General features: G+C 46.8%; 2 protein-coding genes across 2 annotated transcripts; one reads left to right on the top strand and one right to left on the bottom strand.

The window, feature by feature from the left end:
- Positions 1 to 14,426: 14,426 nt before the first annotated feature.
- On the bottom strand, positions 14,427 to 57,289 carry LOC144147172 (uncharacterized). Its single transcript, XM_077679242.1, has 5 exons — positions 57,115 to 57,289; positions 30,596 to 30,747; positions 27,149 to 27,216; positions 19,565 to 19,645; positions 14,427 to 14,748 (listed from the first exon to the last, which is right to left on the bottom strand). Exons 1-5 carry the CDS (start codon positions 57,229 to 57,231, stop codon positions 14,597 to 14,599), a joined length of 570 nt encoding a protein of 189 aa, XP_077535368.1. The 5' UTR covers positions 57,232 to 57,289; the 3' UTR covers positions 14,427 to 14,596.
- A 9,124-nt stretch (positions 57,290 to 66,413) lies between these two features.
- On the top strand, positions 66,414 to 66,953 carry LOC144146627 (uncharacterized). Its single transcript, XM_077678563.1, has one exon. It carries the CDS (start codon positions 66,414 to 66,416, stop codon positions 66,951 to 66,953), a length of 540 nt encoding a protein of 179 aa, XP_077534689.1.
- The last annotated feature ends 5,136 nt before the right edge of the window (positions 66,954 to 72,089 follow it).

Below are 72,089 nucleotides of genomic sequence, written 5' to 3'. Positions count from 1 at the left end.
CGCCCTGCTCCAACCCATCTACAAGAAGCTCCACCGTACCGCCGTCCACTCTCGCCGCCGTCCCCACTGTCGCCGCCGTCGACCGTACCGCCGTACACAGCCCAAACCCAGACGCCGACGAAGACTGGCGTTTGGAGAACGCCAGATAATCGTCCGCTGTGCTACCATTGCGGAGAAGCCGATCACATCTATCGTCGTTGCCCGTACAGGAGACTCGGACTGCGTGGGTTCTCCGTTGACGCCCCACGCCCCCGGCCTGGCCAGCGCCCTACTGAGATCGACGAATACCTGTCCAACACCAACCGAGGACCAGCCCGCTCACACCGATCGCCGTCGCCCTACCCATAACAGTCGCCTAACCGCCGTAGCAATGCTGATTTCGCACGTGGAAGGTCCCCCAGCCCACGCGGGGGAAAATAAAAGCAGCAACTTCTGGAGGTGAAGTTGCTCTACGGCGAAAAACTGGAAACCCTCCAACGACGCAAGGACGCGCCGAAGACAGTGATTCACGACATGCCCTCATCCAGACGACCCGACCTAGCCCTGACGAGACTCCTGAACACGACTATAGCTACACGGTGCGACGCGTACCCGACCTGACCGAGACGTCCGTTGAGAAGACGAAAAGGACGATGCACAGTGCCCGACCGTCAACACGTACAAGCAGAGATACGACGCCCAGACGAACCCGGAAATCGAGGAAGACTCCATCTGACGTCAAGGTGTCCATCGACGGCTTTGCGGTAGTCGCCCTCGTAGACACGGGAGCTGACTATTCGGTAATGAGCGGACCATTTGCGTCTAAACTGAAGAAAGTTATGACCAGATGGGACGGTCCGCACATACGCACAGCAAGAGGCCACCTCGTGATGCCAAGTGGAACGTGCACATCGCGCGTCACCATAGACGGCACAACGTACCCTGCGGCATTCGTCATTCTGCCTAACTGCTCCCGCGACGTAATTCTTGGAATGGACTTTTTGATCGACAACTGTGCAATAATCGATCTGCAGACCAAGTCAATAACTTTTTCCCCCCATCACTCCATGACGCCGGAACCGAACCCCGAACGACGTGCTGCTGTAAGGATTGCCGTCACCCTGCCACCCCGCGCAAGCTTGATGGTCGCAGTCTACTGTGAAGATGCTGCTCCTGATGTCGACGCTATCGTAGACACTGATCAAAGGGTGCTTCTCAACCGTGGTGTGTCGGTCGCAAGAGGCATTGCGCGCTTCAAGGAACACCAATCCCACATTTTGGGTACTAATTTCACCGAGGAGTACCAGCATTTAAACCAGGGCGCGAAAATTGCATGCCTCCACGAAACGCAAGAAGCAAGTGACGTGATTGCGGTCGCCGACTTTGAACGCACACCCGTAGAAACCTTCAAGCTCCCGCGGCCCTCTGACGTGAATCCGGCGCTACCGCAAGAACAACGGAACAAATTATTGGCTTTGCTGCGTCGCTATAGCGGATGTTTTTCGTCGAGCGCAGAACTACGTCAGACCCCTCTAGCGAAGCACCGAATAATAACCGAAGATGGAGCCCGACCTACCCGTCAGTCACCGTACCGCGTCTCTTCACACGAACGGGAAGCCATCCGGACTGAAGTCGACGACATGCTGAGCGACGACATTATACAGCAATCGAAAAGCCCCTGGGCTGCGCCCGTCGTACAGGTAAAGAAAAAAGACGGCACATTAAGGTTTTGTGTTGACTACCGGCGACTGAACAAAATCACGAAAAAGGACGTGTACCCCCTCCCCCGAATCGACGACGCCCTCGACCACCTCTGCCACGCGAAGTACTTCACATCGATTGACCTGAAGACCGGCTACTGGCAAATTGAAGTGGACGAGAGAGACCGAGAGAAGACCGCATTTATAACCCCAGACGGCCTGCACAAGTTCAAGGTGATGCCGTTTGGGCTATGCACAGCACCAGCGACGTTTCAAAGAGTCATGGACACTGTGCTAGCTGGCCTTAAGTGGCACACCTGCCTCGTATACCTCGACGACGTAGTGGTATTCGCCCGGACTTTCGACGAACACCTTGCAAGGTTGGAGTCTGTACTCGAGGCCATTCGTACGTCGGGGTTGACGCTGAAGCCTGAAAAGTGCCGTTTCATATACGAGGAACTCAAGTTCTTGGGCCACGTCGTCAACGCCGCGGCAGTCCTACCTCTTCCGGCAAAAACTTCAGCCATTGCGAACTTCCCAAGGAGGAAAGACAAGAAGGGCGTGCGAAGCCACTGACGCGCTTGACGAAAGTTAGCACCCCTTTTAGCTTGGAAAACGACCAAGAAAAAGCATTCTGCGAGCTGCAAAAATGCCTGCAAAGCCCGCCCGTGCTCGCTCGTTTCGACGAAAATGCCGAAACGGAAATGCACACGGATGCCAGTGATATGGGCTTGGGTGCCGTCCTTGTCCAAAAGCAAAGCGGCTGCGAAAAGGTAATCGGCTATGCCAGCCATGGTCTGTCGAAGGAGGAGAAAAACTATTCTGCCTCTGAGAAAGAGTGCCTGGCTATTATATGCGATTTTAAAATTTCGCCCATACGTGTATGGAAGGCCATTCAAGGTTGTAACAGACCACCATGCGCTGTGCTGGCTCGCAAATTTGAAGGACCCCTCTGGCCGTCTTGGGCGGTGGAGCTTGCGCCTGCAGGAGTTCGACGTTATAGTCGTTTATAAATCCGGCAGCAAACACTCCGACGCCGACTGCCTGTCCCGCGCCCCCGTCGACCCACGACCTCAAGACTCTGATGAAGACAGCACGTTCTTCTTTGGGATCGTGACGGAGAGCGACCTAGCCGCCTAGCAGCGTGCCGACCCCGACTTACGCGTCCTAATCGAGTACCTCGAGGGATGCAACGTTGGCGTTCCTAGAACCTTCAAACGCAGCTTACCAGCATTCAGCCTGAGAAACTCCGTCCTCGTGAAGAAGACTTTCAGCCCCGGAACAAGAGCGAATTACCTTCTCGTCATCCCCGCGGACCTCCGTGACGAAATTTTGGAAGCGTGCCACGACGACCCGTCTTCCGGACATCTAGGCACAGCCCGCACTATTGGAAAAATCAAGGCGAGGTACTACTGGCCCGACCTTACCTCTGACGTCACCCACTACGTCCGGAGCTGCCGTGACTACCAGCGACGAAAAACACCGCCGACAAGACCCGCCGGACTTCTGCAACCGATCGCCGTCCCATCGAGACCAAGACAACAGATTGGAATGAACCTTTTAGGCCCGTTCCATACGTCACGATCACAGAACAAGTGGATTGTCGTAGCGACAGACTGCATGACGCGCTACGCAGAGATCGCCGCTCTTCCGAGGGGGACTGCACAAGAAGTGGCAAAGTTGTTTATAAGCCAAGTTGTGCTGCGACATGGAGCCCCGGAAGTCTTAATCACAGACCGCGGAACGGCATTTACTGCGGAGCTGATGCAAGGAGTATTACGCTACAGCAACACCGATCACCGAAGAACGACGGCGTACCACCCCCAAACAAACGGACTAACAGAACGTCTGAACAAGACAATCGCAGATATGTTGTCAATGTACGTTGACGTTGAACATAAGACTTGGGACGAAGTGCTCCCGTATGTCACGTTTGCGTACAACATGGCTATCCAGGACACGACGCAGCTGACGCCGTTCGAGCTCGTCTACGGTAGAAGGCCGACTACGATGCTCGACGCCATGCTTCCGCACGTAGAAGACGACGACCTCAACGCCGACGTCCACGGATATCTTCAACGTGCGGAGGAGGCCCGCCAGCTCGCTCGAGTTCGTATAACAGACCAGCAGCTGGTGGATGCGGGCTGCTAAAACCTCCGGCGCCGAGACGCCGAGTACCAACCAGGGGATCGTGTGGGGGTTTGGACTCCCATCCGACGACGCGGACTCAGTGAGAAGCTCCTGCGACGGTATTTCGGACCCTAACAGATTCTACGAAGTGTTGGCCAACTTACCTACGAAGTGATCCCCGATGGTGACTCCGGCACATCACGACAACGCACGCGGCCTGAAGTCATCCACGTGGTTCGCTTAAAACCTTTCTACGGACGATAACGAATTTTATTTTTATTTTCGGACTGTCACTTATGTTAGCATCGAGTCGATGCATTCTTAGAGGGGGGGTAATGCCGCGAACCATACATTGGGTTTGTTTATTTGTGTTTTGCTTTTACCGCCCGGCTGCGCCGGTCTGTGTTATCTCTGCGCCAAGGGTAGCGCGCGTTCCATTCTTTCTTTCTGTGGCGCATGTGTTATCTGTTGTGATAGGGAGAGCATTCCGATCTAACGTGAACGGCCGAGAATAATCTTCTTGGATCTACTATGTTCTCGATGTGAATCGACGTTTCGAGAACCACGCGCGCCGAAAGATAAAAAGCCTGCAGTGCGGACGCCGGAGCATTCGATTCGACGACACTCGCCTGTGCAAGTCACTTTGTTGACCGCTGCTTCGCCGCCTCTGTATTCTTTTGAGTTGTTAGGGGAGCACAAGTTCGCTCCAATAAACGTGTTTCTCATTCAAGACAACAGCATCGTCCTTGTCTTCGTGACAATATATACGGAGCGGAATCAACGCACCTTGGGTTATCGTTTAGCAGAGAAAATTCGGGGATCATGATGTTCAATGACGACGCAGAGCACAAATCGGTAACAATTTAACAAGTAGGTGTATTGAGTATCAATATTTAGGAGTAAGGCCTAATGACGCGGCAGATTACACACATGCGCAAGAGCCCCACCATTAAGAAAAAGGAAGACGGAACGCGGGTATAATGAAACCGAGCACTGTGGGGCTACAACAAATACGAGGTGGTAAGGGGAGTCGGGAAGGGGGTCATGGTACCAAGATAGACCTTAGAAAATTCGGTGATATGCATGAAGTGAGAGACGCAAGTGGGCTTGGAGGTAAATCAGAACGTGGTAGTCCAGCTGGTTCTAGGGGCGTACAGCAATACTGGAATGAAGCTGTACAGGGGGATATGGGCTCGTCGTTCTTGAATGCAAGAACGTTCTTTGAGCAAGATAAAATTTAAGGAGAGACTACATGACATGGAGGAGGAAAAAAAGCCGCGAGAGAATTTAGGTACGTGTATATCAAGAGCATGTACTCGCCATGTAGACAGAGGATGAGACAGCTGACCAAGCAGTACAGAAATTCGGTAAGGGAAAGTAGGGTATACACATCAGTTAAGAAGCAGGTAAAAGCAGCAGATGCGACGAATGTGGTACAGAGAAAGGAAGGGAAAAACTCTGGGGACTTACAGCACAGACAAACTGTAAATCAAGATGAAGGTTTCTATGGCAATACGCGAGGCAGTGCATTGCTTTTGAAACACGGGCGTACATGGCTAACTACAGGCAGCAGGGATCTGGAACCGTACAGCATATTGTCATAGACTGCAAAGAGATACAACCGTGGCGGGACGATGGGGAAGCGACATTGATGGAGGATTTCGGATTGGTGTGAGGGGGAGCCTCAACTTCAGGGTCAAAGAGGTGACGAAGAAGCGGTTAGAGTGCTGGTGGAAAAAAAGTAGGGAAACGAGTTGGACGTAAGAAGAATAGTATACCGAATTAGAATTCAGAACAAAAGGAGGGGCTAAACAGGTGTGCAAGGCCAAGAAGGGGGGAAGCGATGGGAGTGTAAAACCGGGGAGAGGGGTGCTAACCCAACAGGTCAGTTGGGGTAAATCAAATATGTGGAATAACACAGACAATTCGGCTTGTAACAACAGACGTCCCGACACAAAAAGAGGGCCTCTAATCATAATCATCAAGTAATGCGCCTTAACGTTTACAGGCCTTAGGTACAAGCGCAGATTTGGAAAAGCTTCGGGAGGTGGCGTGCTCTTTCGCATTTTGCGGCGGCTGGTACAGTTCTGACGGTTCAAAGAGAAGTAATATTGCTGTAGTGAAAGAAGCCAGAAGTCCAAAAAGCAGTAACGTTAATGAACTTCTTAATTAGTTAGTGTCACACGTCAGACCACACAAGCCAAACGGTGGCCACCTAACTAGTTCAAAAGGTTTGAGCAAATGCTCGTGCTGCTGCGCCCTCCGCTACTTTCGGAGCTTCACCGCAAAAGCAGGAGGGACCGCGAACGGATACAATGGTCGGAGCGCAGTCGAGGGAGAAAGAAAGTGAGAGAAAACTTTTATCTCGCAACAGCCCTAGTCCGGGCCGTCGTGCCACAGTCTCTTCATTGGGAGACGGCTCGTCCGTAGAACTCCCTGAGGTCCGCACTAACACGAAGACAGTGGGCCATGCAAAGAACATAAGCATGCCAAGAAATGATCGTAGCTCGCTAGCGGTACGTGGGGGCGGAGCTTGCATGACGGCGTGAACGTTTTTCTCAATGTGGTGGAGGTCTGACAATCTACACGATGTCCATCTTAAGTTGAACGCTTTGTTCCCGGAACCGTTCCAACACACTCTTGAGCCGTTCTCCACTTTCGCCTTTGCCTTCAGACACTAGCACATCGTCAAGGTAGGCTTGGACGCCCGGTAGCCTACCCACTAATGCTTCCATCTTCCGCTAAAAAATGGCCGGCGCACAAGCTATACCAACAGGAAGTCTCTTATATTGGACGAGCCCGCGGTGCGAGTAAATGACACATAGCCCGCGGGATGCTTCGTGAAGGGCAGTCGCTTGTACGCATCCTTTAAATTCGAGGCCCTTAAGTATTCACCGCCATTTAGGCTTGCGAACATGTCCTCTACCACAGGCAGGCGGTAATGCTCCACCTCGCATGCTGGGTTAAGCGTGACCTTAAAGTCACCACACATTCTTACGGTGCCGTCTTTTTTTCAAGGCGACTACAATAGACGGAGCCTGTTTCGCGTGTTGCACGGGTCATAGGATACCAAGGGACACAAGCCGTTCAATTTCTCGAGAGACCTTATCATGGAGGGCGCAAGGAAGGGATCTCGGCTTAAAAAATTCGGTGTCGCTGTCAACTTGAGTTTCAGGCTGGCTGGTGCTCGTTTCATAAGGCCAAGGTCTGTTGAGAAAACGCCGTCATAATCGTCAAACAGCCGGTTCACATATGTTCGCCTGGCTTGGTTCCTGATGTCGGGTCCTGTGCAGTCTGGTCTGCAATCGGATTGCCCGCCTTGCCAAGCAGAGCAATGAGGTCGCGGTCGCAGAGGCGTGGTCCTGTACAGTCAACAACAATGAGTGGACAAGCTACCGATACATATTGATACCTCAGTGGGAGGTGCAGTTCGCCCAACACCGGCAGCTGTCCGGCGTAACATGACAACTTCACTCATGGTGGTTCCAGTCGCGGCCACAGTGCGTGTGTCGATCGTACACTTGCCCCTACACGACACACACTGGCGATGCCGTGTCCACTTCCATAGACAAATCAACGTCCGCCCACCGAAGTGTACGACGTATAGGTGGTTGCAAGCGGCTTTTCCTTCCAGAAATCAGCGTCCAAACGTGCGCGCCATCAATGTCGCCGCTGATAATCGTGGTTTCAACTGTCAGTGTCTTTACGTTCGCTGTCCACCTTCCAACATTCACATCAGCTGAGTCACGGCAACATTTCTTCACCAAATGACCGCGTCGGCCACAGGGATAGCAGCGTGCGTTAGTACAGCGGCAGGCGTTATCGTCGTGCTTCGGGCATCCACATCGTCCGGACTCTTGCGACGCGCCTCGTGTACTGTTATCTCCAGATGGTCAGCGATGCTGCGCTTCTATTTTGAGCAGCGTCGGTGGTTCTGCCGTCATATCTCTCGCATCGCTGTCATTTGCCTCGGCTGCTTTGGCCATTGCGTCAGCCTCCTGTAGCGTTAAATTTTTCTTCGCCAATAATTGCTTGCGGAGGTTTGTTGAGCGTACGCCGCAAACAATCCAATCCCTCAACATTCGGTCACATGTCTCGCCAAAATTTCAAGTTTCTGCTATGCGCCGTATTTCGAAGAGGAATACGTCCACCGACACCTCTTCATGCTGGCAACGGGTGAAGAAATCTGCTATCTCGTGACGCTCCGGAAAGTAGCAGTTGTTTAAGGCGGCGACCGCTTCGTCATAGGTGAGGGAATTCGGCGTCCGAGGTACGACTAGCCGTGCTAACACTTGTACAGTCTGCAGGGGGAGTGCTGCCACAAGTAGAGCTCGCTGCCTTTTTGACTTCGTAATAGCGTTGGCTTCGAGATACGCTTCAGCCTGAATGATGTAGTACGCTTTCAACTTATCTTGTGTGTCGTCGAAAACCTGGAGCTGGAGCCTGGTCATGGCTGTCATAGGCGCTTCTTGTTGCGGCAGGCCTTCTTCTTCAGTTTTCACAGCATGAGCAGTTTTCGGACTCGTCGCCACTGTAGGTACTCGAGCGCGCACAGAGCAGCAGCATAGACGGGGGTCGGGTGAAGAACAACGTTTATTGGGGCTAGCACGTATCGAACTCTCGGCATCCCGAGAGGGTCACAAAGGTGTGGGAGAGGGGGAAAGTGGCGAGGCGTGCGGGTCAAACAAAATGGGTGCGCGCGCAGCTGGGTTTTCTAGCCGCCTCAAAACAAAACAAACACAACACCCTAAATCCTCTTTCTTCCTGTGCAAGAAATATCATAATCAAAGTAGGACCTCGAGATGTCGATTTTTGGCTTCAGGTACGGTCTCCGATAACTGTGACCTGACTAAATAATACCAGAATATTGGTGGGGTTGGAACGCCAAAGATAACTGCGGATGTTGTGTGCCTGACGTGGTGGTCGACAGTAATCTTTGTAGCAGGGCTTTTTATTTCCACGTGTGGTCCGGAAAATGCAAGGAAAATTTTTTGCAGAGGGCGCTATTTCAGAAGAGCCGAGTTCCGACTACCCACGAGTTTTCAGCTGCTTGGTTTATGAAAACAGTTTTAGTGGAGCATCCTATACGCATCGAGCAAAATCAGCGCGATCACGCGCAGCACGCCTGCCATATTCAGCGCGCCGTACTGGGGCCGCTCCCGCTGAGCAAGTATGGCGTGTACTACCACCCGCATGCCGCGCCATCTCAAATCGAGGTGCAATACTCACTCCGTAGCACAAACTGGAGAACCCCACTACTACTTTAATATCCACTGCCAGGTTGTTGGCATGCCCGGGGCGGGGCAATCCGTTTGTCTCGGTGTTCTGTTCTTTCACAGAGTTATGTTTGCTTGTGGCTTCACGGTAACGCCAGTGTAGCCCTGCGGAAGCATGAACCGCGTACGGAAGAGAATAATTCTGTAGCGAACACAACGCTCCCTGCTCCCGAAAGTAACATTTGGGTCTTGTTTACGGCTTGGTTGAGGGTACAGGGGAAGCGTTCATGAGTAATCATCCCAATTTCGCGGGCCAAGAGCGTGTTTTAGCATTGACGAGTGCGTTTGAGACGTATAAGTTGTGTCATTTCTCATCGACTTTGTTTTTACGGTGTATGAAAAGGCTCCCGGGTGACAATTTTGTCGTCTTGGCCGCTCCTATTACCTCGGCCAACAGTGAACTCTGACCGAAGCCCCCGCAACTTTGGCACCATTAGCTGACACTTCTGACACTTAGGCACTTATTTTTTATTTGGTGCTAAGTTCTTGGCGCTGCTAGTTGCCATCAACCAACTAATTCGTGGCTATGACGCTACGCCCACACAAAGCATGCGCCATGGGCGGGGGTGGTTTCTGCACTGGCTACGACGCACTCAAGGATGTGCTGTGTGTGTTTTATTAACATTATAACTTCGAGGAAACTAGGGCATGGTTTTGCAAGGTGAGTTGAACTCCGGACGCCCGTAAATGCCGCTTCAGCGGCGCGGTTTATTGTTAAGGTCACCGTAGCAGGCATAATTCTACCAGGACAGGTATTTTTAAAAATGAAAAATTTTCAGCCCGTTTTTATCTCTCCAAAAGTTCTGTGCAATGGCTGTGCACGCATCTGGTGACCAATCCCCCTTTCCGACGACTTACAGGCGACTTTCGCTTTATAACGGCCGAGGAGCAAGTGTTTTGTGTTCTGCGGTTTTAAGCGACGAGCAGCCTCCAGGGCAGCATTGGTGACAGTAGGCCGCCACCAGCTGACAATAAGCCGGTGTGTTCGCAATATTATCACTGAGTACGTGTTTCATTGACCTCGTCTTTCGTTTAGGTGGTTTGGCCGACATGGCTTACGCTGGTTCGACCACGCGTCTATACGTGGCAGCCGCAGCGTGCGTTCCAGTTGTCGCCTTTTCCCAAAAGTTTTATTCGGGGCGTTGCATGACCGTGCCTTTCGTCTAACGTCAGCGTGGCAGGCTGTTTCTCTTGAGGCGTTGCGTGACGCGCATTTCTTCAAAACGTTACTGACAGGATAGCTTACACGTATACACGTATACAATTAACAGCTCGTGTCTATTATCATAGGTCATCTCTACAAATTTCAACAGGTTTTGTTCAGCAACACCGTCGTATGGCACAAAGCAGAGCATGAAAAGCAAGCAAAGGGAAGAATTGACAATTTAAGTAACCTTGAGGCGCCACCTGGAGTAAGTAACTGAGAGTGTGAAGAGTGCGAAGGAAGAGAGGCGCCATGGCCTCTATAGACCTGCATCTTGGGCTGCAGTGTAAATCAATGAAATTAAAATGGAAAAAAATGACTGAGGGGATTGAACTCTGTGATAACCGACGGCTTTGGAGAGCTTTGTCGAACAACAGTGGTGAAGAGCAAAGACCAAAAGTAAATAAAGCAAAAATCTCTGAAACGTTGTCCTTGTTGCTATTCCTTCCTTCATGAGCGCAAGGCCACTTGCGGTATTTCCCCGCATTGGGGGTTTGAAGAGCCAATTTGCCCGTTTCCAAAAATTCATAAAACTGTAGATTTGAAAAGTGAAATTTGTAGAATCGTGTGTGCCGCTTGAGGACTGAACGTGATGTCGCGGGAGTATGGGACGTGCACAGCACCCTCGCCGAACCACGATTCTTGGAAGGCTCCGGCGTGTTCTGGTTTGCTTTCTGACCTAATTCACACACTAAGAGGAACAATGAAAGACAAAAAACGGTTAGAAACACGTTATAGCATAATAGACGCTGGTCAAAGTAATCCGTACCAGAAGACGAAGAAACGAAAGCAAGGAAAAGGCGGAAGAACAGTGTATCAGAAAATAAGTAATTAATACGTATCGCTAAGAGTTCCCTTAAAAGCACGTAAATAGACTTGAGTTCCCCAAAAGAATTTTAAATTTAAACGCGAGGGGTTTTTATAACGTAATACGAGCAGCACCTCTTGTGAATGTGGCGCGCTTACATCCCCCGCATTATTTCTTTTCCAGTGGGAAGTAGTCACGTGGTTGCATTGTTTGACACCGACGGCAAAACAGCTTCTGAGGACGACAAATTTCTAATAGAGTTATATGAATGACTAGCAAGAAAAATAAACGAACCTGCTAGAAACACACACTAATGAAGTAAAAGGGCAATAAAATATTACAGTTGGATGTGCTTGCCCCAAGAAGGCACTTGTGCGACAGTGGAGTGAGAGGACATATTTAAAGATGCGCCACGCCCTAGTCTCGCTTCCTTGAAGAGCGCTGCCCTGGAATATTTGGGTCACCTCATTAATTAGCAAATAGCATGAATCGCATTTTTAAAGCATTTGAACCCCCCCCCCCTGAAAATATTATCATGAGCTTATTTTTATCACCACAGCTCCGCCTTGCCTGAGTTTCGCTGGAACTGGGCCTTCTGGTATAGCCCCCCCTGTCGAGGATTTGCGCCGGGACAAAGCTGCATGCTTCATGACCTACCAGAGTTTCTTGTAAGGAAATGGCAGTTCCGATTTTAATGTGTTAGCTGACAATAGGGCTCAGAAATTCCACGTCCTTGGCCCATCGACATGTGCGATGAATGGTACCCGCATAGATGTATACAGATTGCAGGCAAAAGGGTTGGCTGCTCAAAGCAAGAAAAAGAACAGGTTAATGAGTCTTCAAAGTAAACCTTCATTTTTCAGTGCCTCGTCGGTAATTCTTTAAAACTTATTCGTTTTGGTTATTGCCCTTCAGCGGACTACCTACCAGCCATGCACGTCTTCCCAGAAGTCACCTTCGGTCTTTTCTCCAGAATTTCATTGAGAAACGAACGCCCTGAGTAGAATTCAGGGACTACTTTTACTGGAAACAAGGGAGTCGCAGCCCTACCAACACGCCCACTTTTAGTTCCGACATGATCAGTTGCCCACGTTTTACTTTTTGACAGACATTCATCGTACCAAAGATGCTACGATGACCTTGAGGTCGACAAGATAGCTCCTTTATTAAGGAATACACCCGTTTTTTGCATCAATTTTCTGACGTTACCAGCACAAAAAGCTTTGTACCTTTTTTGCTTTGCCCTATTTATATATTCCAAATATGAAGACTAACACGGTGGTAGCCGCTGTTTTTTTTGTGCTGAATCAACTACCAGGAATTATGAAAACTTATGAAAAGCATTTATATTCTATTGTTTTCTCAAAGGCTCGCTTTTGTAGCGAAAAACAGGGGAAAAGTATTTAGGAAGGACGGGATATAAACAATTTTAATGCGATATTTATACGTGCCTTAGTGCTAAGAATGTCCCAGAGTGTGTGGGTAGGAAAAATACAGAAAACCGATGTGAGCGCTCCACGAAATAGGACCCTGCTTAACCCTTTGGTGGACACAAGGGAACTAAGTAATCGTGCTGAAAACATTCTTCGTTAGATATATATCACTTTCTCATTAAACCAAAACAAATCCAAAAAGTAAGACGCAATTGATTGCCCAGAATAAATTGGTACTCGTATGTTCCACTGTCCAGTTAGGTTACTTTGCTCAACTGGAATCGATAGTACCGCTTCCAAGTCGGAGCAAATATTTCTTCTGGAGAAATGGTGTTAAAAAACTCCGACACAGGACGTCGTTGCACACCTTCTATGTCTAGTTAGTGTGAACTTCTTTTTTGCTGTCCAGCACTAGCGGCACCACCCCGGGGTGAAACTGTTATTTACGGGGCCAGGGGTGATAACTCTCGATGTATGCCAGCGAAGTACTTTCAGTGAACTTGCTTCTCAAGTTGGTATATATTCCTTCTTACTTTTACACAAAAAAATAACATCGGTGTGGCATGAACAGCCCCCGCTCTGCCGCGAAGCGAATTGCACAGCTTTTCGTAAAAATCGATTCGTATATCTGTACCCGCTCAGAGATCAGAAAATATAGCTTGATTGTTTGTGAGTATTTACTCTAGCGCAAGAAAGACAATATTTTCTTACCAGAAGTTTTCTTCCTGCTGGAAAGTATCTCACGAGAACGCATAAAATAAAGACATAGTCACGAAAAACCAAAGGATTCTGATCAGCATCGTTACAAAAGTACATGTGGAATGTTCTGCCATAGTCGCTACTTGAAGCAAGTGGTACGTACGTAATGGTGCGAGATTTGTCAGGGAGCAACAGTGACGAGAACTTTAAATAGCAAGTCGGAGGTATGCGTCCCGACGTCCATCAAAGGAATAAGCATGGGGCTCAGTCTCCAAAATTCTGCCACTACTAAATGCGTTTTGAACAGCGGATCTCCACATAGCAATACCCTTTAGCTCTGTGCTTAGTCAAAATACAGATAACCCAACAGCCTATGCATAGGAAACGTGTAGGTAGCACAATTTTGAGGTTTATCTCATTCAGGTAAAAGGTTTTCCTGTGGGCAAGTCCCACCCCAAGTATGGCTCCTCGATGTCAGCGGTATTGCTGCTCCTGGAAGGCGTTTCTGAATGTAACCTCACTCTAGCCCCAGATTTAGAAAAGGCCGGATATTTCTGGTTTTCAAATGTCGGGAACCCCATCAGCCGCAGCTTGACCAAACTGTTGACAGCTCCAGTTCGAGGTTTGTGCCCCTCAGTTTAAAACTTCTTATCACCAGGACACTCCGTAAGTATGAAGACTAGGTGTTAGCGGTGTCGCCACACACAGGCTGCATCTTTAGCTGTCACTGAACTTTAAACCTCAATTACAAAAATTACGAACTCCGTGTGTTGTGAAATTGTTGGAATCCCATCAGCAACAGCAACGCCACGGTGTCTGGGGACACTGAAAGGTTCTGCCATTCACCTCAACTTCCCTTCACAGGGAGGGCGACAGATCAGTTTGGTGGCTCGGTGTCATGGGCGCCGCCCCCTTCTGTTAGCATTACGGCGAGAAGCTGTCAATTGCAGGTAGTAATACAAAACATCAGTGGTAAAGTGCACTCTCTGCAAAGTTACCAAAGCGCGGAAACAATTGACTGCTGCCAATATCTGTACTTTTATTTCATTAGCAAGTGCGTGTCCTTTCCGTGCATGAAAAGAAGATGGCGAGAGTATATACAAAAAAATACAAGGAGCACCGTGCAATTTGCATGAGTAGGGAACTCCGAATAAATGATTTCTCTGGGTTATTGGCAAGTATCCAGACTCGCAAAAAAACATGCTGTCTCAATTACTGCTTTATTAGTACATCCTACTGTAACACAGTTGTCTTCCAATTTCCCAATGATGCTGAATTCAAATAAAAAGCACATGAATACGGCACGCAATTAGTCACCAATGCCATAGTCAATTCGGAAGCCGGCAATTTATGTTATGGGAAAGAGTTTAGCGATCCGCATCTTCGATGTCCGTGAAGTCGTCTTCGCAGAGGTCGGCGTCATGCAGTGGCACAGCGAACCCGCAGATGTCTCCGAACTGCTCAAGGCAGTGTACCGGCACCAAGTCTTCGACCTCTTTCGACACCCACAGCGTGCACTCTGCGTATACCATAATTAACGTTAAAAAATTTTCATCACAAGCAGGCATAGCTATCACTGTGATCACGCGCTATATTACGCGCTCGCGTGGTTGCAAATTAACCCACTACTCGGCCTCTTTTTCTTATGCAGAAGAAAACCATGTGCTGCCTCTTGGGGAATGACTAGAATAGTTTTTACGTCAGCCCCTTTTTAACATTTACCACCCGAGCTAGTTACCGATAACTGAATGGTTCCAATCAACAATTTTTTCCCGCAAGTGCGCAAAATGTTTGATACTGGCCACATTGATAAGCCTATGAAATGAGGGTAAATTCCCATTATATTTGGACACAAGGAAACGCGCCGGTATTGATGGGTGCATGGTTACCCACGCTCTACAGCAGGTACACAACAAGAAATTCCACCTCTTTTGTATAAATATACCCGCTGTGAGAACCTTTCACCTGCTGCCACCAAAGTGCAGCAAAAAACAAATATACGGCAATCTATAACATTGTCGTTTCCCATTGTGAAGCCTTACAGCGGCATTTTTGAAGTCACTACATTGAAAAGCTGGTGCAGCAAGAGGTCGCGGCAAATGAACTACCAAAAACGACACCTGTAACAAAGCGGTCAAGAAGCACACAAGTGCGATACGTTATAACCTACATTTGAGTAGCGTTTTCTCGACTTTGAACAGTAGAGCGGCGCTAAACGTTGGTCAAGAAACTGCCTTTGTTTTTTAAATATTTTATGGGTCTTTGTAAATGTGTGTCGCTCGCACCTCCTTGCGTTTTTTTTTATTTTTAATTAGCGAGGAGACAAGTATGCAAACTTCTTCCTAAGGGCGCATTCATACTCGTTCACTTCAGCTAAAGTACCGACACAAATAGCTTTTGAAGTACAGTGGTACTTGATTGCCTGAAAACAAGCAGCCAACCTAAAATCCCAAGGGAACATTCGAACTAAGGTTCCCTGGAAGCAGATTTTCTAGAAAAGCTTCTGAACAAAAAGTAGTTTGCCTTTGTGGTGACTCATCAGTGTCTGTTTATACATGAGCCTTAAGCTTAGAGGAAATACTATTACATTCGGTGGGTAAAACAGGGGAGATAAGAAAAATGCTGGAAAGGCGGCAAAAGTACACCCTTCTTTCATTGGAAAAAATTAAGGAGGAAATGAAAAATTCTCCCCAGGGAAAACAAACTGGACAGATTGAGGACTCACTCACACAGTGTTCGCGGCTTTTATTTTGGCTGTTTGGGTTTAAACAGGGTGATTTATTGCAATTAGATACTTCAGATCAAACAAAAGAATGGAAAACTTGTTTGTTCTTCATTTTTTGAGCACTCACAGGCACAATGCCTCATGGCATTGTATCAGGTTTCTTCTTCACCGTCCTTCGTATTTTTCTCGTGGTCAGCTTGGAATTTTTACTGCTTAGTAACAGCGCTTTTTCTGCAATGGGTGCTTTTAGTGCTGGACGATTCCTTCGTTCAAATAAAAGGCACATGAGAAATAACTTCAAAAGCATTCGTTCATCAACCTGCCATCCCAAGCAGGTTTATATCGTGTAGACTAAACAAAGAGAAAGAAAATCCACGACGATTGCTATACTCTATGAGGCAGAATCTGTGCTCAGCGCGAACTGCAGTCTTCGCGGTCAGGGCGCATACCTGGTGCGTCTCAGGTGGGGATTGCGTGAGCAGCTACCGCACGGCCTGCGTGCATCTCGCAGCCCTTGACTGCCGTGGAGCATGCTGTTGAAAATTGTGTTTGAACCTCTCGCACAAATCTGCCGTGGTTCGGATGATCCACAAACAGAGGAGGTGGCTACCCATGGCGAAAGTGTGGGCGTGAGCCACTAAAACCTTCTGAACCGTGGTGACGCTCTGGGAGCTGACGCCTTAGTTTCGTGTGGCACCCTCCCTCACACTTTGGCAGGTCGCTGGTGTGCCACTTCCCGTCTGCTTGGCTGGCTCATCACTGGCCGGGTTACACGGGTTCCGCCGCAGCGGCGAAATCCATGTACCGGGCACCAAAGCGCTGTGCGCTAACAGAGAGATAACGTATGCCCTGCGCACACCCTTCGCGGATGAGTGGTATGACAGACATTTCGAACACTTTAATGCAAGAAATACCTTACGTACAGCATATTCTGTAACTTACCTGTTGAATTGTTTTAGCATTATCTCTTTGTGAGAATGAAAAAAGTGGTGACCTCATTTACCTCAACTTCTGTGCATTGTAATAGTCCGTATTTTGGGAGTAACATGGTGTGTGCAACGTGTTTTTCTGAAATATGCCTAATTTACCCTTTTCTTGTTTTTCAGCGCTTATTCTTCTTTTAAAAGATAGTTTCTGGCATAAAATATCAAAGAATTTACAGAAGTGACATAACAAGGTAAACAGGTTCCCAGCCTTTCGCACTAGTAAAGGAATACGGGAAGAGAGGAAAGGAACAATGTAACCATAACTAGGCACAAGCGATTTGACGCATTCTTAGACCGGGAAAGGTGAAATCAGAAAGCCCTGATAACCAATATAGTATGCGTTTGTTATTGAAAACTTACACTTGCAAAGAATCCGCCCTTTCATAGCACTTTTTGTTTGGAAAGTCTGGTTAGTAATATGAACTGCTAAGCCTCTGTTAGCCGGCTGAAAGTTTCATGGGAGGGAAGACACAATTGCGACTCTAAAGATGCAGTAGGAGCTCCAAGGACCACAAAAATGAATCGTCCAGAAGACATTCTTCCGTGAATAAAGAAAATGAAGGACAATTAAGGTAAGGCACGTGAGCGCGCCACAGGGGGTCCTCGAGTAGCGTTATGGTTGTGGGTGGACTAGAGGAGAAAGAAATGCAATAAACCTCCACAGAGGATTAAGATGCTGAGGAAATGAGCGGACTGATTAAGGCAAAATAGGAGTTTCCCAGTCTACGGGACCCTGATTGGGCGCAATGGGATGACACATTTTAAGTATTCTAATACACTGATGGTAATGTACGTATTCTCGATGGACTGTTAATGAAGAACTAAGCAGATGGCCACACTTGTGGTGGACCAAGACCACTGTTTAAAATACTTTTACAGAGCAACTTAGAGATTATGATGGCGCCGTTTGAATGTTGCGATAAGCTGACATTTGGAGAAGTAAATACACATGACGAGGTAGCAGTGGCTCCTGGAAGGTTGAATCAACAAAACAACCGGTTCAGCCACCGCTGTTCTGTAGCGTTCCCTTCTCTTGAACTTCCAGATACTGTAAATACATTTTGTTTAATCGCCTAACAATGATTACAAATCAGTAAATATCGGTGATTTTTTGGCGTTTTTGAGACTGTTTTCGGCGGTGCTGTGTCAAATTGCAGCGCCGACAGAATGTGCACCTAAGAGAAAGCTGAAGGTAATGTGAATCCCCAATGCTTGTTTACGCAAACCTTCACAACAGTTTTTTTTTGTGGCCGTTAGGAAGAGTATACTAGAGCTATTCACTCGCACTAAACAATGGGCACCCGGGAATCGTGATACGAAATACGCTAATCTGCGCGTTCCAGATTGCATGAAGGCCGTTCTTTTATATTTAAAATTGCCTGTAATGAGAAGTCTACCACCTACACCTAAGACTCCGATGCTCCTTCTTTGGTGTCATAGTTAATTTCTTGTTACGCAGCGAGCGAGCAAAGACGTGCCTGTACGTGTGAAATTTGAAATATTTTGCCGCCGTAGTGACTGTTTTCTACACCTAGCTAACCGGCCAATTTCTCCATGCTCACATTGTCATGAGGGAGAAGGACGACCGCGAGGGTGCTGCAACCTCAATGACGTAAAGAACGTGACCAGTGGCGGGAAGGTAATTATAAACTGTTTGAGACACACGAACTATGATTAAACAGTAGTGTTGGTGCTTAGCCACTACCGCTTTCATTATCCGGTTTATTAACGTGCATTTTTAGTGCACGTCTACTCATATTTATTCGCATAGTAGAAAAATTTTGGCGGGTAGATTTTTCTGAATAATGCTTTCTTTTAAAATACGTTTAAAAGAAAGTGGAACCTAAATAAGGGATGACGGGCCTTGTATGTCTTTCAAAAGCACTCATAAGGTGCACTAGAAGGTGCACTAGAGTGCACTAGTTCTAGTGCACCAGAAGGTGCGCTCTTAAGACACGCAAAAACTGTTGAATGTGGCACTCGGCATAAAACCACACTTATAAAAAAATGAATGTACGTTCTTTCGGGCGCAGAAACTCAAATATAAAAGACAATATCAAAAAATATGTCTCATCACTGGCATTTTCCAGCAAGAGGTGTCTCTATCTTATGAACAAGGAACTGCGCCAAATGGCACCAAAATATCGGGAATTATGCCAATCTCGCGTATCGCTATGCACGTTAATATACCGAGTGGGTAATGCAGCTCTTGCAAGGTCATCGCATTTTTTCACGACTTAGAACCAACATTTCTACTCCTTTAATAGATTAACCCTCTGAAAACAGGACCCGAGTAATTCCTGGCGCTGTAGGAGGAAAATCGGAATAACCGCGGGTTTAGTCACATCGAGAATTTAGATTATATTCGGGAGAGTGGACGGAGCAGGTTATTCAGGGCGAGGGGCGCTTTCAAGCCAGCTGCCGCTATACTGTTCCTTTGGAACGTAATAATTTTCTAACTCTTCGTAGCGAAACGTTTATCTGATATGTTTCATTAAAAATTGTTCTCCCTCTCTCCCTTTATATGAAATGTTTTTCTTCTGGTCAATTATGCCTTATTGGGCGACATATAAAATTTGATGGAACCAAACATCAAGGGTTATAGGTTGGTTCTGATTACTCACCTTCGGCAAAGTGCGATGCTTCGGTTATAACGCAGTCTTTGTAGTCGGTGTAACGAACATACTTCACCTCAGGCACTTCGTCTGCGCAAGTGTTAAGAAAGAGTAGTTTTATTGCTTAGCAAGGCAATGGCAAGTGATGACCAAACACCATACGCCTCGAACGCAGCCTGTCGGGGCGCATCCGAAATCCCCCAAGCGTCCCGTTCCGAAAGCAGGCGTGGGAGTTTCCGGCCCGCGCACTACTGTCGCCGCTGCTTTTGCGGCACATTCGGGACTGATAATTTTCATTTTTTGCGTTTGAGATGCATATTTATTGGGAGCAGTCACTTTTTTCGCAAATGTTGTGTATTTACCAGATTGGAAATGCTTCTAACGCAAAGTTAGTGTGGTACATTCGGTCCGCACAAGCGCCTGGTGTGTGTCACAGGCCAGCTTCACAAAGCCGGCATATGTATGGAGCTGATTGTAATTACACAGCCAGGAAATCTACTAACAATACCTCCAAAAGCAGTATTCGTTCAGATACGCATACTACGGCTATACATTACGTTGTAAATCGGTTTCATGTGCTTACATAATCTAGCGTAAAGCATACCTCGCCAGTTACGCTTCATATCTCAGAAATTGATCTCTACACTGAACAAGCTAATGTGCATAATTTACACGGGCATTCTACGAAGTAAGTACTATGGATAATGTAAAATTGTATGCGGCAATCATCACGCGACGCTCAATTTACTGCTGGGTCGTCTTGTCGCAAGGTCAGCACTCGCAAACATTCATCATCTTGTACATATATACTTCGCTTATATATCCGCGTCCGCGACTAAACGCTTCCTCAAAACATCTTCATATGACGTAAGCAACGTGCCGAATATAGCATAAAAGTGAAATCAGAAGGCCTCATCGGATACCACACTCTTCCAACAACACCTTTTATCGCTTGTGACTACGTATGTACTTACTGTATACTACAAAAATGCGGCTGCCGAGTGATGGGCTGTTTGTTGAAGTCAAAAACCTAAATATATGTGAACGCGCAGCTTTCAAATACCGCCATTTCTTGATTTCGCTCCGCGTTTGAACACAACGATCATTAAGCGTCCCCCTGCCGTACACCCCCCCCCCCCCGTTTTGTGAAATAGCAGTGCATTTCGCATCTAGTGGTCTGGTAATTTCTACCTGTCTTAAGTTTATACGAACTTCTTAAACATTTCCGAAGCTACCCTGTTTTTTTTTAATTCTCGTACGAGCAATTTCGTTTCTCCTGGAGAACCCACCTTGGTTCGTGCTATCAGGCGTAATTGGGCACATATTTCACGACGCACATCCTTGTAATATACCTAAAAATTTCGCGTGGCCTCTATTCCCATGAAAAGCACTAGCTTTTGTTAGGTATTAGCTCAAAACATCCCCGAATCATATTTTTCTACGACGTATATATTCAAAACAAAGCCGCCTTCGTTGTTTGCGCTGCAAAATAAAACCAACCTCTCGCTGCTTCAGGACCAGCCCTAAACGAGGCGAAAAAAGAATTCCCTTCCGTCTGTCGATTAACTCTATGCGCTGTCGTATTAGGCGGTGACAGTGGTGATATACTGCTGCCGTCGCCGAAGCCTGTAAGACCGGCAAAGAAGCGCGCACTACCGAGTCCACGGATAGCTCTTGTTGCCGTTCGAATGCTCTATCAGGACGCATCTGCTTCTTCAAGTGCCCTAAACGTACTTTTTGCTTACAGTCATCACCATAACAAGCTGTTTAGTGCGCCGAAAGGCAAAAGGAAGCGAAAGAGAACGAAAATACTGCATGAGCCGCTTCCAGCTGCGCAGCGGCCATCCCGTAAGAACCGCAGAGAAGCGGCGGCAGGTGGCGCAGCGATCGCGAAGCTCGAGGCGCATACCTCTGTCCGAAAACAGTGAAAACACCAAACATCTTTACAGAAGTGGGCCCTGAACTGTCGCGCCACTTCTTAAAGATTTACGCAATATGCACTGGGCTTATCTCCAGAAACGCATTTTCGTTATCGACAAAGTCGGTGATCCAACTTTATTGACCACCACTTTAATTTTAAATTTACCACGATAACCCTAAACACGGCAACTCACACCAAGTGTTAGTAAAGTAGCGGGGCTTTAAAATAACATATATAATTATGATATATTTTAGGCTTAAATGAGCTAAAAATCCAACAATCTTGTTTTAGTGCAAAGCAGTATATGGCTAACCCCCCTTCCGCCCCCCCCCCCCGTTTTCATTCCGGTGTCATCGATTTACTCGGTGCAATTCCAAGGCTCCTCCTCACCACCGCTGACACCTCTTTCACAGCTATTTTCCCGCTCGCCTCCACCGATGACCCTTTGGCAAGTTGCGCAGTCGGCAGCTAACGGCAGTATGCGGTTATCAGATGATTGCGAAAAATGAACAGAAGTACGGATGGGCGTAAAAAATGCACTGACGATTACTACACTCCCTGAAATGAAATTTCTGCGCAGCGCGAGCTGCTGTCTTCTCGGTCACGGGGCATGTCTGCTGCGTCCCAGGAAGTGTTGGCGTGATCAGCGAACGTAGGGCGGCGTGCGTTATTCTTCTGCCAACTCGCAGTGCGCCACCGCCGCCGGCGAGCATATTGCAAATCGTGTTTGAACCTCCCGCGCAAATTCACGTGGTTCGAATTAGCCCCGCTCAAGAGAGCAGTGAGCATGTTGCTGGGTATCTTGTTTGAACCTCCCGCGTAAACGTCGTGTGGTTTGAATGAGCGGAGAATGGAACTGCGTCTGGGGAAAGTGCCAGGTGAGGGCGCTACTTGGTGGCGACACATGAAACGTGTGAGGGAAAGGCAGTGAGAGAGATGACGTCGTAGCCGCACGTGTCGTACTACACTTCACCCTTCGCTAGACGCTCCTCTCCGTTTTCTTGGTTTCGTCGCTGCTGCGTTCGCTCACTCGGTTATGCGGACATAAACAGATGTCATTCCCACGAAGCCCAGGTAACGGCTGCCAAAGTCTGCCCCCGAAAACTACCGGTATCCGCCGTCACCGTTTCCACTGAAATTCGCTTAGACAAGTACGTGCGAATTCATCCCAGTAGAAGAGAAACTTCCCCAGTTGGAAAGCCGGCGTGAGGCCATATTTCTTTTTCAGCTTGGAAGGCGTTCCGATCGACATTTTCGCCGGTGTCTTTCGCGCCTATGTATGCACCATCCCCGGTTACCGGTTCATGGGTGCACGGTTTGCGGGTACAAAAAGAAGGGCCTGCACGCACAGCTAGGCGTCATACTGCTACCGATGGGATTCCGGTTGTGCTGGCATTAAGATATTGAAAAAGATGGGTGTAGGCGATTAGTCGCCTGTCGTACTCCATCGAACGGTTCGGGTGTGGGTTGATGTGTTACACCGACATCTTACGCAAACACTGAGATGCATTCTAGGGGGAAAGAAAACGGACAGCCACATGTTTGTACGCGAGAATAGAGCTCAAGGGTTTCCAGGTTTTTTAATCGTTATGGGACGGATGCATGCCGTTCGGTTGGAGTAAGAAGAGCAAGAATCGAAGCGTTGGCCAGAACACAAGCGGGAATGGGAGCAAAAAACGACGAAAGCGATGGGTTGTAATCTGGCAACGTGCTAAGGTGGCGTTTCCGCGTCCGGCTAGCGAAGCATGCCGGGATTAATTTTAAAATAGCGGACCGCTGGCCAACATGGAGGAAGAAAAATTTTGTAGAATTCAAATTTGGTGCCCTTCGAAGACCGCCTCATAGTCTCTACAATGGCAGAAAGAGGGCGCCAGGAGTCCGCTAGAAGTAGGAGTTACTGTATAAACATCCCCCTCGCGAGGGGCACAATCAAATCCAGAGCATTTCCGGGGGCGCACGACGTTAAGTAGTTTGCGTTACGTTAATGTTGTTGCACTTGTGGCAACTGCTGACGAGAGAGCGCTCGTCAGCAGTAATTTGAATGAGTCAACGATATAAGGCGCGTCCGTAGCGTCCCATTCTGTGTCTGCTCTGTGGCGCAGTGGGTAGAGTACCATGTACATTGCGTTCCGAGCGCAGGGTCGAGGGATCGAAACCTAGCGCCGGATAGTATTTTCTTTTATATAGTGTAGGGGTGGGGTGCGGACAGCGACGGTGCGGACTACGACGCGACAACGCGGGTGACATCGTGAGTTACTGAAATGCTCTCAATTTAAAACAACGGAAAGCTGCTGACACCGCCGTTACCGCCTCAAGTTTAGCTCGTTGAGTAGCGGCGAATCCCTACACGGTTAACAGGAAATTGCCCGTTTGCAACGCCGGCGTGCGCCATTATCACTTTCTCACAGGACTTTCAGGGGATCTTTTCGACGGCGTCTGTCACTTCTAAGCACGCGCACATGACCGGTGGCCGGTTTTTGCGTGCGCAGGTTTGTAGTGAAAAATATTTGGAGGGAGGAGAGAGGCGTGCCCACATAGCCAGAGGTTTCATGCCCGTTCTGTAGGATGGCATGTCTCTTGTGGTGGTGCGAGATTTAAACGCGGACGTTAAACGGCCCAATGGGACCTGTCCGGAATCCTTAGTGGTAGAGGGGATTGGGTTTGTGTGTTAGCCTATGCTCAGATTACCGACGCAAGACCCGTTTTGCCACCAATGACGTAAAAAAATGTCATGTCACACAGTTCGGTTGGGTGAGACGTGAGATGACGTAATTCTTTAAAGTTACTACAACAGTTGCGGCAACAGTCTGAACCAGGCCTTACACAAACAATAAGATGCTTACGACGAGGGAGGGACACAGGCAGTTCCATGTTTATCTGCAACAACAAAGCTTGGATACGTAATAGGTTCATTCGTCTAATTGGCTTGGAAATTGGCTCCATCGCAAATTACGATAAACATGTTTTGTTTCGTGCACTCCGTGGACTGCGTCCAGCTTTGCAGGTCATCCTTCTTCACAGAGTGGAAAGGCACTAATTTTTTCGAGATGCGAATTACGAGAAAATAAATATTTACAGAAAACTTGCACAAGATGTTATGTGTGAGTGGCCACGGTGTACGCACGACATCATGGCGGTAAACGGCTACCGCAAAGAACCCTCACAGACCCCCTGCGTGAACTTTATTCACAGCCAAGTTCAGTGAAAAAGTGGGCTGTAGTGTGAGAAACAAATGAAATAAAAATGGCCGCGTAGCTGGTGACTTCGCTGCAAATGTCGTCGAATGACAATCGTCTGCTGCCGCTCCTGCCACTTAAATGCCCCTCTTCTCTCCTATGCCAACCTATCATGCCCCCTCCTCCGCCCCCCCCCCCCCATTTGGATTCTTTCGCGATAAACCAAGAAGAGGTTTATTAAAATCTACACCATTTCGCAAAGTTACAGTGTTCGTGTCATCTACTAGAAGCTTTTGTTATCGTCGAACTTACAGCACCACCACGGGGTCCTCACTCGCGGAGCCCTTTTTGAATTTTTTGGTCAAATTTTTGTTCTCAAACAACGTATTTTCATTAGTTCTCGCAAGTATAAAGGGCGAATTTATTTTGAAATAAACGAACAGTGCGAGTAGCATTTGTGCATTGATGTTCTCCTCAAATAAATCTAATGTTTTCTCTGCGGAATATTCATGACAAGTATGACGCATTTTCAAACTTAGGGCTTTCGAAAAGCATTGGCCCTTCAACCTTCACAATAAACTATCTCTTTAACTTGTGGCCGTAAATCTGAATCGAGAGACAGACACACAGCAAGAAAAAGAAACATACAAAGATGCAGCACAAACGTACGCGTGGAAGTAGCCCAAAAAAGACTATCCTTCCTGAAAGGGACGCTCAGAGGGTGACTGATATACAGTACAGCGGAATGTATCTTACAACGCTACTGAGGATGTAAACGAGACGACAGTTTGATATTTTTTTGGGGCCTGAGCTTGTACGCTCCAGATCTTCGCGTGTGTGTGACGTGTGTAAAAAGCTCATTAATTAGTATTCACGCTTCGAAATGTTAATATTTAAGCATTCCGAGTCATCGCCATGCGTCAGGGACTGCGGTAGGTGGCAGTCGAAAAACTGGCTTGACATGAACAACATGGTTTGAAATTAGAGAAGAAAAACGGTGCTGGTTACCCATCCGGACGACTACTTATAAACAAAAATTCAGGTACAAAAAAGGACTAGAACATATGGCATTGCTTGCTAGCATTAACAATGCATCATTCTACGCCACTGATTCTTGGCCTACAATTACTAAAAAATGCATTTCTTAATGCGTCCGAGACAGACCCACTGTTCAGGAGGGTTTTATCTGGTTCTCTTTGGCGTTCGAATACTTATTTCCACACCACCCTACTGCACATGCATATTATATTTTTCTATTTCCTCAAACAAATTACGACTACGCGGTCAGCGCCTGTCCTGTGTCTTCCGTCTTCGTTCCTTTGTCTGTAGGCGCTTTCCTACACAAAGACGAACGCATAAAAACGTATATGTCTTTCTGTATTGTTACCGGGAATGTAATTCTCACTTGTTTGAATATCACACGCCAAGTTTACATGTTGTCATCTCCTACGCTCGGTTGTGTTCTTCTGTTGGGGCCGAAACCGAGCTACTGACTGCTCACTCGTTTTGAATAAGCGTATAGTCGTAATTGCGTAACTCTGATAGCCTAAAGGAGGCACTAAATATTGAGTAGCCTCCCTTGAACGACCGCATCTTTTAGAAGTGCGCTATAAATTACCCATTAAGCCACGTTTGAGAAACAGTACAGAGAAGGTGAGAAGTTACGGCCGGGATGAGTTTACACCATTTGCATGGCGATTTGATAAAACCCGTTGCGTAGCGCCTATGCAACGACGCTGCTTATCGGCAAATTGCAACTTTATTCCTTCGCTTTGTATTATCTGTCTTCTTTACTTAATCGAACAAACGTTTTCCTGATGTTTGATTTGGCGTGTAGAGTCGCTTTAAGTCAGATTTTTAGAGCTATTAGAAACGCAGCCTGCCGGATGTCCAATGCGGCATTACGTTCATCGTAAGGAAAATAGAAGACTCCTGCTTTCGTTGGAATCCACGGAAAATACATCCTTGAAATAATTGGTTCTTTCTCTGTTCCACTTGTTTGTTATTGGTTAGCCAAGTGTTTTGAAGAAAATTATCCTAATTTCGAGAAAGTTTAATGTAGAATTCGCAATACACATGACATGATTCCCGCTTGATGGCAAGAAATAAAATGTTCAGTGCGCACTTAGTGCGCGCGTTTCACTTCGTAATCTATAACATTGGGTATTTTGAAAACAAAATTGCAATGCTTGACACAGAAAACTTAAAATTCGTTGGGATACTTTTATGCACACTTTAAGCAATGCCTAAGATGACGCTATGCTTTGAATGAAACCCACTCATTCAAGGTTGTTCCCGTTCCCTTCACTAGCTCGAACGAAGTTCTCTGGTTTTTGAAACAATATTACGATCTACACACATGTAATTCCTGACGAAGTTGCAGGCTTTCTTTCCTTCCAAAACTTCTTCAAGCTTTGTAAAATATATTACAACCTACAAGGCTTTTATAGTATTCCATTGAAGCAATAAAATGGCTAAAACAGCTTCGATAAGTACCTTTCCCGACGGTGAAGTTGGCCGTATCTGGCGTTGCCCCTGCCGTGTAGTGGAACGCGTAGTGTTTTCTGCAAAAAAAAAAACCATCACAGTAAAGTGTATAGCAGGTTGTTACTGTAAGAGCTGCACATTTTCCGGTAATTGATTTTGTGGCTCACTAGCAACATGTACCGTTGCGGTTCGCGTGATGTGTTCGCGTAACTTATCTATCGGTGCATATAAATCTAAAAAACGTTGTGTAGTTATTTCAACTGTTATTTCAAAAGACAAATGCGAAATTTAGGCCTTCTAGTCAGGTTTTGGCTATCAGCTGCGCAATTGAGTAAGTTAGTTAAAGTCAATATTATATATTCGGAGCTCTGAATGCAGATATGTGCCTTTCCCTAAACAAAGTTATTTTCTGACGACAATTTAAGTACGCAGCTCTTCTGCTTTCATTAACCCAATCGGCGTTCAAAGATCGCTCCAGAAAAGGCAGGCAAGGACCAGTGGAACTTGACGAGCTTTGCTTCCGAAGATGAGATTCTTGCGGCCATGCATAAACGCACGTCGGGGTCAACAAATATCGTCGGTGATGTATTTTTAAGGGCAGGAGAGAAATGACTGAGCTTTAAAAGATCAGAAGTTAAATGACCTCACTCCTGAATTTCAATTGTTATAATTTGTGCACAGGGGAAATGAGTTTTATATCCAAGCATGGGGGAACCAAAAGATGTCGCCTGGTCGTCGCCCACAGGTTCTGACTGCCCAGAGCCCAAGACCCAGGAGCACCTTCTCCGCTCCTGCCGCCAGTATGATGCCCGAGAGCAGAGCTTCGGGCCGCAGTCCAGCGTCTCCGGCGCCCAAGCTACATCCTGATGCACCTGCTTTTCCCGACGGGCCCCAACTCCATCCGGCGGGAAGCCTTCATCGAAAAGACCGACCTCATCAAACGACTATAGGCCAATGCCTGCTGGCCAACCTTACGCACCCCTTATCTCTTTCTTTCTCTCCCTCTTTCTCTGTACCCATTCCTTTTTCACCTATCCCCTTTCATACCCCCCTCCCCTTTTCCTGGACTGGATTGTATGCTGGCGAACAACCAAACGGGTTAAAATATCCCCATACACTTCTTTTCCACTTTTTGTTTCAATAAATCACCTACCACCGACATCTTGTAGTGCGTCATAAAAACTGGAAACGAAAAACATTGCTAAAACTACGATTAACAATACTCCTATTTACCCATAGCCTATGTAAATAGAGTAGTTTTAAAAAGTACGTTTCGAGTCAGGAACACAATAATACTCAAAAGTTTGTTTTGTTCGTTTAACTAGCTGTGATCTAGGCGTCTACGTGTCTGCGGGTTGTGTAGCTCCATTAACAGTCAAGAACAGGACTTCCGCATGCACAGGTCTTCTAAACGCGAAGTTAGTGTGTTTTTGCTGCATTGCATTGACAGAGCTTATGTGTGCTGAGCAGCATATTCTCACGAAGGTTGGAGAAATGTCATCTGTAAGATTCGAAACACAGCTTAGGAAGGCATCAACTACCTTAACATCTGGCCTATGTTCTCGTTGTCTTTTATCTAGTCTTCGCTGTGTTAAACGGCTATTCAGTTATAAGAGAGAGAAACTTTATTAACAGTTGAAGTGAGTATATGTGTGGTCGGGGTCTTCAGTCGAGACACCCTTGGTATGGCTGGCTGGCTCCGCCCTTTCCGCTAGTAAAAGCTGCGTTTCAGGGTGGGAGCTGGCCAGCGTTTTTTCCTATTGTTCGCGTGAGGGGTTGGGGTGGGGCAAGATCTGGGTTGCCATTCTCAGACAATTTGATGCGCCTGTGGCTTGGCAATGTGTACACAAAGGATCAAAAAGAGTAGGATGGATGGCATGCAGTCGTGTTGGGTGTGGATGCGTATTAGTCTGCAGTTGTCTGAGAATACGTTCCGGTTCTTTCGCGGCCTGATCGGTGCCTGGTAGATACAGTTGCCTCGGTAGTCGGTAATGTTGGGTGATGTTGGCGTATGTGAGGAGCGGTTGCAGGTGCGCTGCGACATTTGTTGCGGTGCCCGGTGGGCGAGTTCTCTGGTCAGGACGTGTCCAGTCTGGTTGCGCGAAGAGCAGAGTGCGCCGGGGTCCATACGATTCTGACCTGCGTCTGTGGGTTCGTTGAAGCAGCACCCGAAGCGCTTGTCTTCACATCCTACCTGCTTGGTATGCTCGGCAGGCGGCAGGACTGTCCGTAATATTACTTTGGCCTTTGTCTGGGAGAGGGCAAGGGCGATAGCGGTCTCTTCAGCCTACTGGGTGTTAGACGACCGGAGCGTCAGACTTGACATAGGGACGGTTCCAGAGGTATCGGTCGCAGGTCTTACTCCGTACCTCGCGCATTGCGGCGCGTCTGTATAGACGACATCGTCTTGTCCTCCATACTGTTTTTCAACGCAGCAGCTCTTCCTGTGCGTTTTTCCTGATGATGTTTCCCGTTTAATACCCAGGAATATCTTATCTTATAAGTGTTCCGTTCCTAATTGCTCTAGGGGTGACAGAGAGTTGCGAAAGTTTTTGCGTTGCAGAAAATGGCGCAAAGACCCGCAACTTCATTTGGGTTGCCTTTCTTACCCTAACCTACTACAGCAAAACATTCCGGACGATATATTCAAAATTTCTTCTCTAAGCTTTACAGAAACATTACCGCCGCAAAATGGCCCGAGGTATATTCCTCAAGGCAATATATATTCCACCACAGCCTTTGCTTGATAACCGAACGATACCATTATTTAGGTAAAAAGAACACCCAAAGAGTCCTCTTCCCAAAAAATTCAGCTAAGAACCAGGAGGACTGTTTCTGTCTCCTCCAAAAATTACTTTCTTCAGACCATCAGATTCTGCTTTCTTTGTCCTACGCAGTCCTCCGTATAGATTCTGTGATACATCCAACACCTCATACTACTAGGTACGGCAGTGTTCAGCAAACATGAAGACTGTAAAATCCTGCACCCTTCCCTGAACACTTCGAGAAGCAACTGCCCATGTCCGGTGCACGCTCCCAGCTTCGGCTATTTTAAAGGACCATTGAAGCTGCAGTATTTCTTTTATTCCTGGAACGATGAACAGATGCCAACTTATGCTAGTAGTAAAAACTATTATCTCTCTCTTTAAGCGCGCAAGTCTTGTATAACAGCCCTAAGAAGTCTTCAACACAGGCCCCTATATGAACCATCTCACTTTGCTTTCCAAGCACCTATATTTAGAACGAATACGCGAAGGCTTGCAAATGCGAATAAATTACAGGAGAGTTTTTTTGCTGGTCTCCCCGTTATTTTTGCAGGTATACGTAAAGCAGCTCTTTTAAAGGTCAAGCAGAAACCTATGGCGAAGTTTTTGGCATTTAAAAATGTGACATTAGGTCGTTCTCGGTCATCGTCAAGTAGCATATCTGCACTGAGCATCTCGGACGCTTACTTACCTTGTGTGTTCAGGACCATCGTTGAGTGACCAGACATATGTGACTGTTTTGGCCTCATAGTCATATTCAGTACGAATCGCCGTAAGGCATTCAAAAATGGTGTCGTTGTTGCTGTCAGTTATGCCAATGGCGTACGGAAAAGCTCCGAAAGCCTGAAAAAAGTAGAAAGGTTAGAAAAGCCAGAACATATTACAATGAAATGAGCACCTAGTCAGCTCTACATTGCAGAAACTTCATGTGGAGAAAAAATACCAACGTAAGTGAGAGAGCGTGCACCTCCTAGCGGGCAACATTTGTGGAAGGTAAGAAGATACCGGCACGTTGAAAAGAGGAAGTGGCGAACTGCGGGTTTTCTCTAACATTACTGCATTTCTTTATAAACGATATTAGTACAATATTTAAATTGGCACACAAGAAGAAGGATGAAAATGACGCTGGCTGTTCACCATTGGGGCTCAATTTGCAGCTTCAAAGAGACTGCGCTGTGTTACTCAGCAGTGAAAAAACTACAAACATGTTCGAGTTTCCCAACAAAGAGTAAGAATTTAATCAAATCTTGGTTTTTGATTCTCCTATATTCAGAAAGAAATGAACAGCGCCGTTCGTCTGCCTTCTCTGGTTTTTCATCGAGGTTCCTGGCAGTGCCGTACAGCTGCCTTCACACAGCTATTGCTTCGAAGCTTGGGATTCAAACGTGTTTCTTCTGGTCTTAAATATTTCATTCAATCCTCCGCAACATCACATTTAGAATATTCACAATGGCGCCCTGAGTTATTGGATATTCCTCTAAATTTAAAAGGTGCTTGAAGTAGACAAGATACTTTCCTAGATTGCCTAAGCAACACATGGGGCACTTCAGCAATATTTTGCGCCACCAATCCAAGGAAGATGGCCTCGAAAAACGGAGAATAGAGTGTGTGTTGGGGCAAAGTCCGCCGACTATTGGCTGCGATAGCACTGTGGTTGCATCCCCGCAGATCTCGCGTACAGGCCCCGTGCTTCTCGACTGCTGCGCTTACGGTGTGAGCCCTGCTTGGCGTATATGGGCAATATTCAACGTTCTACGGTGACTTATGGACGAACAGATTATGTTTAGGGTACTTTAATAAAGCAGCTGCGGATTTGCAGTGTGCTCTAACGCTAACAAAAGTAAATGGGGGCCCCGTTCTTCACGGTCCCGGACTGAAATTACGGGCGGCAGCAAAAACAGCAAAATATCAGCACTTTCACCTCGAAACACTTTAGGCAAAAGGGAATCCTATTCTCGCCTCATTTAGACATGATAAAGTTACAGAGAAAGTTAATTTTGTCTTGCAGTGTGTACAACATATAGGGCTTCGTTTTCCATACATGCGCATGCACCGTAGCAATGTACGTTTCTGTGATGGGATTACTCAATACGCCGCAACAAATTTTCGTTTTTACGGTAATACTAGCACCACAAGAATGTTAAGAGAAGTGAAAGGCTCTCTGTATTTAATATGTACCCGCTGACGCCTTAACCCGCTGACGAGTGGGCATGGAATCAGCACGTCAACTATGCCTCACGCTCGCTGTTTTCATGTTATACAGGCTCTGACGTACATCGTGTCGTCACCCCTTCTGATTGACACCATGGAACCGCTGGACGTGAATCCTTTCTTCCTGGCGGCCCAAAGTGACTGCAGCTTTCCTGGCGGATGGGAAACCAGCCGCCTTATCTTCGAGCATGGCAACTTGTTTCCGGTACCCTCGTCTCCAGGAACATCGAACTGCGCTGCCTATTTAAGCAGCAACCGTCAACCAGTCCAGCTCAGTGGGCATGGAATCAGCACGTCAACTATGCCTCACGCTCGCTGTTTTCATGTTATACAGGTTGGTGAACCTCTTTCCTTGTACGCAAAGAAAACAAGTAATCGATGTTTGCTGCTGATTCCTTGCCCACAAGTGCTCTGCTGCATGTCTCGTGAATGTGTAAATGCCCTTTGTTTATTACTGTTGTGCTCAGGCGATATTAAGAGCAATCCTGGCCCCCAGAAAAAAAACCAAGAAAGCGCTGCTAGTTCAGTTCACGATGACAACACCCGGCACAATGCAGTTATGTCGACACTTGAAGAGATACGGGCGATGTGCGCAGAAACAACCGCGAAACAAAATGTCCTCTTTCAGACAGTACAAGATATAAAGGCTAATCAGCAGGAGTTAGCCAACAAGTTATTGGATATCGGAACGCGGCTTTCCTCTGTTGAGGCGAAAGCCGATACTATTGATAGCCTTGAGCAGCAAGTTAAAACCAACAGTGATGACGTAAACGTCATTTTTCAGCAGTACAATCAGCTTTCGTCGCGTATGGATGACTTAGAGGACAGGGCACGAAGAAACAACCTGATTTTCTACGACATTTCAGATTCAAATGAAACTTGGAAACAGACAGAAGATAAGCTCATTGAACAGCTACAGCCCGTCTTTGGTTTTGCACTCTGCCCTGCCAATATTGAACGAGCACACCGCATCGGCAGCCAGTTTGTAGAACGTAAATGCCGCCCTGTAGTTGTTAGGTTTCTATCGTTTAAAACAAAAGAGAGCATTCTTTCTGGGCGCGCTAAGCTAAAGGGCACCGATATAACCGTTACTGAGGACTTTTGCAAGTCTACTAGGCTCGCACGGAAAAAGTTAACAGAATTTGCCAAAGCCCTGCCCAACTCGCCTGTATTTCGCCTTAGCCACGACAAAGTTTTGGTCAACAGAAAGTGCTATGTGTATGATTACAGTGTTGATTTGGTTCGCGAACTTGTGTCTCAATACCACCCCCAATCTACTGACCCACAATCTACTGACAATGAAGCTACGAAAGTGTCTGGCGCTACTATTGCCGACAGTCGCCTTACAACACTCCCACAAGAGAATTCTACTGATTCTGCCATTGATTCCCCTAATGCAAGCACCTTGCCTCATTTTCTTCAATCCGCCAGTGTTGCTGAACCATCGTAACGGTTAACTGAGGGAAGTGGTGTTCGATGTTCGTCATGTTCTTTATCGATTATATTGACTAATATCCGGAGCATTATTAATAAAAGGGACAGCCTGAGCAGCGTTGTAGACTCATGTGAAGCAGATATTATCGCCTTAACGGAAACCTGGCTGAACGCACGGATACGTGATTCGGAGTTCTTTTCTACTTCGAATTCTTTCAGTGTGTATCGTTGTGATCGTGACGGAAGGCAAGGTGGTGGCACATTGTTGGCGGTTTCAAAACGTTTACAGTCGTTTTGCATAAATATTCCAGCTAGACTTGAGTCAGTTTGGTGTTATGTCTTGGTAAATAATACGAAACACGTCTTTGGCGTGTGTTACCGTCCTCCGAATGCTGACCCCAGTTTTGTTGACGACTTGCACGACACAATCAATGATATTAGAACACGATACCCGATTTCCCCTATAACATTGTTAGGCGACTTTAACTACCCTTCAATCGATTGGACGTTCGAGCCACCCCTATGTACGTCACATTCCTCCCAATCTCAGGCATTTCTTGAAGTCTGCGCACTGTTTAACTTAACGCAAATAGTAGCTAGTGCTACTAGAGTAACAACTACTTCTGCAAACATTCTTGACCTTGTTTTAAGAACCAATCCCGAACTTTTAAACAACACCTCAGTCTTGCCAGGACTAAGTGACCATTCTCTCTTGCATTTCTACTTGGACGCTAGCATTACCAGGGCCCCCACGAAACGTAAAATCATATTTAACTATAAAAGAGCTGATTTTGATACTTTCAACCACGAACTGTTCGCTTTTTTGGACGAGTATCTACCTGATTTTGAGAAACGTTCCGTTCAAGAAAATTGGGACGCTTTTTGTTCTAAAATAATGGAACTCAGGCGCATGTGCGTTCCAACTAAGACTATAACAGCAAATCCAAAATCGCCATGGTTCAATGACTTCCTCAAGAGGCTTTCCAACAAAAAGAAAAGATTGTTTCGTGCAGCCAAACAACATTCATCTGAGGACCGTTGGCATGCTTATCAGAGGGCCGCTGATGCCTACATGCAAGCAGTGCGCGAGGCTAAAACCAAATTTTTTAGCGATACGCTTCCATCAATGCTCACGACAAACCCTAAGAAGTTCTGGAATATTGTTAATAATAACGACACAAATGAAGTTTCCCTGTCTGATTCCGAAGGAGCGGCTGTTCCACGCCACGATTGTGCTATTTTACCTAATGATGTTTTTGTCAACAACTTCTGTTCCCTCACTCATTGTAGGTTACCATCCATTTTGTGTTCTAGCTTCCCACCTATGTCACCTATTATTATAAATCCTGCCGGCATTGTTAAGGTTATAGATTCCTTGAAATTGTCTTCTTCGTGTGGTACTGACAGCATTAGTGTGAGACTTCTTAATGAAACAAAAACGGCTTCATCAATATTTCTTTGCAAACTCTTTCAGCAATCACTAAATCAAGGTGCACTTCCAGGTGACTGGCAAACGGCGAAGGTGGTCCCTATTCATAAATCCGGCGTGAAGCATTCACCTTTAAATTACCGCCCCATTTCCCTTACTAGCGTCCCGTGCGAAATATTTGAACATGTAATATTCTCTGAGCTAGCGAACTTTCTTGACTCCAATAACTTTTCTACACCTTCCCAGCATGGATTCAGGAAAAATTATTCCTGCGAAACGCAACTAGTTTCTTTAGTTCATTCCTTGCACACTATCACCGACCGTCGATCTCAAGCCGACTGCATTTTTTTAGATTTCGCCAAGGCCTTTGATAAAATTAATCATGATCTTTTGCTAATAAAACTCCGAAGTCTAAACATTGATCAACGTCTGTTAACGTGGATTGAACAATTCCTATACCATCGTTCTCAGTTCGTATCTGTAAATGGTGTCGAGTCCCCCCTTTCCCCGGTTACGTCAGGCGTGCCCCAAGGTTCAGTCCTTGGTCCTTTGCTCTTTTTAATATATATTAATGACCTGCCGAGCTGTGTATTCTCTTCTGTCCACTTATTCGCAGATTATTGTGTAGTCTACCGTGAAATTTGTGATAGTGCTGACGTCTCCCAGTTACAGTCTGACCTTAACAATATCGCTGAATGGTGTTCCACGTAGAAGATGGACCTTAACGTAAATAAATGTAAAGTAATGCGCGTGTCCCGTACCAACTCTGCCCCAGCTGATTACCTTCTTAATAATACCAGTTTAACTTCAGTAACCAGTTATAAATATCTCGGTGTATATATCGCATCCGATCTCAGTTGGCAATGCCATATTAATTACATAATTAACAATGCCAACCGCTCACTCGGCTACTTACGGCGGAAATTCTCTAAAGCCCCTCTTGCTACTAAATTAATTTTATACAAATCCTTGGTTCGCTCAAAGCTAGAGTATGCGTCATCTGTCTGGGACCCCGGACTTTCGAAGCTAATACATTCTCTTGAATTAGTACAAAATAACTCTCCGTACGCTTCATTTTGTCAAACTATCATCGCACTAGTAGTATTACGTCAATGAAAAAAACTTTGTCCCTCCCTTCCTTGGTCATGCGCAGGAAAATAGCTCGGCTTTGCCTATTTCATAAAATTTACCATCACCAAACCTTGAGCCATCAGTTTATCAGCCGCCTCTTCTACGTTTCGTCTCGCCGCGATCATTGCCACAAAGTCTACGTCACCACATGTAATCATGACTCATTTTTTCATTCCTTTGTACCACGTACTGCTTCTGAGTGGAACTGCCTTCCCTCAGATTTGGTCTCACTAGTTGATAACGTTTTGTTTCATGCCGCCATCACCAATTTTGTTCATCACCAAGATCTGTGATCTGTACTTTTGCTGTTTGTCCGTTGCTTTATTTATTTTTTTTCTCGGTTGCGTGTATTAGAACCCTTACGCCGCTGTATTTGCCTTTTTTTTATCCATTCACTGTATTTACTGCGCTGGCAGCTCTTGTTTCGCGTTAGGGCATGTCAAAGCAGTGTTAACGTATCTGTTCATGCGATTGTATTGATTGTATCGTGCCTTATATTTGCATTTTTTTTTGTTTCCCACTCCCCTCTGTAATGCGACTGCGCTTGAGGGCGAAATAAATGAAATGAAATGAAATGAAATGAAATGGGAAAAGTAGGGAAAGTCAATAGAAGCACAAAATAATAAATTGTCTGCGACTACGAAAGCAACAGAATAGCTGGTACGGGTATAAGCAACCTAGTTAAACTTTCTAAATGCTAATAAAGATAGTCTCAAATTACGCCCGGTGGGATTCACCAGACCAAACTAAATACAAAATACTTCGCAGGACATACGGGAACGTAAACTGTCGTTGTTTGCGAACAAGAAAGAAAATCAAGAAATTGCAATTTCAACAGAGACACGCACAAGCTGCGCATTTGCTTTCCTTTTGTGCTTTGACCTAAACGAACAGGTGATCATTCGGCGGACGCATTTTTTTTGTCAAGGTAGGCAGCCCACGAACGAAAACAGATGTGGTTAAACGAAGGTCACCTGATTTTAGTGTGCTTGTTTATGCGGGCTCTTAGTTTCGTGTGGTGATATTTCCAAAAATATTCATGGTAGCTACTATCTTAATACGCCCGTCGGTACTCTGCTCGCTGAGGTTGTGCAGCAGACGACGAGAGTTTGCACCCACCCACGTATGGGCAAGCCGACCTAGCATTATTACCTACGTCATGTGCTGATCCCCGAATATATTTTTGCGTTATTCACGGTACCTCTTATTTAGAATCTTCGGAAACGTATTGCCACATTGCTTGTCAATGGAAGTTATGAATATCCGACTACCATATTGGAAGAGTAAATTGCGTGCTGTCAGGTATTAGTGCGCCACCAGATTAAGTTATTACGCGATTCTGATTTGCATCGCAGTGCGTAGGATTACCATTGCCATTCAAGAAAACTCTGCATACGGAGATACTGTTACTATATTCAGGGCAGTATGACTACAATCACCGTCATGCATATGCAGGCTTCGCAATGCTGGCCTGAGTAAGTCGGAACTCCTTCTGCTACGACCAAAAAGGAGATCCAAAGTATCACCCGACATTAGAGTTCAAATAGAGAACAACCCGATCTCAGAAGTCGCTACCCTTAAAATCTTGGGGATGCTTATCTAAAATAATTGGACTAACGATTCCTCAAAAAATTCGAACAACATGTTATTCAAACTATAGGACTCATCATACGAATCTCCAACCGCCTCAGGGGTCTCAAGGAAGAGGAGATGATCCGGCTGATCCAGGCTTTTATTATCAGCAAAACAACGTACTGCCTGCCCTACCTGAACGCGACTGCCATCGAATTTTATAAGGTCAATCGGTTCATCCGAAGGACACAGAAAACTGCCCTCCCCTGTCCCATTAACACACAAACTACCCAGTTTGAAGGTCTTAGTGTGCACAATACGGCAGAGGAGCTTATTGAAGCCCTCCTTTCTAATCAGGTTGAAAGCTTGTCTAAAACTCTCACTGGAACCCATATTCTCAGGTGTCTAGGTATAGGTCATACTGACTGCCCTGAGGCCGAAATTCCCCTCCCTTCGAAAACCCATGCAAAGCCTATATTTAAACCAATACCCCGCAACATCCATCCCATATACCACGCGAGCCGCAGGGAACGGAGAGAACGTGCTCTCCAAAAACGACTCCCCGCTCGATCCGACGTGGTCTATGTGGATGCTGCAGAATACAGACACCGCACCGCATTCGCCATTGCAGTTATAAACGACCCGGATAACCTCCCTCTTGTCTCTCTAGCCTTACGTTTTCCCCATCCCGCCACGGCGGAAAAGGCGGCAGTAACTTTAGCCCTCTCCCAAAGGCCGACACCCTCGGTAATAATCTCCGATACCAAAGCGGCCATTCAAAATTTTCCCAAAGGCCATATTTTGCCACAGCCATCCAAATTGTCCGACACACCCACACGACTCCCCGGTAGAAATTCTCTGGACACCAGGGCACGCTGGCTTCGCTGGTGAAGAGGCTGCCCACAATACGACTAGAGGGCTCACAATCCGAGCCGGGGAAGACTCGAACCCTATCAGGGAGCCACATCCGCCAGAGATAGACTACTTACGTACAAAGAAATAACCGTTTATCACCACCTCGACCGCCGTAGGTACCCCCCGGCTCATGGCAACCTTACCAATTCTGAAGAACACGCGTGGCGTCTCCTTCAGACGAACACGTTCCCTAATCCCGCAATGCCCCACCGAATCCACTCTTCATTATACCCTTCTCTAAATGCCTTGCATGTGGCTCTCTCGCCGCCCTTCCCCACATCTTCTGGGGGTGCCCTAAAGATCTTTTCAACTGGTTTCGTGTGATGAGCTGTGTGAGGAGGCACTGGGGAGCTCAGACCTAGAGGTCCAACCTCCTTGGTCACCAGAGCTGCATTTGTCGCCGCCCGGTACAAGCCAGCGTCGACAACCGCCCCTTCAGCCACATAGAGCTCAATAAAAACGTTTTTTTCTCTCTCTCTCTGACGCCTATACAGATCGAATTTACCACATTAAGGTCACGTCAGAAATATTTACACCCTCGTGCGTCAGAAACACTCACACCCTTGTAAACATACGTTAATGTACACCACAGTGATTATTTTATATAATAGCTGTTCCCAGTGTAACTAAGCCGTGATCATGCTGCAAAAGCAGCGGCAGCACAGGGAAGCTGCCCGGAGCGACCTGAGGGAGCTTTCGAAACGAACCGTCAGGCCGCTTCAACTGGGCTTCCTACAGGCCGCGCTCACGCTGTGTAGGGGATTTCGCCAAGTCGACACAGCGGCAGACGTGCCCGTCGCTTAGCGTGTCGAAAGTTCGAATACGCAATACGGCATGTACACGTTTGAAAACAGAGCGTGCGCCGAGAGCCGAGACCATTCGGCGGCATTAGATGTAAATGTGGCATTAGAGGTAAAGAGGGGGTAAACTGTGGACCCGAGCAGCGCAGGACCGGAGCAGTTGAAGGTCACGGGGAGAGGTCTCCATCCTGCAGTGGACCTGAGTAGGCTGAAGATAATGGTGATGTTGAGAGGAAGAAATATCAATGACAGCGGTGGAATGCCGATACTGCGGACAAAAAAGGAGTGACCGGCTTGCTATGGCGCTGGCCGAGTAATCAATCATGACAGCTAAGATGGCTGCAACGCGAAACACAGTGGGTGTGGTGTCAGAGATTCGTGCGAGAATAGTCGCGTGTTTGACTTCGAAAACCTGATCCAGCCGTGCGCATCGCGCCCCTCTCACGTCCGCCAGGGATAGCGATGAGATTCGAAGGCATTTCAAAAGAGCCACCAATTTTTCTTCCACAGTTTTCTGCAATGTTTTAAACCTCCAACGAACGAATGCGTAGCAGCCACTTCGTCGTACACTGCAAGTGGCCTCTGTCATCATCATCAGAAGTAGCCCCTTTGTCGTGAGCAGCGCATGCAGAAAACACCGCGGCTTTGCACTGCTCGGCGACAATCGGCAGGAACTTCAAATGTTTATGCATTTTCGAGCTTTGCAACACAACCAAAATAGTTCGATACCTATGTTGCAGAGACACTCCTCTTGTCATCTCTTCTGAATATCTATACGGGGTACGCTATTTTTCTGGTGGACCAAATAACATCTCTTCTCAATATTCGGTGGTTTTCAGTGTTATTAGGTTGAATTCGTATAAACTTTTCGCTACTCGACAAAAGGGATCTCGCAACATTGTTCTACAGCTGTCTGTTGAATAGCTTTCTCAAATTATCCTACCGAACAAATGGGTAGTATTCTCAAATATAACGAGGTATTTCCCCTATAGATCTATAATGTTACGGAATGCGGCAAAAAATGTATCCTTCTCATTTCTCAGCATGCCACCTCAATATTTCGTGGTATGATAGGTCATCTTTCCCCTCTCCACCTCTAAACACCAGTCATAAAATAACTAACTGCGCTCCCACAACTATTTTTCTTTCATGTTGCTGACCAGTCGATTAAATGGTTTCCGCCTTTTTTGGTTGCCTCCGAGACCATTACACGCCTTCCAAATTGTTAGGAGTCGTTGCTCGTCGAAATTATCAGGAGGAGGTAATGATAACGAAGTTCACAATACATTGTGAAAGACGTAATGGCGACGGTTACGCAGCCACAAACGATACCATTTAAAATAATATCCCTGCAATTGACCTGTAGAAGCGCATTCTAACTCAGATTCGGAAATATGTTCTGGGGCTTCTTTCAACCCCAAATGTCTTCGATATTATTATCTACGGCTACGCACTTGGGATGATACATGCGGGATCAGCGTTGTGGAACGACGTCTAGATGTTGGTGCTTATTTGCGGGCATATGTTTGCCTTACTGAGGCGTACAGAATATCCTCTGGGCGACGCATTGGGCACGCCGCACCTACCTGGTGGCCAAGCACTTTCAATGGCAAACATGACACCTAGGACAGTTATTTTCCGCGTCCAGTGCCACTTTTTCACTTGTGAAAAAGTACGGGAACACTTCCAGGGATACTCTACCACCGCAGAAGATTTTGTTCCTTACGACGTCGCGATTCCCGCCGTGCTGGTGTTCTCTCCTCAGGCGGGGCCGTTCCTTTTGAAGAGCGCTTAATTTTGCGGGCGGCAACGCTGCAACCCAGCTTATTCAACATCCCAAACATATTTGGCACCAATAAATGAACACGTAGGGCAAAACACAATTTGTTCATATAGAATGTGATTGATTGATTCTAGGTTGTAAAGCGTCGATGCAGCGCGGGTGATGAGGTCCGCCGTAGTGGAAGGCACCGAATTATTCTTGACCGCCCGGGGATCTTGAACGTGTGCCGAAATTTCGAACACACAGGCGTTTTTGCTTCTCGCCCAAATTACAAATGTAGCCGCCGCAGCCAGGAATCGAACCCGCGTCCTCATGCTCAGCAGCACAACGCCTTAGCCACTGAACCACCGCGGCAGGTTAAACTTCAATGTACCGCTCCTACGCGTAGCTGTTATACCTTAAGGTAAAATGGCGAAATCGTGAAGGCAGGTGTCGTCGCCACTGGCCATACCTTGCTACTTACAATGAAAGGGGTTAAAATTGCCTAAACATATTTTACCATCATCATCATCAGCAGCAGCAGCAGACGCAGTAGCAGCAGCCTGTCGACGACCACTGCAGGGCATAGGCCTCTCCCATAGATCTTCAATTACCCCGGTATGGTTCTAGCTGCTATTTATCACCACCCACTTATTTATCCCATCTGCCTATCAAATGTTCTGCTACCCCCGGTCCCCCTTGCCTTCTGTAGGGATCCACTGTTACCCTCAATGACCAACGGTTATCTAGCCTTCGCATTGCGTGCCCTGCCCCAACCCATTTCTTCTTCTTAATTTCTAGTTATATGTCCTTAAGACGCGTTGATTCCCTTACCCACTCCGCTCTCTTCTTGCCCCTAATGTTACATCAATCATCTTCTGTTCCATTGCTCGCTGAGTCGTCCTCAATTTAAGTAGAAGCCTTTTATTGAGCCGCCGATTGTCTGCCACGTAGGTGAGTACCGGTAAGATGCAGCTGATATACACTTTATTCTTCAGGGACAATGGTAGGCCACCATTCATTATCACAGAATGCCTGCCGAATGCACTCCACCCCATCTTTCATTATTCAGTTTTAAGCATAGTAATTTTCAGTCCGACGATTCTAGTCCCCTTGTCGAGTGCGGTAATCATGATTTGCAATTCGACCTCCGAGTTACTTAGCTAAGCAACTATATCAGCAAATGTGAGGTTACTGAGGTATTCTCTATTAACCCTAACGCCCGCCTGTTCGAAATCCAATTTTCTGAAAACTTCTTGTAAACATGCTTTGAATAGCAATTTATAGATTGTGCCTCCTTGTTTGACGCCCTTCCTTGTAGGTATTTACTGCCCTCCTTATGGACGACTATTTTAGCTGTGAACCGGTTGTAGATATCCTGCAGTAATCTTACGTAATCCTCGTCTACACACTGATTCCGCACTGCCTGAATGACTGCTTACGTTTCGACCGAGTCAAATGCTTTCTCATGATCTATAAAGGCAATATATAAAGGGGTTGAGTATACTCCCCGCATTTCTGTATAACTTCATTGATCATGGGAATATTGTCCATTTTTGAATAGCCCTTCCAAAACCCTGCTTGTAGTTTGACTGAAATCTAAGGCGGCCGAAATTCTGTTACCGAACCTTGATAAGTACCTTGCAGACGGCTTACAGTAGACTGATCGGCCTGTAATTTGTGCATTCCTTCAGGTCATCTTTGTTATCATGTTCGCGTTCATGTTCGCGTTCTTCCAAGATTCCGGTAAACGTCCTGTCATTAGGAATCGCATACACAGATTTGCCAGTTTTTCTACCCCAATTTCCCCGCCATCTTTTTCAACAGGCTTCTACAAGTTCATAAATACGTAACTGCAGGTTTTGTGGTGTCATGTTTGAACAGCGAAGAAAATAAGCAAGGTTAGGAAACATTGCGATAGGAGCCCATTCAAGAGATTGCGGCAAATACCGAACGCAAACAAGGTACGGTGGAATACGTGGTGCAATACTCGGCCAGATATTGCTTTGACCCTTGTACAGTACTGAGTGCATGGCCACTTTCATTATGACCCTCCGCGTGCAAGCGCTGCGGTAAAAAATACGAGAACGGTTACTTTGTTTAAAGTCGGTAATTGCAACTATGCGCAACGTCTGGCGCACGCAACGACTTCCCTAGATGTCGCTGGATAGCGCAATTCCTCCACACTGGCGGCCGTGCTTCTATGCGAGGCGTCTTGCGCTGGCCGCGCACAATCGGTTCGTTCGACGTAACAACTAAGGGGCTTAACTCTGACAATACGCTGTTCTTGAAGAAAGCGTCAATAGGGATCAGAGGTCCCAAGAAGAAACTTTTTCTTAGTTCCCTGCAGCAGCAGCGGTTGTTTAGAAGGAAAAGCATTTTTGACTTGACCGGAACACTCGAAAATGCTCGGTACGTGGCAGTGTTGTGCCAGGTTGAATCTATACCGCTATATATTACCAACACCTCACTTGTTTCTAGGTTATCGTTACGCAAACTGCCGGCGCAGCATCTGCTGTTTTCTTCATCAAATCGCTGTAAAAAAACAAGGAAATCGAATTGCGTTGTTTTATTAGCAATTTCTCTGCAATGTAGGCCATTTTCTGCACTGAATGAACGCTAAATAGTCTATGGGAAGCTCCTACTTTTGTTTGAAGCCGATTTCGTGTTGCCTTTATTCTAAACGCTCACCATTGTGAGGAATCACTGCGCCTCTGCTTAGCCTGGCTGATGCCCCGCACCGCCGCAATTGTGCGCGCTGCTGTTTAAGACTACCGGTGTAAAGATTGACGCCTCTCATAACAAAAGTACGGAAGGAAGGGCGAGCTTCGACATATTTGTGCTGTCCTAAAGACTGTTCACAATATAACCACAAATGGCAAAAGATCGTCCAAGAACGTCTAGGTTTCATTCAATCATCTTCTGCGCTCGCGCTTTTCACGGGGTTCATGGAACCCAATACCGTGTGAGCATTGAGACTGTTCCGAAACTGATATTCAAGGTCATGTAAGTACTGCTTATAATACAGCAAATGCAAAAGCATTAGAGCTGAATTGTCGAAACGATATTTGTATTGTGTTCGCCCCCTTGTGGTATTGGACATGAAGTCTCGGGGAGTTTCATTCGCCTTGTTCACGGCACTCCTTGCGTGCTTCATCTTGGGCGGCGCCGTACGACTGCTGTTATTTCGTCGCAATTCCTGGTTTTCTCTTCCCGCCTTCTTGGCTCCTCCGCTCTTGTTCTTTCTGGTGCGTTAGATAGAGATTTTCACGCTGGTTTTAAAAAGGCCACGAAGAAGAAATGTAAGTTTGGTTCAGTAAATATTCTGTTTTGTCAGGCGAACAGCTAATCCTGAGACTTCAACCAAACAATAGAGATAAACAGAAAATATTTGCATTAGTGTCGAATCGACAGCCACTTGCTAGCGAGTTCTCTTTGACGTCGGTTAACAACGTTTGCGCCATAAACGGCAGCCTACGTAATCCACCGCCAAAAAATAGGACTAGAAGATGGTAGTGAGACCTCTAGTTCCGGATGACCGTATACTCTAAATGCCAACGCGCTGTAAACACACTGATAAAAATGTTTTAGTGCCGGCCCATAATACGTTTCTATTCCCCACTAAATTCTCAAGCTGGAATTTCGTGTTTTTTTTGTTGAAAAACGCCATTTAAGGCTATAACGGAGTTACATGAGCATCTGAACTTACGTTTTTACATACAGAGCCGAGTTTTATTTGGTAGTTCGTGGCCCGTTTAGGCGCTACTTTGGCTAAATTCTCTCGTCTTCCCTCCCGCCCCTCTACGCGACGCATTGCCATGAGTGACCACATTTCAAAGCGGCCATTTATTTACACGGGTGTGGATCCATCCCTGTATGCACTAGACTGATCAAAGTCGACAAAAAAGTGTCACAATAAAATGGCAGGCTCAGTTTATGTACTGTCATTAGGTGGTACAGCAATGCCGCCAAGAGGACTTCCTCGGACAGCACCTGTTCGGTGGTGCAGCTGTGTCCTCTGTATGTTACCATCATTCTCCCCTCTGCGTCTTTTTTACTACGGCTGGTAGGATTGACCAATCATTCCTGCTAGTAGTGCTCACGGAAATGTGCTTGGATAGTCGCATATCGGCTACTCCTGTAATTCGCACTCCGAAATTATTCTCTAAGCCAGAGCACATGTCGATAACGCACGTTTCTAAGTCTAAGGCCACAACCCATTGAACAATGTATTCCATTCTGCAACCATATTCACCGAGCTGCGACTGTCCAGGTGCTATTCCTGAATTTCGAAACGCTGTAGCTCGAAGTACACATGGAGCCACATTTATACAAGTTCTCTTTCTACTCAATTTTTTACCCTATATATTGGAGCTCCCATAGAAATTATCATGTCATTTCAAGCATTCATTCGCCTGTTTTCTCACTTTGTTGTTCCAGGGGCATCGGAGTAGCCAATGACATAAATAACTATAGCTTTCGTGTTAAAATAACCTAATGTAAGAGTGTCAATATAAGTTAACTGGCACGTGAAGAATTGACTGGCAGGAGCGTAACGTGACGGGCGTGTACTTAAGGGAGCCATGAAGACGAAAAAAAAGTTTGGTTCATTCAATAGATTGCCTCGTTAGGGTCGTACTGACACCACTTTTAACGTAAACAGCGCTCAAATAGGCTGTACAATTAGGGAAAAAGGGAATGGCTATGCGACCCACTATGTCATTTCCAGCAACATAACCTATAAGACTCCTGCGATAGAGTTTCGGCGACATGCAGCGCCCCTAGTGGCCGATGCCTCTGGGTAGTACAAAAGCAGACGACCCTCGCCACCCTCCATGTGTTTTCAATTACAGGCCAGAGGGAAAATTGGTTGTACTTAGTTCAATCGCTTTGTGGCGCGTATAAATGACTGCATACTGTATGAAAATGACCTTAAAGAAGTTGAACAGGCTAAAAAAAATAATATCCGCTGAAACAAGCCGATTTATCGTCTTTCTTTTGAGGCGACCGTCGTCGCGGCGTGGGACAGTATCGCCAGGTCGGGTGGTCAAAATTCCTGACGACCATTACCGTTCTTTCTTCTTACGTGCGATCAACAAAGGAAAGTTCACGACTAGCATAAACACGCAACGCTGCTGGAAACTGCAAAAGGTTGCTTCAGCCGGAGCATGCAAGCGAACGCAGAAATTCCGCAGCCGACTCAGCTGACACTGCTGGCCTGGCACCGCCTTGAAAAAGAGTGGAAGTTTTGTTTTGTATTTTCGCAAACTAAATTATTCTTGTGCAACGTTTTACGCCGCCCGATTTAGGAACGGCAGGGTACATGTATACTTGCGAGTAGGTGAGGCAATAGCTTCAAATAAACAAATTAGGCGCTATTAAGACCCAAAACAAGCACCCAATTCGCACGCCCGCTGCCTGCGGAGATGTGTTCTATATTTGCATAACATAACACAGCCGCATACACGGTGCCCGGAACCGAATATTTACTTACGATTATAACTGAATCTGTTGGTTTTATTGTAGTGCAGGGGTCGTCGGTAACAATCTTAACGCAGACACGCCAGTTTTGTCCTCAAATGGAGTTAGACAGTGAGACAAAAACTTAGAATCGGTCGCTTCCAGTTGAATTGTCCCCCATCTTCAAACTTTGCCACATTATTGTCAAATGTTATTGGCAATTCGCTTTTTTTGCTCCCCTCCCACCTGATTTGCCGTCCAGCCCTCCGCCGTGTCGGCTGCATGCAACTCGGCCCTACACTTCAAACCGCTGCTGACCCTCATTCTAGCCTATTAAGTGCGAAATGGGAAAAAATGATGCAATAGCGTAATTAAGTAAAGTGAGAGCAAATAACGAAAGTGAGCGGCGTCTCAGTTCGCCCGACCGCTTTGTTTTATCTTTTGGAATCGCAAAACAGTCACGCGTCTGACGCTCGCTTGCATTTTGTCACTGAGACACGCAACATAACGGAAAGCTAACACTGCACCATGTATTCATAACGGCGACGCAAACGAGAACTGTCTAATGAAAGTGCCCGCATAGTGCCCAGGTACGCAAAAGAGCTGCACACCGCAGCAGGCGAGCCAGCGGTCCGCCAGACTCGCTGGCTTTTTAAAGCGCGATCATCGCCGATTACGTCACTCTACTTTTGTGATCAGCTGTTGTTGAAAAGTCTTTGTCACCTAGAGTATTAGTTCAAACGTTAAGTTTCACTTCAAATTCCACTTCATACGACCATCGATCGGTGAACCTGCGAGTGGCAGAGAGCCGTTACCGTCCCGGCACTTTCGTCGGCGCTGTAAACATATTTAGCGCTGCAAAGCTTCATCCCCTAATGCCAAGTTGGTCGTCGGAAGAGATCGGACTCGTCGGGGATGGGCTAGTGACCATATCACTAAACAATCAAAGCATCGAGCTCATTTTGCTTCTGTCAATATGGGATTCTATGGGACCCGCGCAGCTTTGTACTACCCGGAAGTACTGCCCGAAAGCCGCTTGCGCAGCGCCCTCTGGGCAGCGCAGGAGGCCTATGATGTCATACACGGCGGCTCTCCATTTGGCGGAGGGTGACGAAAACAAACATTAATTAGGTACAGCTGAAGCTTGCGAACGAGCTATTTGCGCTTAAATTTAGGGCACATTCTTTTTAAAGCTGTATGAAGGGTGGGACATACAGTGGAAGTTAAGAAAGGACCCGTAAACATAGAAGTACCGATGCGTACTGCTGTTGGTACTGCGCGCACTATGCTTGGTTTAGCTAAAAAGCAATGCGGAGTTTTGGGGTTTTCTCAGGCGACACTGGCGGATTGACGCAAGCAACGGTGTCTTACGTGACCGTTTTTGTCCAGCGAGCACTGTTTCACGAAACGAATATTTTCTAACAAAATAAAAACAAGCCAGGTTTCAAACGGTAAAAAACAAACCAAAGGCAGAAAACGGCTTGCCACGGTATGGTGGCGCCATCTAGGTTCACTAACAGTAAAGAAGGCTTCCCCATCTGTTGCAGAGTGGTGATGTCATTGCAGACCACGAAAGTGCACGATTTAGCAGGAGAATCAAAATTTTAGCTGAAATGAAATAATTTCTCAGGGAATAAAGCATCGTTTGCATTCGGAAAAACGCTGGGGGCACTACAAAACACGAAATCCTTGGAGTAACACAGACTTGTATTTTGTCTTCATGGCTCATTTAACGAGCATCGGCTTGACTGAACGGCTTGCCAAAAACGTCGAATTCGTTGCGCATTAAGCCGCGGTACACCCTTTTAGGCCGTTACACCTCCAAGTGTAGTGTTCGACCTTACGTAGGGAAATACCGAAAAGAAATGGCAAATACATCTCTCCCCGTACGGGCTGTTACGGGGTAAACGTGACTGAATTCTTCTTCACATACAGACGCCATGCAAAACCCTCCAAACTCTGTGATAATGGCTCTGCTACCTAACTGGCATTAAAATAGGACGGTTGCCTAAATAACATCAAAAGAGAGAAATTATTGTAACTTAATAGTAATCCTTGAGGTAGACGTTTTATTGCATACGCTGTGAGATACCGTGGGCGCCGCGGTATGTTTCTTTTCGTACTTTTGTTTTCTTTAATGCCGATGTGACCTCATGAACTAGCCTATAACTTGTGACGTCAACTGTCATAGTCAGTGGTCAATCCGAGCGAGTGGGTGTGGGTGAAGATTTCTTTATGTTTACAACATAGGGAAATGGTAATGGGTAACTGGGGCATTAGCTTACAAATGCAGCTTTCAATGTCAGTGCCCCCTGTGCCTGACCACGCATTGTATAATATGGAGTATTAGAACAGCGTACCAGGCCAAACGCAAGGATTTACGAACGCTACTCATTTGCGTCGTTCGCGCTCCGCATGCTCCCTACGCTTAGCCAATTTGGCATTTAGCGGACGGAATACGAGCAGATGCCATTTCAGCCAAATAGCGTACTTACGCGAGGCCGCTTGCGTATCCCTTTGCTTACAACAAGGCGGCAGGTATTACGATAACCCTCCACGGCTCTGCTCATCTGTGGAAAGTAAGTTTCAGCCGATAGACCAAGTTTTTTATTTGCTCCAGTGTTTTTAAATACGGCGTGTCGTTTGCATGTCGCCCTCGCGCAGCGCTGTACCACCGTGACATCCCTGAATATCCTAACAAAGCTTTGCCGCCAGGTTGGAGACCGAAGCTGTGTGTGTGTGTGTGTTGTGGACTTGTTCCCTTCGCGATAAAATACGACGTTGACCTTCTGCGGGAGGATTGTGCTTCCATGCTGGGGATTATGTTTTTCTACCGACGTACGACTGAACCTCGCGTTGCATATGAACAGTTTGTGTGGCTGTAAAGCCTTCTCTCCTTGCGCTCCAGGGTGAAGTGCCGTGCTGTTCGAGCGCGCAAACCGCTATAGGTGGGCGCCGAATTTACGACGGGCAGGATGCAGCCGATCGCATTTTAATCGGGCTGCAGACTTGCTGCACATATCTTGACGTTGTGTTAGGTTGAAGCGCATCTATGGATTATTTTAAATTTGAACAAAATGTATGCATCAAACCCGGACTTTTGGTTTATGGCGTTGTGGGCGATTACAAATAAAAAGTTCCACGGCGCTTCAACGCTTCCCTAATGGAGCGTGCTCAGGTGAGAGGAGATTTATTTTTTTATTTATATACATTAAGGGCATCTAGGGCATTACATAAGGGGGGTGTCATACAGTAATCAATGACAACAGCAATTTTTAACGAGAAAAAAAGAAGACAAGAAAACATATGCAGGATACACCGTCGGTCAACCAAAATAGGCAAGAAAGAACACAGCAAGGTTTTCAAAAGCGAGCGCATAGAAAAAGTTGCGCATCACGTTATAAAATAGCAAAAAAAGTGGGAATGGCTAAGATTGTCGATCACATTCAAGGAACGTAAATAATGCAGACTGAAAAGATAATTGCTGTGTATGCGTTGCAATGCTGGATGGCCGACCATTCCACTCGGTTATCGACAAAACAAGGCGTGTGTATTGGTGTTTTTTGGGCGAGAAAATACAGGTTCTATTTTATGATCATGGTAGACGCGTGTGGAAATGTATAAAGTAGGGTAAATAAAAGTATGACAAAATGGCGAATCACCGTGATATAACATGTGGAAGAAAGATAGGCGGAAATAGACCATTGTATGAACGTGCTGCATTCAGTTTTGATGGGAAAGCGTCTGCTTGCACCGTTTTGGGTAGTCGGAAAGTTCTGGCACTCCGACACACTCCAGGGAAATCAGCCAATGAGCAAGTTTTTTCTCAATGTTTTCAAGAGATGGCGCTAAAAAGCCCTAACCTGGTGGTACGCAAAATTGATGAGAGGTCGTAATAGCACTCCCCTCGGGGTATTGCCATTGCGCGACACAAAAAAATGTGGTTGGTCCCTCTTCCATAGCAACTAGTAAACCATGAAAGTGAATTGTGCCTTTTCAGGAACAGGCATCGATATGAACTTTCACGTCGCTATTTAGATTTCGTCAGTGTGGCACCGTTAGATGCATCAACGTTAGACACTCGATTGCACGCGTTGGAACATTGCGTAAATGCGACGAAAACCTCGGCGTTCGGAAACCATCCGTGCGAACGAAACCAAACGGGTTGCCAGCTAATATTTTGGTGACCACGTGGTCCGCTGCAGCGAAATGAGCAGCAGCCCGTGTCACGTCACGAGCGCGACATCCGCAAGTCGGCTTCTCCGCTGCTTACGTTCGCGTCGCCTGTACAAGTAGACACTGGCATCAATCGAGGCGCCAACTGTCGGCGATCATTAGCGTGATTACGCACTACTTGCTTCACATCTTCTGGATGGCAGCACCATCTGAAAAGAAGGCTATATGCCGCGCTTGTCGTTCTATTCACGCGTCTCTTCATAGCGCAGTCGGGAGCGCGTTTCGTACCTCCCGTTGCGGCGAAAGAGTTCGTAGCTGGAATGCCGGCGATGCCGCATCAATCGAAGGTTTTGTGGCGATGTCATTTCCGTAGCGGAAATAGCGTCAGTTACATCTTAAGATGGTGGACCCCGGCATAAAACACTTTCGTTTTATAATTTGCCCTATAGCATACGAAAAGGCAGCAAACGGTATACCGAAACTTTGTAATACTTATGTTCAGCCTGATGAAGTTATTATCCGAATGGCGAGCGAACAACTTGCGTAGCTAATATACAGTTCTAGCATCAGTATTGTACAGAGTTCACAGACGCAAAGTAAACGTAGACCATACCTGTGTATTTTGAACCCCTTATAGTTACACGTACGCGAGACACCCAGTGCACATGGCACCTGGATGACCGCGCTCTCCGCCCATAGCTGATGATGATGATAATGACTGCCAGTGGTATTCCCTCTGTATAGGGGTGATGGCGTGTCATCCCTTAAAAACTAATAAACATGTTTTATACTCTTCGTTTAATACTAGCACTGTTCTTAGAGCAGGCACAAAAATTTTATTAGGCACAAAATACCTAATTCTTCTGTTACAGGTGGTAGCTTTACTAGCCAATATTCCACCCTCTGCTTGTCTAATTTCATTCTTTTTTCAGCATTCTAATCTTGTTTTCGTCGCTCGACAGCCTTCAAGTTGACTTCGTCTGTGCTACCGTTAAATCCTAGGGCTTCTGGAAGACGAATATTTCCCTCATGTAGATTAGGATGGAAACACTGGCATTCTATCACCATGTGCCGCATAGCTTCTGCTTCTTTTTCCAACACCATGCATACCCTGTCATTTTCCGCGTACTTCCCCGCAAAGGTTGAAGTTCAAAGGCAACCGTCTTTAGCCACAAAAAGCAAAGCACTGCGCCCTTGGAATTATCGTAGAAATTTTCCTTTGTGTTGTCCAATTTCTCAGCCGTGTGCATCTCTAGCGAAGTTTCAGCTTCCATTTTTCGCTCATTTATTCGTTTCCATCTGCCTTGCCTGTTTTGATTACCTTGGCTGTCTTGGATTCTCCATGTTTGATTCGTATTTCATGGTTACCCTTGTAGTCTTTCTTAGCCACTGCGAGTCCCCGCGCTTCATGTGTACGTACCAAAAACTTTAGCTGTCCACCTACGTTGATTCATTGCTCTTTTTATAACATATTTTACTCTGTGCGTCTCGAACTTCAAACAACGCCCAGCCCAGATATCCCTGCACTGCTTCGCTAGTTGCATTACCATGGGCTCCTGAAGCCAAACGGCCTATTCACTCCAAGGCCTGCTAGAGTGGCCTGACCCAGAACCATTAGTCCTTTCCATCCTGCTTTCAAAACTTCATATTTGTTGTACGCCCCTCCCCCCCCCTCTCCAGAGCGCTATGCTACATAAGAGCTGCGTTTCACTTTCCCTTGCGCTTAAGTTGCTCCTCGTGAGTTCATAAGTAGTTGTCCCCTTCGTTTATCCACACTCCCAAATATTTATATTCCTTGACTCTCGGTAGTTCGACATGCTGGTTTGACACAGCGTTAGTGCTAGGGTCATTGAAAATCATTGTTCCCGATTTTTCTGCGCTAAAATTTACCCGAGGTCGGTGGCTTCCTGACCGCTAATATTTATAGGTCGTTGCATATCGGTCTGGTTATCTGCTAAAACAGCAATGTTGTCTGCGTATAACATTCCCGCATCTGCGTATAACATTCCCGCAATACGCTTTTGTACTACTTCGCCTTCAACATATGAGTTAGGTTGAATCCTTATTGACTTTCTTCGAGCTTCTTTTCTAACCCTGCTATGTAAAGAATAAACAGCATTGGGATGGAATGACATCCCTGTTTCAGACCCCGATTGGTGTTGACCTGCTGTGCACATTTCTGCCCTTCCCATGTCATGAGCCGTCTATTATCTTCATAAATTGCTACAAGGAAATGTATTAACTCATCATTTATTCCCTGGAGGTTCTGCATTCTCCACAGAAATTCTCTGTTTACGTTGTCCTATTCCCTTTAATGTCCAAGAACGTAAGCTAAAATGGTCTATTCTAGGCTTTCGCAATTTCAATGCATTGCGTTATCACGAACAAATTATCATCAAAGCACTTGTGTTGTATAAACTTATTTTATAGTTCCCCAAGGATTTCATACTCTTCAATCCATGCTTGCATTTCTAACTTTATCGCCTGCAATACGAATCTATGCACCACGGACGTTACTGTGACTGGTCTGTAGGAATCAATACTGGCTTTGTTGCCTCTGCCTTTATATATTAAATCCATCCTACTTTCTAACCAATCCTCGGGTATTTGTTTGGCTTGTATCACCTTACCTATTGCCCGCATAAATGATGTCTTACTTTTAGATCCAAGCATGTTGACCACCTTAATTGCTATTTTTTCCGGCCCCACTGCTGTTGCGGGGGCACCTTTTGCTCTTGCGTTTTTTCAATCAAGCTTGCTAAACCTAATTCTCTTTCCGCAGTCTTCTGTGGCACTGATGTTATCGGTGTAGGCTTCCCTACCTTCATTTCTCTAAACTCGGCACAAATAACTCTATAATTAAGCGCCAACGCCTGCTCTGCTTCTAAATATTCATCTGCTCATCAATGGAGACTTTTTTATTGATATTGTTTTGAGCTTAGTAATTTTACACGATTCCAAAACTTCTTGAAATGTGTTTTTGTTTTTCATCCGTATTTCTTCCATCCATTGTTCGCTTTTCTGCTTTATCTTTGCTTGCACCATTTTCTGCACTTCTTGATTTCTTTTCCGGTCGATAGACCAGAAAAGACCGGTCGATAGACTACCTACGGTTCCATACCAGTTCTTTTTGCCTCTCTAGGTTCTCTCGACGCCTGTATTGGCTTTGTTAATAGCCTCTTCTATTTTCCTTATTCCACCAGCTTCTAGGTTTTTTCTCCCCCTCCCTTGGGTTTCGTTGCTTGGCTTCATTCATCGTATGGTTTATGAATGCGATCATTTCGTCGTTATCCAAATTTTTCTCCGGGTACTTATTGTTTTCGTCTTCCAATATATCAGCCATGATCTTTAACTCTCCATTGTTCAAATTATTTTCTCTGGTTGTGCCGATTTTTAAATTTGTCAGTGTTGCGCCTCAAAATGCAAGGTAGGCCGCTTGTGGTCGCTTCCTAAGCTTGCTGTTCCGTTTCATCTATAATCATGTCACCCAACCTTTCGTATGCTGTCTCTTAGGCTAGACTATAATATATACTGAACTGTATGTTACCGCTTTCCCACGCTGTTTGTCCGCCACATTTGTTTGTGTTTACAAATGCCGCTTCTCCTGACATAGATATATCACTAGAGAATCGTTGGGATCTGTGCACCCATTGAGTTCTCATATGTGGGCATTCATATTTCCAACTCAGATTATTTTACTCTGATCTTTGAACTAGTTTACATTTCTTCTCTACTGTCTACAATTTTCTCATTTTCCTCTTTAGCTCCGCTTTCGGTCCACAAATACACAACTCCTGACCACTAATGTTCCCCCGCTATCGTGCCTTTAATCCATTGATGCTCTTTTCAGCTTTCATGCACTCTCTCCCAGTCAGTTCCTTGTTTAAAAGCAGACCAACTCCTCCGCCTTTCTTGATTCCTGTTGCCCTGTTGGATCCTTCCCAGACATAATTCTCTATGACCGCTGGGCCATCTTGGTCTCGGAGGTGAGTCTCGGCTAAAGCGTACACGTCAATGTCTTCCCTTTCTAGTTGATTTGGAATTTCTACCCACCTATCCGGGTTTCTGCCTCCCTGCGTATTTGTGTATATGATTAAATATTTATTGCATTTGTTTTCTCTTTCGCTTTCCGCTTGTGGGGTCTATTTCTGCATCTTACAACATTATTCGCTGTAATATTTCCACTTAAATCCCGTCTGTCTACGTTGTCAGCTACGTCTATGGGTTCTTCGGTTATCTCTAGGCCTGGCTGCCTTCCAGCATTGATTGTGCATACATCTCTAACTTGCAGTTTGTTGGCTAGATTTACCTTCCTTAGCTTCGCGGGGCGCTCTAAAAAACTACTGCTTCCCAAGCTAAGCGCCACCTAATCTGCGCGTTATTTATAGCTCAATCTAGTAACAGACACAGACACTGCTGTAACCCCTCATAATCTCGCTAGCCCGTTGCTATGACAATGACTACCGCTAATTCGTCCGTCTTAACAGCTCCAAAATCGCCTTTCGTTCCAAAAAACAAAAGCTGCCTTGCGATTGAAACGTTTCATTAGGATAAGAATGGGAAAATTGAAGGCCCACTAGAGCTTTGAACACGACATCGCACCTAACTATTAGGGATGAATCTGGTATCGCTTCGAAGCGGGAAGGCAGGGAGCCGCCATGTTGGTCAACACTACGTACGGAAGCAACGTAACAATTCAAATAGCACGTAAGTGGGTGAGACCCACGGAGACCCACGGTGACCACGGCGGCGGATGCGCACTCGTCATCTGTGAAAGCGCTACGGACGTGAAGCTTCTACGTACGTTAAACTAGATATGTACATTTTCACATTGAGCTGCACGAATGAGTTGTCGACGTTCCGTAGGTCGACGCTGAGCAGAATGTAACGATTCTCAAGGTTTCCGAACAGATTCACTACTTGAACCTTTGGTCATCAATATTCAGGGAGTACAGCATCTTTAAAAAATAAAATACCAAAGCCACTTTTTTTGAAACACAGATGGTTAAAACGCTATGCTTTCTTGCATGCATTCTGCGTCAAAATCAAAGTTCAATATCTAAACTGCTTCGTCCGTGTCCGACTGGCGCAATAGTTTAAACATCGGCTTCATAATAGTCCGCACACAGTTTCGATTCAGGCCACGGGAAGCGTTTTTTTTTTTCCTTGAGGCGCTTGATGTGTCTTGTCTTATCGTCATCGAGGTTTTATAAGATCCGTTTTTTGAAGTTGGCTTTTCTTTAGCGCGTTTTGCACCGAGAGCGGCGCCATAATTACGGAATGAAAAGCTTCGACTTGAAAAACTACAGCCTAGTGATACGCGAGGTGCGTGCTTCACTCGCAGTCCGAATTACTTCGAACTGCCCAGTCCGGATTACAGTCCGGAGTCCGCATGATTACTACCCAATCCAAAATTTTTCTTCTTTGTTTAAACCCGACTAGTCGACGTAATTCTTAATAAGTCGTCGGCCTTAATAAGTCGTCGACATCCTCAAGGCGGTTTTTTTACTCAACGGCAGCCGCAGTTTTCGCATGGACTGTTGAGAATAGAACCCAGTGTGCAATCAAATTACATTATGCACCTTTGGTTTACCATATAAAAGATAACTACCGAAATCAGTGTCTACATCGCCCATTGCAGGTGCAATCAATGGTTGGAGGGAAGCTCATTTGGTCGGGAAAACGCAGACAACAATTTGAGAACTTGCACCGACCAAGCATGTTTACAATATCTAAAAAGACAATCGGGTTCCGTACGGGGGCCTTCTTCGGAATCTGTGAACAAGTGAACAATGCACCCCTACGGGAGCCGAAACGTCTTTTTTTTAAATTTTATATAAACTCTCGGTCGGTGCCACTTTTTTAATTGTCGTCACCCATTGCATGTGATCACAACCACCATTTACATTCTTTAAGACCCTAAAGGCCGTGACCAACGGGCGCGCTTCAGATCACGGGATCGTGTTGCGCTTCCGGTCGCAATGCTAAACAGGTTTGGACATAGCAGCTAGCCACATCAGAATCTCGCCATTTTTAGACCTTATTCCTGTAAAGGGATCTGTGCAGTTTCTAGCGTACACGGTTGTCACTGCTTACAACCGTATTTTTTATATTGCGCTACTTTTCAGCGTTTCGGCTTTACCATTATTGAGACACAGGGGCTGCGCAACATTCAGGTTTTTTTACTTAGGTATTATTAAGTCTTCCTACGCTTGCACATATAGCCGGAATCTACTTTAGTTTTTACCTGGCCTTGTTGTAGATTGGTTTGCCTATTAAACTAGGAAGTCCGAGGGTGCTTTCAAATTGCAAATGTTTACCTTGAAAGCGTCTGGAACGTCACGTTGGAGCTTGTTAGGCCCGCTACCAGCTCGCAAAGCAGAAGGACCCCAGAACAAAAGGAACGCAGCCACGGGCAGATTCTTATAAAGGTGCATAGTGGCGTACGTTTGTGGCGTTCTGTAATCGTCCGCAACTGAATCAGGATAGGTTCATCACGCAATATATGGTATTGCGATCCTACTTTAATTGAGTTTCATCCTTCCCGAGCAGCTGACTAGTTTGCAACACAATTACCAGGTCGCCTACAGAAAACAGAAAAAACAACATTTTGAAAGGCTGAATGGCCGCAGAAAGTACGGATTGCTGCTTTTTAGGTCATAGAACACGGTCTAGGACATGCCAAGTTGTGACAGCCAAAGGACATTTTAGCTTTGATGCACCGACTCCACGTAGTACTGCGTATACGGCTATCAGCCAGGCTGTCACGGTATTATTCCTGACCCCACGACCTTAAATGTGCGTTCGAGGTCAGAACTGAGTGAGTGAGTGAGTGAGTGAGTGAGTGAGTGAGTGAGTGAGTGAGTGAGTGAGTGAGTGAGTGAGTGAGTGAGGTCATCCTTATCCCCAGAAACCCTGGTCGGGGCTGGCTTCCCAGGCCCTCTCCACCAAGCTGGGATAGATTGAGAGGACGGTGCGTGACGTTGATGCCTGCTGCTATGGCCGACAGCATAGAAATACATTGTTTCGCGCGGGCAGCCGTTGTTCACCACAATATATATATATATATATATATATACGTCAGAAGATGATGCAATGGGCCCGGTGAAAATATCGTAGAGCGAACAGACGAACGGGTAACAACAAAGAAACTTTATTGACGTTTCGGCCAGGGACAGGCCTTTGTCAGAAGGCCTGGCCCATGCCGAAACGTGAATAAAGTTTGTTTGTTACCCGTTCGTCTGTTCACTCTACGGTATAGGTATATATATATATATATATATATATATATATATATATATATATATATATATATATATATATATATATAGATATTGTATCAAAGCTAATGCGCAGCTCGTGCACACCCATCAGCATATCGGGTATGCGCCACATCAAGAAACAGTGCCAAGCGATCGTGGCTAATCAATGCACGACGGTATGCGCACGCTGGTAGCAGTGGAAGAAGTACAGCAGAAGGTGCTCTGTGCGCGACTTCAGCTATTGTCTCCTAATAAACGACGTTCGTTCTATTACTGGAGGGTCATATATATATACATTTATATAAATATATATATATATATATATATATATATATATATATATATATATATATATATATATATATATATATATATATATATATATATATATATATATATATTATAAGTAGAGTCGGATACACAGCAAGAACAATAACAAACAATGTTTACTTACATAGCGGCAACGTGATTTGCCTTCATCAGAGTAAAGTTACAAGATTTTGCTGCCGCAACCATTTGGAACACATTTCTTATATAGGTTGCCAGAAAACTGTGACAAGGAGCGAGCGGAAAATGTTTCGGAAATGGAGAGTATGTATACAGTCGGGCTCCGCCTATGTTATAACAACAAACAAAAAAAAAGGGGGGGGGGAGCGAGAGAGAAAGCGGTCGTGTTAACAAAGCAGCGGTCAAGGTGGCACCATGACGGGTCAGCGTATGCCGCGTGGGCTGCTAGTTTAGAAAATGCGGGAAACTGGACAACCGCGGTTTCAAAAGAAAGGGAAGAGTATACAGTAAGGTATTCAGTGGCTGGGGAGACTGGTTGGGGCAGAAGCGAAGATGGGTGTGCCCCCGCGGATGAAGAGAATAGATAGGGGGCACAAAAGAGCATTTCACAGAAGCTAGCAACTGAACAGGAAATAGGTAGGGTCACAAAAGGTTAAACATGAATAGATCACAAAGAGTTAAACATTCTTAAGTGGTGGTGGGAACGAGGCCTCCTTCCTCAGGACAAATGCCATTGTTGAGCCGCATTAGGCTAATAAAGCTGGTGTATTAGGAGAGTTTCTGCGAATTCCGATGGGAAACTCAAGGGTAGGAATAATGAACATAGTTATAAAAATTATGAAGCCGCCAATTTTAATCGAGGGATAAGCACGTTAGTTTTCCGTAACTTTCATTAATCCAAGTGTGGCGGACCCAAACTTATAAATGAGATAAGATTCCCGAACCTCACGGACATGGTGCGTTTTGAAGGCGGATTTTAAAATCGTTGCTTTAAGATATTCAAATGCATTTGCCGGGACTGTTCACATGTCTTGACAGGGGCAAATAAGGGCAGCTTTTTGCATGGGAGCGGTGATTATGGAACCGTTTTCGGAAGGGCATTTCAGTTTGGCCGATATATTGTTGCCTACAAACAGTGCACTCTAGAAGATATACGACATTAGCGGAGTCACCGTTGAAGTTACCTTTTATATTTACGTAGTAGTCTGAAACCGTGCTGGTGGCGCGCTGTGAAGTGGTCATTTGTGGGCATACTTTACATCGGGGTTTATTGCAGGGCATGCAGCCAGTAGTTGCCGGTCGGTTGATACGAGAGTTTGTAAGAAAGTCACCTAAATTCTTATTACGCCGGTAGACAACGCGTGGTAGTTCGGGGAATATGCTTTTTAAGCGGTCACCTTGCTTTAGGATATTGTGATGTTTTTTGAGCACGGTTGACACTCTTGGAGCGGAGGATGAGTGGGTCAAGACTAAGTTAGTTTGCGGGTTCCCGTTCGGGGCTTTTTTCTTACAGATAACGTTACGGTTTAATTCGTTGGCTCGCACAATAGCGTCATCGATAACTTTTTCCGGGTATTTTTTATTCAGGAGGGCGGTCTTGAGTTCTCCATAGTTTGAGTCAAAGTCGGCTTGGTTTGAGCAAATTCTTCTAAATCAGAGGGCTTGGCTGTAAGGTATTGCTGCCTTGCAGTGTCTGACATGGCTACTTCAGAAGTGCAAATACTGCCGCGTGTCTGTCGGTTTTCTATACAGTTTAGTTTGTAGCCGACCTTGGAAGGTAGTAACGGTGAATCCAGAAAGTTTACAGTGTGTTCCGAATAGGAATGAGCAAGGGACTACTAGGATGGGCTAGGTTAAATGCCTCAATGAAGGTGAGGAGCTCCGTCTGACCGTGTGGCCAGATCATGAATATGTAATCAATATACCTTTTATAGTACATTGGCTTCAAATTTTGGGTGTCAAGAAAGTTTGATTCGAGGTGAACCATAAAGATATTGGCGTAGTTAGGTCCGATTTGAGTTCCCATTGACGTTCCACTGACTTGCACGTAATGAACTCCGTCGAACCCAAAATTGTTAAGTTCAAGAATAAGCCTAAGGAAGGTTTGGAGAGCAGAAGAATCGATAGGTTTGTCGCACGATGACCGCTCATACGCAGGGGATACAGCGGTGATGCTATCTTCATGAGGGATGTTAGGGTACAGTGACGCAACATCGAAGGTGACTAGAAGGCAGTTATCAGGAATTTCAATTTTTGAGATGTCTGAGAGAAAGTCATTGGTATCCTTAATGAAGGATGGAAAGCTGGGAGGGATGTCGCAGATGAGATTATCCACATAGCGCGAGAGGTCTTCGGTAACAGTGCCAATGCCAGAAACAATGGGGCGCCCTGGGTTGTTCACCTTGTGAATCTTTGTGAGAAGATAGAATTTACCGGCTACTGGGCTTAAGGGGATCAGGGAACGAGCCGTGGTTTCATTTATTGTTTTATTTTAACAAGCTCGGCAAGTTTATCTTTCACAATTTGCTTATGGTCTTGAGTGGGATCACTGGGTAGTGCTTTATAGAACGTCGATACTGATAGTTGCTTATTGGCCTCGTTAACATAGTCGGTTTTGTCAAGGATTACGGTTGCGCCTCCCTTGTCGGCAGGTTTAATAATTATGACGGGACAGCTTGCGAGTTCCTCTAGGGTTTTCTTTTCGTTGGTAGTCATGTTGTGGTGGAATGAAATTTGTGTTTGGTATGCTTTTCGCACATCGCGTTGGACAGCTTTGATGTACATGTCGAGGCAACTATCACGCTGTGTGGGAGGGGTCCAGTGCTCATAGCTAGGTAGGGTGCTGCGGGCTTCTACCGTCGCGGGGTGATCGTAGAAGTATTCTCGTAGCCTCATGTTTCTGGCGAAGATATCTAAGTCCTTAAAAAGTTGAAATTCTTCAAAACCACCAGCAGCCGGGCAAAAGTTTAGGCCCTTTGACAAGACGTTCATCTGAGCTGGGGAGAGGGTTATACTTGAAAGGTTCATTACATTCCCGGTAAGGTTTTCTTTCGTGACGGCAGGCGAGGGAAAATTATTAGTACAGGGGTTTGACTGAACTCTTTGGGGTGCAGTAGTCGAAGCATTTATTACAGTTGTAGTGACATTATCGGCCGTATTGTCAGAGTGGGGGCAGTTACTAGTGCCGGAGCTTGTTAGGTTTTTATGGATGTGGCCAGGCTAAGAAATCTTATCTCGGTTAAACTTTCGGTCTTTTGTTCGGGATATGGCGGAGGCCGTCTTAGATTCGTAGTTGCTTAAAAGGTTTGCTTAAAAGTTGCTTAAAAGTTGTTTAAAAAATATATTTATTGTAACAAAGATAGTGAGCGACCGTCAGAGCACCAGTCTCCCCGAGCGTGTATGTGTTCGGCTAAAGCGGAGGCTGACCTGAGTGGCATCAATCCCCCAGTGGGTATATGTCCCCGTAGCGACACAGCGGCAGCTCCATCGACAGTGCTTCGGCGCGAGACCTGCGCACAGGCGCCAGACCTCGTTTGGACTCTGAAACGGCCAGACCTCGTTGGTGCCTCTTGCAAGTCCTGCCAATAAACCCCATTATATTTTGGTGGAGGTCCTAGTCTTCACGCGATCACCAGCCTGGAACTACGAAGCAAGCGAGTGCTCCCGCCCCTGCATCGAGAAATCGACGACGAAATGGCGTCGCCACAGAAGGCAGCCATCGTGTGCTCGGGGTCTCTTCGCCAACGCGACACCGCCTTTTTCAATGGCAACGAGGACGCCGATGCCTAGGATTGGCTGTCTGCCTACGAAAGGTTGAGCGCCTACAACCGATAGGATGACGGGATGAAGCTGAACAACGTCGAGTTTTGCCTGACCGAGCTCGCCAACATGTGGTTTCATAACCACAAACCGCGCATGAAAACCTGGCCTGAATTCACGACAGAGTTCATTTAGGCGTTCGGTCGCCCCGCTGTGCGCAAGCTTCTCGCTGAACTGCGGCTTCGCGTGCGAGCACAACGAGACGATGAGGGTTACACCAGTTACATTGAGAACGTCGTGGACCTCTGCAAGCGGGCGGATCCTGCGATGCCTGATTCGGACAACATCAGGCACATCCTCAAGGGCATCGAGGATTATGCATTTCAGATGCTCCTGGGCAAGAACCCGCAGACTGTTGGCAAAGTCCTCAATTAGTGCCTCAGCAATGACGAGCTGCGTAAACAGCGTGTTGTTACTCGACAACGCACACTGCCCAACGAAGACGTCTCACGAGGGTCACTGCCGTCATTGGCCGTACCTTCCGACCTTTCTCCTCTTCTGCCGCACCTCGAGGCGTTCGTGCGTGCAGAAGTTTCGCGGCAGCGGTCCCTGCTTCCTAGCGCTCGAGACCCTGCCTTTCCGCTGCCCTCGACTGTGCGGCGAGTGATTCAAGAACAGGTCGCCGAGGCACTTCCCTCAGCCTGCCAACCGCCACATGTGCCTGTATCCGTGGCTTCACCCTTGACCTCACACTTAGCGTCAGCAGTGGCACCGACCTTTTCAACTACCACCGCAGCGCCTCTCGCTTCCCCATTAGCATCGACCCTAACGGTACCCATGGCTGCGCCTCTCTCTTCACCGGCTGCGATGAATAACGCTTCAGTCGTACGACAGCTGAAGCCAGGTGCCTTGCAGGCATATCAGTACACGGCACCCCAGCGGGCGACAGGGTATTCTGGACCGGCACCTTAACAGCTCAATCCTTGGCGCACACCAGACAACCACCCGATATGTTACGCATGCTGCATGCCTGGGCACGTGGCGCGGATGTCACGTCGGCGGCCACCACTTGATCGTGATGTCCACCCTGTATCGGCCTACGGATCTCAGCCGTATTTCGCACCCGGTGATTCAGGACCCACACCGAGCTCCTGTACTAGTGAGCCACCACCATTTTCGAGCCGTCGCCCTTCTTCCCCGCGTCGCCGCTCCGTGTCGCCCATGCGCCCCCGACAAAATCCGGTTGCCGAGGGAAACTGACGGCTGCAGTTCCCGAGGCAAGAACTGCACGAACGTCAAAACGCCGAATCCTCTTATCTCACCCGCTAACGTTATAGATGTGACTGTGGAAGGTGTCGCCGCACTCGCGCTTGTTGATACGGGAGCTGCGGTGTCAGTGTTAAGTGAACGTATCTGCCGCTCGTTGCGTAAAGCCACAACACCTCTTAGTGGACTTACTCTTCCGACTGCAAGTGCGCAAGAGGTTAAGCCGCTAGCCTTGTGGACCGCTCGCGTCCTCATCCAAGGCATCACTTACGTCATCGAGATCGTTGTGCTCCCGTCATGTTCTCACGATATCATTCTTGGGTGGGACTTTCTATACCGTCATCACGCCATAATCGATTGCGCTCGTGCGCAAGTAGAACTTCTACCGTTGTGGGAGCCGCCGCAGAACGAACTGCCGATCAAGTTGCTGGTTTCCGAAGATACCGATATTCCCCCGAGTTGCTCCGTGATTGTTCCTGTTTCTTGCAATGTCGCTGCGGACACAACCGTGATTTTCACATCGTCGAGTTTATTTCTCTGGCGCAAGTTGCTCCCCTTACCCTCCGCTGTCCTCGATTTTCGCTCTGGTTCGCCATTAAGCTCTGGTTCAAGCTTAATGGCGGTCTGCAACGCATCCTCTTGCCCGACAACACTGTTCCACGGGGAATGTCTGGGATTCGTAGAAGCTGTTGATTCCTCGCATGTAGAGGCCGTGCCCACCGAACCGTCGTTCATCCCTGTGAGTGCACTTAGTCTCCAGTGTACGGCAAGTCCAGACGTGTTCCTACAGTCTATCAACAAAGACCTCACCTCGGCGCAACGCGACCAGCTCATCAACCTTCTACAACGTTTTCATAAATCGTTCGATTGCCAGCAGGCCACCTTGGGACTCACGTCGAATGTCGCCCACGAAATTGACACCGGCTCCCACGCGTCACTACGGCAGCGGCCAGATTGCGTGTCACCTGCGGAGCGCCCCGTGATCGACGAGCAAGTGGCAGATATGCTTGCGCGCAACGTAATTCGGCCCTCTACCAGCCCGTGGGCCTCGCCCGTGGTACTGGTAATTAAGAAAGACGGGTCGATCCGGTTCTGCGTAGATTACCGTCGCCTGAAAAAGATTACACGCAATGACGTCTACCCGCTACCTCGTATCGACGATGCTCTTGACTGCTTACAGGGGGCCGAATTCTGCTCACTAGATTTGTGGTCAGGCTACTGGCAAGTGCCCATGGCCGATGCCGATCGCTCAAGAACGGCGTTCATTACGCCCAACGGGCTTTACGAATTCGATGTGATGCCTTTCGGGCTTTGTAATGCGCCAGCTACCTTCGAGCGAATGATGGACAATGTTTTACGGGGCCTGAAGTAGAAAACATGTCTGTGTTATCTCGATGACATTGTCGTGTTTTCGCAAGATTTCCACACGCACCTTGAGCGCCTTGAACAAGTGTTGCGTGCCTTTCTTCGGCTGGCTTGCAACTAAACTTGAAAAGGTGTAGCTTTGCTGCTCAGAAGCTAACAATCTTGTGCCACGTTGTTTCTAAAGACGGCATACTTCCGGACCCGGAAAAGCTTCGTGCAGTGGCAGAGTTTCCAAAACCGACCACTCTGAAAGACCTTCGAAGCTTTATTGGCCTCTGCTCCTATTTTCGGCGATTCGTTCGAAACTTTGCCACCATTATTGCCCCTTTGACACAGCTCCTCAACGGAAGTGCAGAAATTACCGACTGGCCTCATGCTTGTGAAAATGCATTTATGGCTATGCGAAGCCTGCTGACGTCACCACCCATACTACGCCATTTTGATCCGCTTGCACCTACTGAAGTTCACACTGACGCGAGTGGTGTCGGTCTAGGTGCCGTTCTCGCTCAGTGAAAAGCAGGCTTTCATGAATACGTTGTTGCATACGCCAGTCGCACCCTGACTAAGGCGGACCGGAACTATTCCGTCACCGAGAAGGAATGTTTGGGTATTGTTAGGGTATCGCCAAATTTCGTCCCTATCTTTAGGGTCGTCCATTCCACGTTGTCACGGATCACCACGCTCTATGCTGGCTGTCCGCACTGAAAGACCCTTCTGGTAGACTCGGACGTTGGGCTCTTCGATCTCAAGAGTACGACCTCCGAGTCATATACCGACTCGGACGTTGGGCTCTTCGATCTCAAGAGTACGACCTCCGAGTCATATACCGGTCCGGATGGAAACACAGTGATGCCGATGCCCTGTCTCGGTCACCCGTCGTGTCCGACACTGATTGCCTGTCCACAACAGACTGCGCGGTGGCGTCACTAGCTATACAAGATATGGCCTCAGAACAGCGTAAGGATCCGTGGATTGCCGCGATCTTGCAATACCTGTCGAGTTCATCAACAGTTCCAGCATCCCGGGAAACGCGCCGCCAGGCTTCACACTGCGCCATACGTGACGACCTGCTCTACCGCCGGAACTACTAATCTGAACGCAGGAAGTGGCTACTCGTCATTCCTGGCCATTTGCGTTCCGAATTTTGCTCTTACCACCACGCTGACGCATAGTGCACCCACGCTGGAGTGCTGAAAACATATCAGCGGCTCCATTTGCGCTACTACTGGCGGGGGATGTACACATTTGTGATCAAGTACATTCGCTCGTGCACAGAGTGTCAGCGTCGTACGTGTCCCCTTCAACATCCCACGGGAGCATTGCAGCCTCTACCGTGTCCAGCACGACCTTTTGACCGTGCTGGAATAGATATTTACGGTCTACTTCCCAGCGCGGCCGCAGGCAATCGGATTATTGTGGCAGTTGAACACTTGACAAGGTACGTGGAAGCAGCTGCACTGTCCACTGCCACTGCTCGCGATATCGCATCCTTCCTTCTTCAATGTTTTATTCTGCGGCACGGAGCGCCCAGGGAGCTGTTGAGCGACCGGGGACGTGTGTTCTTGTCCGAAGTCGTGGAGGTGCTGCTCAGTAAATGCCGCGTTGTTCACAGGAAGACTACATCCTACCACCCCCAAACCAACGCGATGACCGAACGTTTTAACCGTACACTGGGCGACATGCTGTCGATGTATGTTTCTCGTGACCATTCGAACTTCGACTTAGTTCTTCCTTTCGTCACGTACGCGTATAATACGGCCACGCAGTCAACCACCGGCTTCTCACCATTCTTTCTGCTGTACGGGCGTGAACCTTCCTGCCTACTTGACACCATCCTTCCTTACCGGCCTGGCATCTCGGAATGTGTTCCAGTCTCGGAAATCGCCAAGCGAACCGGAGAGTGCCGCCAACTGGCACGCTCCTTCACGGCGGCAGACCAAGGACGTCCGCAGTATCGCCACGGCGACAGTAATGGAACGCCAACTTACGCTGCTGGCTCCCTTGTATGGCTACGGACACCGTCCACGGCCCCAGGGCTTTCAAGCAAACTTCAGACGAAATTCCAGGGTCCCTACCGAGTCGTCGAAAAAACGTCTCCCGTAAAGTACATCGTCGAGCCGGTCACCCCTATTACCGATCGTCGCTTCCGTGGCCGCAAGACGGTTCACGTTCAGCGTCTCACGCCCTATTACGACCCGCTCATCGTCGCATCGCCCTGAGTCACCAAGGATGGCTCCTTCTGTCCCCGGGGGTGATTGTAACAAAGATAGTGCACGACCGTCAGAGCACCACTCTCCCCGAGCGGGTATGTGTTCGGCTAAAGCGGAGGCTGACCTGAGTGGCGTCAATCCACCAGTGGGTATATGTTCCCGTAGCGACACAGTGGCAGCTCCATCGACAGTGCTTCGGCGCGAGACCTGCGCGCGGACGCCAGACCTCGTTTGGACTCTGAAACGGCCAGACCTCGTTGGTGCCTCTTGCAAGACCTGCCAATAAACCCCATTATAATATATATATATTTAGGGTACGAGAGTGCTTTGAATATGGTCACCAGATAGAAAATTTCCCGCATTTCCCCGAGGGGAAGAATGTGAAAGAGCGAATGCACGAGTTGAATTTGCGCGGTACGGTAATGTTCGCGAAAGAGAGATCACACACACACACACAACTAAAAAGAAAGAAAGATGCATTTAAGTGGGTGCATTAGCCCTTCTCACGCCCGATTCCTGGCCAATCCCCCACGTGGGTATGTGCCATGTCAGCGGCCAGGCAGCGCGCGCCCATCTCCCCCCGTTGCCAAGGAAGACGAGGAGATTCCTGGCCAATCCCCCACGTGGGTATGTGATGCGGACATCGCCGGTGGACGCAGGTTCAGGGTCGCTTAAGAAGTGCATTGCACTTAAAAGGCACGTCTCCTTGTCGAAACGGTGGTAGAGGCCTGAGGCCGCTACCTTTTCCAAAGTATTATATATAAAAAATATATATAAAAAAGTATATTTGTTTATATTTATATATATATATATATATATATATATATATATATATATATATATATATATATATATATATATATATATATATATATATAGTAGAACACAGATGTAGAGGACGAGGGATTCCGTAAGGACACACATATATAAATATATATATATATATATATATATATATATATAAATATTTATTGTAAGGAGTATAGTTCATCCTCCTGCGGTAGTATATATATACAGAAAGGGATAGAAATGTACACATATGTGTCCACGTAAGATGATTGCGCACTAGCGGAGAACGTACCTACCGCTCGATTTATTAAAAGTAAAATCCGGGGCACTCTGTCAAGGGCTGTGTTATGTATACAAGCCTGCTTCCAATTTCGCAGCCGTGGTCTCAAGTACTTAGGACCCTAGGAAATAAATCGCTCGAAGGAATAGTGTTTTGGAAAAAAACAGGCCCCTGGCATAGTCGAAAGAGAAATTTGCGTAGTTACGGCACCCTCACCGCTATGTTGTTGATAATACCCAGTGGTGTAAAAAACGCTCTTATCTATGCTTGCTAGCACAAGTTGTGAATTTAGCCGCAGATTTTGTGATGTGTTTCTAAGGATCTCTCAGTAATTACACACTCAGGCAGCAAGCGCGTAAAAATATCTGTAAATTGCTTGAAACTTATATGTCCCAGGTTCTGACGTGATCCGAAATTGCATTTAGTGTCGCGTTACCCGGGGTCACATCATTCCTGTGCTACATCAGTCTTCTGTGTAGATTGCCTGTTGCACCCATGTACAAAAACTTGGATTGGGGACATAGCACGAAGTACAGTGCACCTGAAAATTTGGAGTGACATTCGCTTTGACAAATGAAAAACTCAGCTTGCTAGAAGGCGCATGCCGATGTGCAGAATTCATTTACGGAAAGTGCGTGACAGGTTCTGGCTGTTGGGCTGGAGGTATATTATTGCAGGACGCATTGACATAATCCTCGTCGACGTTCCCGTGGCGTGCTTTTGGCCCAGATTCCGAGTCGCCGATTTGCTTCCTTCTTTACAAATAAAACGCATCGGGATATTATTCCATAGCAGCATGAGTTAAATATTTGCAGTTACTTTTTTCCACTTTGTCCACTTCTAAGCCGGCCTGTTTGGTTAGGTGAGGAGTAACTTCAACGGTTGTTGTTTGTGAACAATTGTATGCAGCAACTGAAAGTGGTGATATCAGGTTCTTACTACCCCTCCTCGCTTCCCAAGAACGACACAGAGTCCCCGGAAAAGCACACCCTAATTGGTAGTCCCTTCTCAGATATATGAATTTTGCTTGGTCTAGCCGAGTACTAGCTTCGTCCCGCGCTCTCCTCCCTGTTCAAACGCGGTGCTGTGAAAGAGCGGCACGTTTGATTTACCATAAAGGTTAGGTATTTTCCTCGGCACCCGTAATTTCTGCACACAATAAATGACAACCGCTTAGTGGAGTGCCTCAGAAGCATGTCTGGGATAGGTATAAAACCGTTCTATGAATCTTCAACAAATACCTTAAATAAAGCTTTTATGTGTAATTTTTAAAGCAAGCTCCCATCATGCTGCTTGTTAAAGAAATCTTCAACGCTCATTCTGCGAAATTGTCAAATACCGTAAAAGTCAGATTTCATATTGTGAAAAGCTTCCGATAGATATTTTTGAATTCTCTGTGGCGGGCCTCTTTGTTTGGTAAGTATCTGAAGATATCTTGCGTCCCTATCACACAGAAAACTCTCGTAGGCCCCGTTAGTGAACAGGCTTAGGATTCGAATCCCAACAGCATCACAAATAAAAGGATACCTTGCAGAAACCTCCGGTGGCAGCGACTGCGGCCCTATGGTTTTGCTCTTAGAGGCGTATGTTGATGGCGTGTTGCGCTATAGCCTCCCTGTACTGCTGCAACCTAAACATTCAAGTAAAACGCACTAAATTAAACAATATATAACTGCCTCCGAAAGTGTCTCGGACTCTCTAACGGCTTGTTGTGTTCTGGCAGAATTTCTGAATCCGGTAGCTTGACTTGCGCGTGCTATGGCTTCAACAAACACACCGCTTTCACTTTAGGCACAAGCTACAACGAAGAAACCATGTCCCGTGCAATTTCCCTGAAGAAAACCACAATTCCAGCTTCCGACTAAAATACTCGCTATTAACTCCTTAATTCCAGCTGAAGCACAGCGACCACGCTACGAAGTTTCCCGCTCTGGTCTGGGGCACCCCTCGGGATAAAATATTTATTTCGCGCAATTTATTCGAAAATTGGGCATGCCTCAAATTAGCCTACTACATATGACGCGTTAGGATATTATGATACTTTACTCTGCATCTACTCACATTTACACAGATGAATCGGCAAACTTCCACTGCAGTTCATCAGGAATTCTTATTTTATTAGCTCACTAAGCATTGTCTTATTACCTTGAACGACCGACTTTGCCCAAGTCGGCGTAGCTATGCGGTATTGAAGAAGCCACTCGGCATATTCCTTGCCAGCCATCGTCTTACAGGGCCGTTTCCTGTCATTCAAGACCAGCGCTCCGAAGCTTGAAAAATGCTGGCTGTTTAAGCTTTCACAAACATTTCCAGCCGGAAGCGAAGCATTTTCATCATCTCGCATACGGCGCTGATCATCGTGTAACTTTCGAGTTGCTTTCAAGCCACGGCGGCATCATGGGAAACGAGAAAGTGGATGAGGCTGTCCGCAGCCTGAACTTCAGTTACGCTTAGGAGCAATACAAACAAATGTCCCGCGTAGAACTACACACTTCATGTCCAAAAACAGTGCATGGGCACATTTGTCACTGAGTAGGTTTAAAGGATCAGTCCTTTGAAAAACTTGAAAGAAAACGATGCGCATAGATTTCTATTTTTAGAACATAACTAGGTGATTAAGAGTTGCTTATGTCCGGAACCTTTATCCTCTACAGCCTCCAGAGCTCTCTTTTAAATGCGGAGCATTTCTTAGGCTTGCATTGTCCTGCGTCATTGATGGCGGCGGCGTCCACACGCTCACTGCGCATGCGCAACTCTTCTCCTTACACCCACAGCTCCGCGATACTGCACTATAAAAAAAGAAATAGTTAGCGGAGCCCGGTTTCGATCCCACGACTCTCTGGCCGCAACGGGAGGTACGCGGTGCTTTTGCACTTTCGACCAAGTTTAATTTTAATATATCCGTTCTTTGGTTTTTAAATTTAATATTTTTGTCAGTTTCTACGCTACAAATCCGGGACAGGAGCAAGTGCTACGAACGCGCCTTATGTCCTTGACTCATTCAAACTACGTCAAGAAGCTACTGATACAACGAAGGCACGCGAAGGTGAACGTCAACGTGAACGACGAACTGAAAACTTTAGAGGGGGATGCTGAATTTCCCGTGGGAAAGCTGTGGCGGGAAGCGCCACGCGCCTTGCAGCTCAGTCAGCCCCGTCCGCCGCGCCACGGGTGCTGATTTTGGCAGGATGCCCCTAGGGATTGGCCAACCAAAGAATCCATCACGAGATAGGTTTTAAGAAATAAAGATGCGCAGGCAGGGGCGACAGTAAGAGAAGAAGAGGATGATCGGGGGGCGCTCTCGGTCTCGCTAATCGACTCGATCACCACATTGGAAGCAGACGCTGGTCTTCTTTCGCTACAGATTTTTTGGAAGAGGAGAATCGGGGGGTGCTCTCGGTCTCGCTAATCGACTCCATGACCGTTTCGGAAGCCAGACGCTGGCCTTCTTTCGTTACACATTTTCTCGTGCCGAAACCCGGGAACTGGTGCGCGAGCGGCTCTACGTTCGACTGCGCAGCGGCTCAGAGGCACACGTGGCTTGGATACGTTCGTACAGCTTCATCCTGGAAGCCTTGCCCTCGGCCGCCGCCCCTTTCCGCTCGTGCCCAAGCCCGCCCTTGTTCCCGTGGTATTCGAAACCCCAGCATCTTGCTTCATCGACTGGTGCCGTGGACGCTCTTCGTAGTCGCCGAGATGTCCTGCGATCGACCGTCTCCTGGACCATGACAGTCCTTGTCGCCTTGCTGCGGAGCCAGGCAGCAACGGCCCTTGATAGACAAAATGTCCTCGACCTCATCTTGCATGACCAGGTGAGCCTTCACCTACTCGTCGCTCAAGTTCAGGAGAACCTGAAGGATGAAGAATTAGATGCTGACGTTTTGGAAGCGATCGATTTTGACGAGCGTATCTGCGCCCTGCGAACGCGTGTACGCTTCTCCGCGAGCCAAGACTATTCTGCAAGTCCCGCTCCTCAACCTCAGGCGGCTCTGTTTACTACCCGCATCGCAACCTCGGCTATTCGCTTGCGTTTTGAAGAGACCCGGCGGACATTGGTCCCGGGTGACGTGCACACC

The sequence above is a fragment of the Haemaphysalis longicornis genome, unplaced genomic scaffold (assembly GCF_048455015.1).
Source record: "Haemaphysalis longicornis isolate Haplotype H1 unplaced genomic scaffold, Haemaphysalis longicornis Haplotype H1 scaffold_7, whole genome shotgun sequence".
NCBI classification, from domain to species: Eukaryota; Metazoa; Arthropoda; class Arachnida; order Ixodida; family Ixodidae; genus Haemaphysalis; species Haemaphysalis longicornis.
Note: the sequence above shows the minus strand (reverse complement) of the source record. Positions and strands in the feature narration are given on the sequence as shown.

Bases quoted from the DNA above. Each gene is read 5' to 3' on its own strand.
- LOC144147172 (XM_077679242.1), bottom strand. From the start codon at position 57,231: ATGCACCTTTATAAGAATCTGCCCGTGGCTGCGTTCCTTTTGTTCTGG. The intron at 27,217-30,595 runs GTAAGTAAGCGT...TTTTTTTTGCAG, and splicing joins GATGGTCCTGAACACACAAG to AAAACACTACGCGTTCCACT. The intron at 14,749-19,564 runs GTGAGTAATCAG...TGGTATACGCAG, and splicing joins AGCATCGCACTTTGCCGAAG to AGTGCACGCTGTGGGTGTCG.
- LOC144146627 (XM_077678563.1), top strand. From the start codon at position 66,414: ATGCTGTCGATGTATGTTTCTCGTGACCATTCGAACTTCGACTTAGTT.